Here is a 71541-nt window from a genome sequence, read left to right as displayed (position 1 = left end):
ATTCATGTGTTCATTTATTCACAGGTACTTAAGGTAATGCATTGGGTTTTCTTTAATGTGCATGTAATTTTAGTAATTTCTACTTCCTCTTTAGTTTTTAATTTTCTCTATTTTCTTTCTGTTTGAGCTGAGCTATTTATTTATATTTTTAATAGTAGTCAATTAATTGTTTGCTATTTATGAATATTTGTAGATTACATTTTACAAAATCTTTGTTAATTGGGATCAAAAATCTTAAAAAGAATATTTTAATACATATTAATGCTACTATCTTTGATGGCACGTTACAGAAGAGCATATCTTTTATTTTAATGCATATTAATAGTAATGATAAAGAAAATAATTATCCTAATCGACCTATGATAAAAACTTCATCTTAAATTCTGAATTTAAGCACTAATTAAACCTATAAACATCACTTGAATTTTTAAAATTAAGGGTGAATTTTTTGTAATTAATAAGATTGAAGCTGGAATCTTTTTTGTTTAACTGCCTATTAATTTACACTTAGTTTTTCAAACTTTCAAGACAAGAAGGGTAATTTGCAAATTAATCTTATATCACATCCCTTAAGCTCAGTTAATGATATTCAGGCTTTTTAATCATAAGAGCTAGCTTAATGCACCATTGCGTGTGCCCTCAGCCAGCACCATATTCTAAGTTAAAAACTATATCCAAAATTAGAGAAAACGTAATTGTTACTAACGTAATCCTAAGAAAGACCTAAAAATACTTGCCAATTAAAGTGAACTCTAATTCGAAATTTTAAAGAAATTTCCAATAATGAACTGCATCCTAATTTGACTCTCTGCAATTAGTTTCTTCGTTTTTTTTTTTTAAATAAATTGTGATGTAGGACTTGATGTGACTTTGTTGATGTCCTTACAATATAATGAAGACTTTACAACGTAGATCCTTCATGGGCAGAATATTTTATAATTATTGAAACCTTGCACTTTCTATTTGGCAAGAAATTTTCTATTTTGGGATACCCATGTGCTTGAACAATCAACTTCATTTTTAGAATGTTTTCCCGCAAGAAAATTCTTATAATTTTCCTATGCTTGTTCTTATTAATTGCAGTTATAGTTTAATTCTTTAGGTTTAATGATAATACAATGATTTTTGTAATTTGTTATTGCTGTTTAGTTTCGTAAATGCATTCATTATTTGGGTAACAATTGGGATTAAAGAGTTCATACAGATAATTTATTAATTTTTTTAAAATTTTACATTATTGATTTATGTGACGAAATATTTTAATTTATTATTTATTATTTTAATTTTGGTTTACTTATTTTTAACTAAAAGTTTTATAAATTTTACTTATAAAATTTCTTATAAAATTTTTTTCCAAACAAAGAGCATCTCCAAAAACTAAGTTACTGATGAGCAAGTAAGATATATGCTGAGTCAAATCCTATCAGCAGCTGTGACCTGTGATGAAAGATAAAAATGAGATTGGCATTTGAGCCTACCTCATTTGTTAAAGATAAAAGTTGAAAATTCAACTTAAAATCAAGATTAAAATTATATTTTTAACTTCCTTTTTAACAATTTAAAAATTTTATTTCTTTTACGATAACAATTTAATCTTATATGGTATGCAAATAGTAATAATTATTCGTCCTTTGAACTTATTTCTATTAAGGAAGAAATGGTAAAGGAATTGACGTTTCCAATTAATGCATGGAGTGTTTGCTGCATGGAAGGCTGAAATGGACCTATAACTCCTTCCGCACGCGGCTTCCCGTTAATGGTAAGCCCTCATGTTCTCATTTTGTTTTTTCATCTGTCTGACAGTAGTGACCTCCAAAATAGTCTTCCACATTTTATTTCAAATTATTACAAATACTTATATACATGTAAAAGAAAGACCCCAATTCAATGCTACTTAAAATAATTTAATAATTGTAGTAATTCAACTAGGTTTCAACTGATTGATCTACAGAGAAAGAGAGATTGTTTCTGTCATGAATAAGACTGATAACTGCATGCAGTTTATGAGCTAAGCGAGATATTATAACGCTGACTAGCCAAGAAAATACGAGACAACCAATAGCCAGCCTTAGCATCAAGTTTTAGAAAACCTATTATATACTAACTGGCTAGGGCTTCTTACTAAAAAAATGCTGAGAGAAATGCTGATTCAACTATAAAAACCATTTAACATCTGTAGCATGAAAATAGATCATTGAAAACCAATTTAATCAACAAAATAGCTTAAAAGCTCAGTTGCTTAACGCTTGTAGACATCGGATTTTGTTCAGATTAATTATGAAATTTTAAAATCTCAATGAAATCAGGATGTTATTAAATTGAATTTGAAATTTTTTTTCAAAACATTAAAATTTTTATTGTATCCCTGAAAAAGTTAAATTACCAAAATACCCTTATAAGGGATATTTTCGTAATTTGATCTTTCTGAGCTTGACTTTTCGTGAAACATTCCAGACCTTAATCCTATAATATTTCATGATTTTTTATGCATTTAAAATCAGAGCAATACCTCAATAAGTGTGAAATTAACAAAATACCCTTATAAGAGTATTTTCATTATTTGGTCTTTCTGAGATCAAAATTTCATGAAACTTTCCAGATCATAGTTCTACAATATTTCATGATTTTTTATGTATTTAAAATCATATTAGTACCCAAAGAAGTGTGAAATTATCAAAATACCCCTACAAGGGTATCTTCGTAATTTCATATTTCCAAGCTCAAAATTTCACGAAACTTTTCAGATCATAATCTTGTAATATTTTTTGATTTTTTATGTTTTAAAATCTCAACAATGGCCAGGGAACCTTGATTTCTAAGAAAATAACCACAAATTTCAAAATTTTGCATTAAGGGGCAAAATAGTCTTTTCTATGGGTTGGAGGGGCGTAAAGATTCAACCTTTCCTGTGGGTAGTCTGAGCCGTTGGATTCTTTAATGCTTTTAATCCAAGGGCCAAAGGTGGCCCCTTGGAAATAAGAACAGGCGGAATTGTGGCCCTTGGATGAAATCTCATCCAAGGGCCCTCATTGAGTAAGATGAAAATTTGGCATTCCTTGGGTCTGCCGAACAAAAAGAGAGGTGGAAGTTGCTGGAGCAGGGCAAGAGAGGAGGAGAGAGCTAAAAAAAAAAAAGGGGGGAGGAAGCTTCTGAAAAAAAAAAAAAGGAGCGAAAAAAAGAAGGGAGAGAAACCAAGAGAAAATAGTAAGGTTGCAAAGGTGAGCAGCCATTTAAGGGCGCTTATTTGCTACTTCTATTCTTTATTTTCATGCCATCTTGCACTCCCCATAATCTGCTCTACAAAGTTTTTTTCATGTGTTCCTTGTATGTTTTGTGTTTGCTATTTGTTGATAAAGTTTCAAGCTGTGTTTGATTTATGTTTCTGTTTTATTTTGTTCTTGCAAAAGAGATGAAGTTCTGATTTTTTGGTTTGGCCGAATGCTCCCTGTCTCTTCCAATGGCAGCTGCAGCAATCGTCTTCATCCCATAGAGTCTTGCCAAATCCTTTTCTCTTCCATCTTTCATGGTCATCCTTTAGTTAGCATGAGTTGAAAAGAAAAAAAGAAAAAAGAGAGACCTGGAAAGCTGCTGCCAAACCGTGCTGCTTAGCCTCCATAAGCAGTCACGGTTTGGATGTTTTTATGTTTTTATGGTTTCTAAAGTAAGGAGGTAAGTTGTTAGAGGGTGAAGAAATGTCTAAAACTTTGAATTTTTCTTTCTTTTCCAGCTCTTAGTTTCACGTGTGGGTTCTGGTACAAGCCATGAAGTTTCAAGCTGCATGTCTTAAAGCTCCATCATTCATATGTTTGCTGCCTTATGTGTTTAAAGAGACTTAAAGTTTCAACATGTCCCTTGCTTATGGTTTATTTTCCATGCATCTACTTGTAGGAAAGCTTACGCCATTTTGATTTGTTTTACTAGTTTGTGCCATCTAGTTTCGGTTCTTGTTGTCCTTGTTATCAAAGCTGAGTGTCTCTTCACTGTTTCATATTGATTGGTTTTTTTTTTTTAAATGAAATAGAAAAGATGTCATATGTAGGTAGTGTCTCGAGGAAGGTAGGGTGGTAATGGGTGTACTTGGGAGACCTTGATGGTGTCACTGTTTTCTCTTCTCGGTTTGTAGTCATTGTATGAGGCGTTGCTTGCTGCATGTAGGTTGCTTGTGTTCTTTCATTATAAAGAAATAGTGTCAAAAAAAGAAAGCCACATATGAAGAAGAAACAAAGGCCATGGCGAGGGGACCATTGTGGCTTTCTTTATTTCTTCTTTGCATTTTTAATGGATTGGTTTAAAATGGAATACTAACACCATTTAGGCAGTAAAAAGGGATGAAGTGGGACCATAGTAATGGATCTCATATATTTCTTTTAATCTTGATATGAATATAATAATAAAAATAAAGTAGTAACTTTCTTTATTTAGAATATTGTGATAAGTAAATTTTTAAAATATAAAATATAAAATATAAAATATGTTTTTAATAAAGTTTATTTATTTTTATGTGTGTTTGATTTTAATTATATTTTATAATTTATTTATGATTGTTTAAATTCAATTATAAGTTTAATTTTATGTATTGTTAATTCTTTTATTGTTTGGATTCTCATTCTTATTTTAATTTAATATCTCATATTTAAATTCATGGTAGATAGTTCATGCATATAATAAGGATTTAATAAAGATATTTTAGAGAAATCTAAATAGTGATTCTGTAATAATGTTTAGGTGATGATATTTTTCTAAAAATATAATAACTTTTTCGGGCATAATGTCTACTGCATGATCCTAAAAAATATAATATATTATTTTTTGCAATTTAAGACTAACGTTGTTATGATTAGTTCCAGCACCATGAACACAAGGTTGTTTTTCTGGATCCTTGGCATGATGTTAATACAAGTCATTGGCGCTAGGGTTAATATCTTATACAAAGTGTCTTATAACGTCGGTTTTAGTTTACGAATTTTGGTGGTATATCAATTCATCGTCGCCACAATATGTATACTCCCCTTTGCATTGATAGTTGACAGGTACGTTTTTAAAAACTAAATTTATATGTTTTTTAAATGTGAAATAAATAATATATTGATTCATAATTTGCGTATAAATTTAAAAAAAGTTTTTTTTTTGCAGGAGTACAAGGCCTGCATTGACATGGAGGATAGCTGGTTTAGGCATCTTAGCTGGAGTTTTTGGGTATGCACTTTATTTTTTAAAATTTAATTTTCTATTTAAAACCTAATTATCTATTGATTAATTTAAATTTTGTTTCGTGGAATCAAGGGGAGCACTAGGGCAGAATATATTTGCAGCCAGCTTTGCTTTTGCTTCTGTGACATACTTGGCAGCAATTTCAAATCTATCTCTTGCCGTCACTTACATGCTGGCAATCGTTTTCAGGTATTGGAAATTTTGAAAAAAAAAAAAAAAAAAACAAAGTTTGGATCTAAGGATATTTACTTGTTTTCTTAGGATGGAGACTTTCACTTTAGCCACTTGGCCTGGTAAGTTTAAGTTGATTGGCACCGTCATTAGCATCACAGGTGCCATGATTATTAGCTTCTACAGTGGACCAAACATCCATCTATGGTCCACTTCTGTGGATTTATTACAGCATCATGGGATAGCAGCTTTAACCCAAGTGCAAAGGCCAGTATATGGGATCATGTTAGCTTTCAGCAGTTGTGTTTGTTTTGCGATCTTTCTTACCATATTGGTATGCATATATTTGAATTTTAATATAAACTATATTAAAATAAAATATAAATTATTAACAATTAGTTTTTTTCCTTTGTTTTAACTAGACGATGATGAGCAGGACATACTCCTACCCAGTTTTCTCTTCTTTATTGTTTATGTGTAGTAGTAGCACTGTACTCTCCACTATATATGCTATCTCTATACAGAGGGATTGGTCTGCTTGGTACTTGGCGCAGGATGCTAGCGCCCTAACTTACTCGGTAATTACTTACTAATTTTATTTTGTTTTTTTTTTCTTAATTTTGTAGATATATAAAATTATCTATTACATTTCTTAATATGCTTTTATATCTTATATTTGAAATAAGAAAAAACTTTTAGCTACAGTGATAGGGTTAGGAGGAGAAAACAAAAAGAGATAGAAATACTAAGCTTTAGTTTACAAACAAGTTTTAGAAGTTAAAAGTAAATGATATTTTTTTACCGCTAAATTTATTCTTTCATTTAATAAAATGGATAGGGCATCCTTGCATCTGGATTGTCAGTAATGCTTGCAACATGGTGCGCACGAAAACAAGGACCAGTTTTTGTCTCCGCGACTTCTCATTTAGCCCTCATCTTTACAACACTCATGTGCCCTACTTTACTACACGAGGAGATTCACCTAGGGAGGTATCTAATAACTTTCTTTCAACTTTTTTGATCAAATAACATTATCATATATTCCACTAATTTTGGGGTGTTTTTTTGTTCAAAATTAACAGCGTTATAGGTGGATTACTAATTATTATTGGAACATATGCCATGTTGTGGGGGAAGAGTGCTGAGACACAGTCGAGAAGAGATGATCTTGCAATCCAGACTGTTCAGGTACAATCAAGGAGAGATAATCCTTATATCGAGAGTGTTGATCCTGATATCGAGAGTGTTGAGACACAATTAAGAAGAGATCATCCTGATCTTGAGCGCGTTGAGATACAGTTAAGTGAAGAAGATCGTGTTCAAAGTTTCCTGACTTGTTTTTTGGATGTTGTCAGCAAATGATGGAGCGACGATATTGGAGCAAATCGGTGTTGACAATCAAATTGCCAAATTGATGGTTGAACTATCTAGAAGTCCAGATTATGAAATTGGTGATGGGACGATTGGTGTTGTTGTCATGGCTGGATACTTTTAAAGCAGGTAGAGTGGCTATTAGAACGTGGGATTCATCCCATCCAGATTGCAGAGGGTTATGAAATGGCTTCTAGAATAGCTATTGAGCGTTTGAAGCTTATAGCTAAGAGTTTGATTTCAGGCCAACAAATAATGAACATTTGAAGCATTCGGCTTCTAGAAAAGCTATTGAACATTTGAAGCATATAGTTAGGTAGTCAATTACACTTAAATAGAAAAAGATTAGTGGTGACTCCTTAAGTTGTATCTAATGATAGATCTATAGATTTATATATTATAACAATACATATATTACTATACATTTATTAATCATAACAAAAAAAAAGAGTTAAATTATTAATTATTGTTATCACTTTAAAATTTGATTATGAACTCATGCCTAATAACAAGCACATTATATTGAATATGCTTGATTTTTCTTTTAATTCTTTAGTAGTCAACGATGCAATAAAAATTGGGATACAAGGAGATGGCATATAAATTAACTTGCACATGGTATAGGGTTTTACTATTGTTTTACTTCAATATATATATATATATATATATATATATGCGTATTAATATGTGATTACAAATTATAAATGTATATAAAATGATAAATATAAATTTTATTTGATAAATTCTTTCTTATAAAAAAAGATCAAAAGATAAGATTAGATTTTCATATGTAAAAACTTTAACATTTGATGTAGATCATATGTAACAAGATATATTTTAAATTTCACCAAAAAGTATATAGATGAGGATGGAGTTTTTTTTTAATTATTATTTTAAGATATAAAATTATAGATTATTTAAATAAAATGAACTTGTCTTTAATTGATCAAAATAAACATGAAAAGTTATATTGATATTTTTACAAAACATGAAGACATATTAAAAATGAAACAAATTTGAGTCTATCCAAAATTTTATCTAGACAAATTTGTTATTTTATTTAAAAACATTTTTAATTGAATATTTAAAGTTTTTTTTAAATAAAAAGTTTATTATATATATATGTGGGAGAGATCCACAACATTAATTTAGTTTTACTCTTTTTCATACTTCTTATACCATTTATATTTGATTAATCAAATTGTTGGATGTCATGCTTTATTGAAGTATTCATGTAAATCATGCATTATGAAATTTTGAGTTAATTAAAAATGTTTAACTATTTGTTTTGTAATAAAAATATATATCTCAATTTGTATGATAAAGATATTTGATTGACTTAAAACTTTATGTGCATGATAAGTACATGTACATTGGTTTGAAAAGTATCAATGGTTGGGTTGTTAAAATATTAATCATACTTAAAGCTATAAAACTACATCAAACCAATTGATTTTACACCTATAAAAAATTTTATATATTATTATATAATGATCATTTATTTATATTTGTATGTTTATAAAATAAAAAATTAACTGTGCATCGTGCATGTTACAAGCTAGTTAAATTGAATTCTTGAATCTAATTCACTCTTACCGCTTTAAAATCATGAAACTTTGTAGAATTGGGTTATTCAGCATTAGTTAGTTTTTTTTTTTTTTTTGGTTTAGTTTTTACGATTAGAGGTATTAATGAGTTGGGTCGGATTGGGTTTAGGCTGAGTTCATATTTGATTTTAATATCTTATATGTTTGTTTAAGTCCAACCCAATTTGAAATTTTAGGTTTTAAAATTTTTTCAAGCCTGATTCAAATTAAAAAAAAAAATTTTGACCACACCCATTAAACTTAATTTATATAATAAAATATTAAAAATATATAATTCAATTAAATTTAATGGGATTATATTTAATTCTTATATATAAATTAAAATAAAAATTATTTAAAAGTAAAAATTAAGTTTAATAAAAAATTTATATAATTTTTATTTTTAAAATTTATAAATATGTGAATTAATATATAATTCACATTTATATAAAAATAAAAAATTTATATATATATAAATTACGGTTGGATCGAGTGGGCTTGGGCTTAAAATTTTTTTGTCTAAGGCTTGATTTAGAATTTCAATGGGTTTAAAACATATATTTAAACTTGTTTAAAGAGTTTTTATTTTTTGTTCAAACCCTCTAAAAAATTGAACGAGTTTTTGGATTTGGGCGTATAGCTTTACCCTTAAATAGATCTACTTAGGATGTTGCCATGTGAATTTATGTGGCACAAATTTCTAAAGTAAGAATGTAGGTTTTAATGGCGGATCCATAATTTTTCTAAAAGTGTCTATTTATAATATATAAAATAATTATTAATAAATTTATCAATTTTATGGTGTTTTAGGAAAAAAAATTTTTCTATCTTTTTTTTCCATCTTTGGAAGTATTCAAAGAAAAGTTTCGAAGTGTTCAGTGAAAATTTTTTCTTTAAATTTTATTATTTTTCAATTTTATGAAGTGTCTATGGACATCCTCCCACTAAAAAGGGATCCGCAACTGATATATTTCACAATCATGTGTTCACATGTTAATCACAACATGTATATTGTAAATGATCTCGCTTCGTTAAAGATGAGAGAACTGAACAACTTTTTTTTTTAAGATTGGATTTCTGTCAAAATATCAAGAAGATTCTTTTTAATTTTTTTGAAGGACTACCCATGAATAAGCAGGTTTTATTAATTTAAATTGTGTTGATTGAGCCTATTCATGACTGAAGTTTGTTCTATAGAGTTGCTTGGATATTGCATATTTTACAAGTCTGGATTTTGCTTGGAGTTGGAAACCCTGAAATCATTATAAAAAACTGCAGTGATGGATACGTTGACTAGCAATTTATGATTGAAGAAACTTCTGAATCTCCTTAGGTTTTGGCATCATGTAAAATATTTCACAAGCTGGTAGCATGGTAGCAATTTTCAAAAGCTGGTATCATGGTCGTCAATTTTCAAAAGCTGGTAGCATCACGAGGCATTGATTCTATATTTGTGAGTTGATCATTTCAGAAATTAGATAATTTTAAGTGGAGGGAATTGTTATTTCAGAAATCATGTTGTATTAAATTTCTTTTTTTTAAGTAATTTCCATTTAGTTGGAAAAAAAAGAGATACATACATATATATATATATGTATATATATATAATCATAGATTTATCAAAGTTTTAATGAGTTGAAAAATGGAAGAATCGGATAATATTACCTAATTTTTAAAATAAAATTTAATAATATTCCAATTAAAGAAATAAGATTGCAAAGTACCTTAGTTTAGTTTAGGGAAAAACTCTAACATATGTAGAAGGAAAAATATTTTTAAATTTAATTTTAATCCAAAATATATTTAAACATATTAAAATAATGATATTTTAACTATTTTTTAATTTGATATTATTTTTAAAATAATTTTTTAAGATTGTTTCAATCATGAATTTGACTTAGCTTAAATACCTTAATTTGAGAAATAAGATTAGAATCAATCTATTTTAGGAATTAAAAATTTAAAAATACTTTAATTTAGAAAAAAATCCCATATTTTTGAACCCAAATCTAATGGAGTTTATTCTTTAACTAAAATAGTGTAAAATCTTTATTCTGATTTAAATTTTATACTTAAATAAAGGTATTTTAATCTAGTTGGATTCCATGTCCCTCTTGAAGTTGGCGAAATCAATATGAGAATAGGATGGAAAGAAGTAAAGGGCGTTGTTTTCGTTCACTGACTTCAGGACTGCAACTCCGCGACTTCTCTAGTTCCATTGTTTCTTTGGGTGTAATGGGGAGTTAAATGGGGAGTTAAGGGACCCACACCTCCGAGCAGGAAACATGTTGGTAAAGCCAGCTGCAATACAAAGCGGATATCCTACTTTAATTCTATCAGATTTGCTAGGCAACTCAACAGAAAATAAAGAATATGTTAAGAACATATCAAACGATGATCAAGAACAAAATTGAAAAACCCAAAAAAAATTTCTACCTTAGTTCATCTTAAAATGGGCAAAGTCCCAACAAAATTCTATTTTCACAGTCCAAATTATAGAAGAAAGGAAAATTAAGAAAAAAAAAAAGGAAAAAAAAGGGGTTGCCTTTTTTTCTATTTACTTGAAAAAAATGATAATAATGAAACTTACAAAGAAGTGAAATTCTTTCTCAAGTATTTCTTGTTATCTTTGAAGTAGGTGTTATTTTACTTTATTAGCCAATAGATTGCATATATAGAAGCGAAGAGATAGATAAAATAGCAATCTATGATTTGACAACAGTTGAGTTATAATCTAGATTATATAACTTTATAACAAATATAATCATTATAATAAGTTTATGCTTATCTCTTTTGACATTTAAACTTAGAATCATAATCATTCTTGGATTTCATAATCTCTATTTTCCTAAATCATAAGTATAAATATATCATTCGATTAATTTTAATATTAAATAATATTAAAATAATTTTTAACTCAATATCTTAGCAAATATTTTATAAAGATCAATGATATCTCTATTACTTAAATTCTTAGCTTTTGTATTGAACTGTACGAATATCGCCCTTTTCAGAATTATCATATGCCTCAGTATTCAACTTGTACCTAAAAAAAAAAACAAATTTATACAATTATAATATAATATAATAATTTAAAATACTTTTATTATCATCATGGAATAATAAATTTTTTATGTATCAAATATAAAAAATATAAATACAAATTACCTTAGAGTTGGATTAGGAGCATTAACCTAGCAGGAATAATAATGAAATTTTCCATCAATTTCATATAGTTTCTTACATGACATATAGTACCAACCAAAAGTGAAATCAACTTTTATTATAGTGACACCACTGGTGAAATACTTTCCCCATATATTCCCAATTATCTTCAAACTAATCATCAACAAAAAAATATTAAAAAAAGAAAGCTAATATAATAGTTAAAGAAAGATAAAAAGCACTAATTTAGACAATTTAGATCTCAAAAAGAGATAAAACTTTTATCTTTTATATATTTATATTAATTATTAGGTATTAGATTAGATATACGATTCTAAGATAAAACATTTGATGCTTTTTTGTGTATTCGATTGCTTATTTATGCTTATTTTGTTTTCATTGTTGTATTTGTTTAATCTTTTACTAAGGGATTCCTATTTTTTTAAAAGATAATATTATTACCGATACAATATTCATGAATTTGCTTGCTGTTAGAAGAACACAAACTTTTTTTTTTTGTTTAAAGAAAAAAAATAAAACCTATTAGAAACCTAAAGAGAAAATAAAAGAGCATGTACTATAAAATAAATAGCTTTATTCTCTTCATTCATTTTTTTTATTAATAAAAGTGAATGTTAAGAAAGATCATACAAAATAACGAAAAACAGAATCAAGAATCCCAATTATAGATCAGAATCCATGAATTGTCTTTGTTGTTCTTTAGATATAACCCATCATCTTCTGCTTTCCAAAAACACTCCTTGAAATCACACTTATCAAGCAATTCGCGATTGACCCAATATACATCGAAACGTCCATGGTGATTTGCCCAACTCATGTTGCACCAAAAAAGTGTCGTTCCCCCAAAGTTAGCCTCAAATGTCCAATACCATTCTTTGGACCTTTGGAATAGGTGCACACCTAAATCGTCATCTTTGGATTGGCAATGTATAGTCAATTCGTTGTTGCTCAACCCATTGATGATGTGAACATAATATCTCTTTCCCGCATGAGCAAGACTGATTTGGCTTAAGGCAATGGCTGCTACAAGTAGGATGGCCATGAATTTGTTTGAAACGCCCATTTCTTTGATTTCTTTGCTGTTTTTATGTTAGAGTTTCTTGTTACTTCTTCATTTTATAGTTGAAGAATTAATTCTTGATGCAAGTATTAGCTCATATTAGAGTATATTTTGGATAGAGTATATTTTACAAAGTGAATTAAGTCATATATGGAAATTAACATTGTGAATAAATTAGTTCTTATCTTCGAAATATCATAAATTTCTTAAAAAGCTTTTATTATTTTATTGTATCCAAATAAATTCTTATATTTTGATTTGAGTCCTGATATTAATATATTTTTATTTGCTTACGTCAGCATTATATAATATTTCTAAAACTTTAACAATTATTATTAGTTTTTTCCTTTAATCATATGTAATTAATGTGTGTATTTGTTTTTATAATTGTTACCCATTTTAATCATTTTCATTTAAGAAAAAAATAGATTGAACAATTATATGATTCAATTTTCAGTGGAATATTTTGAAATATTTAAAATAGTTTTGGAAAAAAAAACAAACGGTAAATTTTAATTAAAAACCAAAAAAATAAAAATATTAATAAAAAATTTGAAATTAAATACAAATTATTGTAGACACCCCAATTTATCTGGGGGTCTACATTTGTTAATAAAAAAATAATAAGAAAATTAAAAAAAATGAAAAAAGCTAGAAAAAAGAAGAAGTTGAATTTAGGATTTCTAAAAAAAAAAAAGAAATGAAAAGAAACTGCTTTGAATGTGATGCAATAAGATTTGCCATAAGTTTTGTTGCGTTTTAGCTACAAATATAATCATTATAATAAGTTTATGCTTATCCCTTTTGACATTTAAATTTAAAATCATAATCATTCTTGGATTTTATAATCTCCATTTTGTTAAGTCATAAGTATAAATATATCATTCGATTAATTTTAATATTAAATAATATTAAAATAATTTTTAACTCAATATCTTAGCAAATATTTCATAAAGATCATCGATATCTCTATTACTTAAATTCTTAGCTTTTGTATTGAACTGTACGAATATCGTCCTTTTCAGAATTATCATATGACTCAATATTCAACTTGTACCTAAAAAAAATACAAAATTATACAATTATAATATAATATAATAATTTAAAATACTTTTATTATCATCATGGAATAATACATTTTTTATGTATCAAATATAAAAAATATAAATAAAAATTACCTTGGAGTTGGATTAGGAGCATTAACCTAGCAGGAATAATAATGAAATTTTCCATCAATTTCTTATAGTTTCTTACATGACATATAGTACAAACCAAAAGTGAAATAAACTTTTATTATAGTGACACCACTGGTGAAAGACTTTCCCCATATATTCCCAATTATCTTTAAACTAATCATCAACAAAAAAATATTAAAAAAAGAAAGCTAATATAATAGTTAAAGAAATATAAAAAGCACTAATTTAGACAATTTAGATTTCCAAAAGAGATAAAACTTTTATCTTTTATATATTTATATTAATTATTATGTATTAGATTGGATATACGTTTTTAAGATAAAACATTTGATGCTTTTTTGTGTTTTCGATTGCTTATTTATGCTTATTTTGTTTTCATTGTTGTTTTTTTTAATCTTTTACTAAGGGGTTCCTATTTTTTTAAAAGATGTTATTATTATTGACCATACTCAAAAAAATTTTTTATAGTAAAATTTAAAAAAAAAAGTGCCACACAAAAATCATAATTTCAAGCTTAGCCACTATTTATTCATGATAATGGCACAGCATCATTTTTTTTTTTCTATGAAATTCGTTTGGTAACCCGGAATGATCTTCCGAAAAAATATATTTTAAATGAAAAATTAGTTTAGAAAAAACAAATTTCAGTTGTTTGATAAAATTTTTAGAAGCTGCTTTTCGATGTTCGGCTTTTGATACAAACTGCCCAAAATTTTGTAGCTTTCACAAATTTCAACAATTTAAAATTTCATAATCCAAATTTCAACAATTTAAAATTTAAACTTTCATACCCAAAATTTAAGGAACATTTTGAATCCAACAAAATTTATTGAGTCGTGGGGTGTGGGTCTAGCGCAACTTTGGCTATGGCCATTGAACACGAGTCATGAGAAAGTGAGAGAGAGGGATAAAGAGCAAAGAAATGAAAGAACAGAGAGAACAATAATAGACCGAAAAAAAAAAAATTCAACATTGACAGGTCAAAGTGGTTGGGACTTGGAGTTTTTTTGCTGATATTTTAGAGCCAAATGCGCTGTTGATGGCTTTGTGGGGAGTGATAAAATAGATAGAGGAAGAAGATAGAAAAGTACAGTTGGTTGGAATTGGAGAAAGGGTAAGATAGAATCTGGAGAGATTAAAATCTGAAATTTTCAGGTTGTGAAAGAAAGAAAGGGTTTGGAAAGGGAGGTGGAAGAAGAAAAGTTTCTGCCTGTGATGTGTGTTAGTTTTTTTTCCAGTTTCCAGATTTTGAAGTTAGTTAGTTAGTTAATGGCAGTTCGGATGAGCTGTAGCAGGGATTTTCAAGTTGGAGTTGTAGGCAAAAGTTGGTTTTAAGAGTTGTTAGTCAATGGTAGTGTAGATAAGCCATTTAATACAGGCAGGAACATTGGGAATTTGGGATCCAAGTTAGAACCCAGGATCATATCACCATAAGCAGAAATTTGCTTTTTAACAAAGACCAGAATTTACAAATCAAAATGACACAATAAAATGGGTTTTGTTTTTTTTTTTTAATCTACAACTCCATTGGAGCAAGGATTTTGGAAAGAAAGAAAGAAAGAAGAGAAAAAGTTTCAAGCAGAGGAGGCTCCATTGAAAGCTGCAACACCAATCTCGCTTTTTGGTTCTAAAGCCAACTTGACAACCTCAATTCTTTCCTGCCCAATTTTGCTCCTCACCTTCTGACCCAAAACTGCTACACAAGAAACCAAGTTAATCTCTTGTTTCTCACCCCCAACTTTACTTCTTGAAATCCTGACCCTCCTTTCATACTCCTCAGCAACAAGCATTGCAATATCCGCCATCTCTAACTCTCTGATCGAAAATCCTGAAAAAAATATTCTGTGAAAATCTGGATGAAACTATGGACAATCAGCGAAGTATTTATAGGAGGAAGAGACCTCGTGGATGAGGCTGACAGGTGGTGTTGAGTATATATTTTAAATGTTCAACATGGGAATCAAGGTTCCTTGGTTTGGGGGTACTTTAGTGCCTTAGTGGCTTTGTCGGTTTCTAAAATCCGATGGACTTCGAATTGTTCAGGATACTTTTTATATTTTTAAAAGGGAGAACGACAACCGGGCCTGTCGGAGTAAAACCTGAAAAACATGAAAGCGGGAGCCTCCCTCGACCCTCATCCTCAGCCCACCAGGTTCATGCTCTGCATTTCATAGGTTTATTTTAGCTTTCAGTTTCCTATCCAATGACAGGTACAATGTTTGTTTGACAATTATGAAGCATGCAAGCAGGCTTCCTTTTACAACGATTAAAAGTATAGTAGTAGTAGATTTTCAATGTTTTGAGTTTGAATTAGGGTAAATATTCAATTAAATCAACTAGCAATTGTCTCAAATTAATCATTTGTTTATCTATTTTTAAAGTATAAAGATAGCAAAACTTATGCTTTATGCTCCAAGGGCACTGTAAACTTTTTACTTACGAAGCAAATGTAACAGTAAAATTTACGTTGTGAACAGATTAAAAACTAAAAAGTAGCAGTACAAATGATGTGGAGAAAAAGTTGTTGGTTCTTTCACGTACATTTATTTATGAACAATTAATTTGAGAAATTCATTGCTCAAAATTGGAGAAAAGTTATGATCCTTAGACAATTAGACAAGTAAGTTAGTTTAGTGTTCTTTTTCATGTAAAATAAAATATATGCCATATGTAATTCATTACATAAATTAATTCCACTTGTACTAAAAAAAATTCCATTTGTAAACAAAAGTTCACAAAAAAAATTCAATGAGTCAGAATGTGATCAAATGTTTAGAATATTTTTAAAAGTAATATCAAAATGAATCTCATTCTTAGTTTTATTTTTAAATTTTTTGACTTAAAAAAAGGTAAGCAATCCTTGTTACATTAGGATCAAAACTTTATGTATTGCTTATAAGAAGTTACAATCATATAATCAACACATCCAATACTATAAAACTAAAAAATAAAAACTAAAAAAAGAATGAAAGAGATATATTTTAAATGGGAAGAGGATTGTTGATATAATTTTAGGTTTGATGACAGCAAAATTTATTGTATGTTGAGTTGGTGAGCTTGTCAAATTTTTCAAAGTAAAGAAAAAAAAATCAGAACAAGTCGAAATTAAGATGCTGAACACTCTGCAACACTCAAATTAATATAAGCCACAGAAAAGAGGTAGTAAATGACAAAGAAAAAAGAGTAGAGGTAAACTGAATGGATCTCATTCAGACCTCTGCCTGTCAAGAACTTCGACAGTTGTTAAGATGTGATGCATGCCATTCAGGACAAAGTTTAGCTAAAACAAGTAGCTGACATGTCACAATTTTTTTTTTTTTTGAGGCATCGTTTTTCTGTTGGGTCTCATAAGTCTGGCCTAATATAACATTTGTCATGGTGTTGTTCTAGGGAAGGACAAATTAGGCGAATAAAAAATTTTCGTTATATAAAACGATTTAATTTTTGTTTCTCAATAATCTGCTGAGCTTAATCAACATTTTGAACCTAATTCGTCACCAAATCCAAAAGTGAAATAAATCTAAAGATAAAATATGAGAATGATAATGTCCCATAAACTAAATTTTACAATGTAATTGTCCTTAGGTTCTTGATTTTGTCGTGAAATGGATTGGAAGCGTGTTTGCACATGTCAACCACGTGGTTGGTAATTTTTGACAGTTTTTGGGACAAGACTAGAATCGTCATTTCCTTTCTTTCAGCAGTTCGGCCACATGTCGTGGGATTCACCAGGACAGTTCGCATTTTGGGTTCTTGTCATGGAATTCTTAATAACTAAAGCTAAATCCTGGTACATGTACACTCAAAATAAAACAATTCTATATCCCCCATAGCCATGTGCTATGTGCAAATAAATCTCATTTGATATATTTGTTCTCAATTCACCAAAACATATAGGAACTACAATTGCAATTGCTTTCACGACCAATGCCACCAAAATGGGCCTAAACTACTCCAAATCCGATCCGTCTAAACTTGAAAAGTCAGGAATCCATAACTGATGCATCCATACTCTGAAGAGATCAACCCAAATTCAATTGCCCTCTCAGTGTACAAGCAGCAAAATAAAAACCAAACCTAAACCTAACTCAAAAGAGTAAATACTAAACACTGGCTCAAATATCATAAGTTGCTTACTCATTTTAGTGTCCGAATCTTTCCTCCTAGCAGTTCTAGACATGGAAAAATACCTTGGTTTCAGGTTTATCTATACGCAAAGCACATACAATCTTCAGGGTGGCATGGTTTATGCAAAAATGACATATTAAGTATATAAATGGTCATAACAAGTATGGAAGACAGTGAAAAATTGGACACACACAACAACAAATGAAAAGTGAGAAGGTATCAGTAAACATACAAAGCAGGACATTCAAGCTTCATTAATACATTAACAATGAGTACATATCCTCCAGCAAACACACACCTGATTTGGATGAACTAGGTTACATAAGGAACCACTCTCAGGGAAAGAAGAATGGATCTCTACAAGGTTACTAATATTTGGCAGGAAGCCATTAGCATGGAATGTCTTTGAAATACATGTTGTCAGTTATTACTTATCTTATTATGTTCCATTTTCCTCGTGGAATTGAAACTAACGGTAAACATTGCAGGAATATGGAAAACCAAAAAAAAAAAAAAAAGACTTTCTCGCGTATTATCATTCACAGACTTCTAACAGAATGATATTGACAAACTTTGTAAATTTTATTACTTGATAACTGATTAAAACTCGTTTTTGTAGGGTAAGTTGATTCATAAGCCTATAGTGAAGACTGACCTACCAAATCAGGGAGCCACTCCCATCTTTAGATTATTTTGTTTTTGTCAATGAAAATATACAATTCTAAACTCACAGACGGCCAAGTGTTTTCGGCTGCCGGATATGCTCAAGTGGGAGAGGAGGAGGAGACCAGTCAGATCCAGTCATTTCACCATCCACATCCTCAATAACGTTTTCCTAATATAGTACACATAAAACTGAATTATGTTAAACTGTATAGCAATTTAGAAACGACCTAAACCAAATAATGAAGCAAAAAAATGATGCAGCATATTCAAATGATATTTTGGGAGCTAATTTATAAATAACTAACAGATGAACCAATAAAAAGGCTGAGAATTGAATGGAGAACATCATGCTCTCAGAATCTACTTCACCTTAGTTTTACAAAATGAACAGTACATAAATAACGAGCAGAGGTGGACCTCTAAGCGTTGTTGGCATACTTCACATGAACCGGAAACAATAATGTAGAAATAGGACCCAAATATGAGTATCCTTGCCAGGCACAGAGAAATGTAATGTATCTTCTTTTGCCACATTTAGCGTACTTATTTTTAAACATCAAAATTTCGAGTCAACCCGAAAATACGACTTAAACGAAGCCTTTGCCTGTTCCATAATAGAAGCCATTACGTCAATAGAAATACTAACCCTAAAACAAACGGGGACAAGATAATAATTTTCGGTCTTTTCCATTTCTCGTCTTCTTATAGAGGTGGCTTATTCAGCTATAAACTAGCACCTAGAAATTAACTTCCTCAAATTGTTCAGTTGGACCTAGTTGGCCTAATGACCCAAAGAACTGCAGTTAATGATACAGCATTAATTACGTGAACCAACGATAAAGACATGTCAATGCTACTTACTTTTCTCAGCATTCTTTTAGCAAGCATGTGATAGTGCCGCTGCCAAATCCTTTGTCCAACCATTGTAGCCACTAATACACTGTAAGATATCCCAATCACACTAAATAGTCCGAGCTCAATCAATGACATTACGATTAATAATGCAGCCCTGCTTTACCAGCACCTCCTAGGCAACCACATTCAGTGGCAGCACTAGCACAGCTTCAAAAGCAGGAAGTACAGTCCGTCCCACATGCAAAGAGTGTCAGGTAAATGGCAGTCAGCACACATTTTGCAAGAGTCAGAAAATAAGGAAATTAATAACTTACTCACATACATTAATTACTGATATATGTACATATATATTTATATGCACTTCATCCCCATCATTAGCACCACTTGAATATCGTAGTATATCAAAGAAATAAGAAGCAAATGCAACCTGCCTTAAAAAAAATCAGATCGCAGTATCCATCAAATACTAAAAACATCTTTCTGACCATTTAAAGTATATTCCATTTTCCCAGAAACATTTTATGTACTTAATCACCGTCAATAGCACCACTTCAATAGCCTAGTATCTCAAATAAATAAGAAGCAAATGCAACCTGCTCTAAAGTAAATCAGATCCTAGTAAAACTTTTTTCAGACCATTTGAAGTTATATTCTGTTTCCCCATTAACCCAGTCCAGTGTCAGCAGCGATAACAATGGCACCCCAATAACACAAGGATTAACTGATGAAAGGAGAACTGGAAAGGGAAGGAGGAAGAGAAGTGGAAGGTTTAGAATTAGGTCAATAATACAATGAGCAAAAATGAAGCCAATATAATTTTCAAACTTGAAGTGCAACTCAGGGTAGACTCTTCTAAAATGTGCAGATGGCACATGATAAATAAATAACAAGACCAAAAGGAAAAAGGAAAGCAAAACAAAGATGCATAATGTGACAAGTCGCAAAGAGAAGAAGGAAAAGGTGAGTGCCGATTAATCAGAGATACAGTAATAGCTACATGACAGAACATCCAAAGACATCATCGGTTTGAGCTATCTTTAATGCTCCAATTTGAAAACATGTATACAGCAGCACAGTAAACCTTAGGAGGATAAATAAATAAAATATTGATTTGAGCATAGGTAGAGGATGTTAATGTAAAAAAACAAAAAAAACAGTGAAAGGGTTAAAGTGGAGTTCTTTTTTGTGTTAAAGAACAACAATTTGCTACCTTAGGAAGGATTGCTAATGTTACTCTTTGTCTTGAATAAATGGACAAATAATTGACACATTTCATATCAGTAAAGAGAAAAGAGGGAAAGAGGGGAGGATTAACAAAATTATTTGATGCCTCCAAATATATGAAAATTGACAGTTTGAGCGTACATTTTCCTTTCAGATTGAAGGAAACCCACCATTTCCTCCACAATGAATTAGTAAATTGCATATTGCACATTATTGGGTAATTGACTAAAGAGATGAAACATAGTATAAGACATGCAAAGTTTTGAACATCACATGAACAAATTTTGATGCAAATTGCCACTTCCTTTCCACGTATTTGTGCATGTGTTGGCTGCAGGTTTGCAGACAAGCATATATAGACATTTAAGGTGTAACCATAGAGATAAAAATGAAATGAACTCTACTATACCAATCATGAGACAAAATTTGGCAGACCAGGGGTCGAAGGAAGAGAAAGAGAAGATAAGGTCGACGGTGATAAATCGCAGCCCTATTTAAGTGATTTAAGCATTCTCCTTTAGTATATCAACGACATGAAGTTGACAAAGTTTTAGCAAAACTAATGATGAATGCTAAAATATCAAACTGACAGTATAATTCAACAACATCCATCGAAGTTTACAAGCAGAGTTATACCCCGCTGACAGCAACAGAGGCATAATTCTCGACAAGGCTGAGCCAAATCATTACGCACTCTTCGATCACAGGATGTAACAAAGAACCCTGATAGCCCCAGCAAAGCATCAAAAAGTAATGCTCCTGTATTCAACAATCATTTTGTTAACTAACAGCAATAGAGACAGCACCCAAGCTGGGATAGTGAATATTTCATACAAGTAAAAATTATTAAAGCATGAAAACCGGATAAATACAAATTTTCTTCAAGCAATCTAGTCAAATTGACCCAGCAGTGTTTGGAAAATTTCAAAGAAAGAAATACACAACACGTTTTGGAAAATGACTAGGTGTCATGTAAAAGACCATGAAAACAACAGGCAATAAAATTTTGTTCACTTTGGTTCTTTAACCAACTTAGAGCAGAAAAGAAATTTTAGTGAAGAAAGCTTCACACCACGATAACTGATAGTAGCTTCCAAAAAGTAAGGTCATAAATGAAATTTTTAGTCTTTTATATATATGAAATTACTTTTTTTATCACTAAAGACCTAACTAAGGCCTTTTCCACCACTTTGAGCTAAATTCTAAAAGATATTGCATAAACTTCCTAAATGCTTTTACAATTTTTTTTTTCATTTTCTCTGCAGTGAACTCAAAGTTTTCAGCATTATACATCACAAAGGGGACTCTAGTGCCTCAGTAATGCAATCTACAGATGCTTTAACATTGTGTTAAGATTCATTTTCAACATGACTTATATAAACTAGTAGATATCTTAGCCTTTCTTGACAAATGCTTTCTAATAAATGGAAGAATGTCTATTTGCTTTCACTTTCAACTTTCGCCAAAGGCTAAACATTTTATATGGTTCAAGCCTTTTAAGCTTACTAACTTGTAGAACCTAATCGAAGTCTGAAAATTTCTTAAAGGCTAAAATTTTCAAGTTCAATAACTTGCTAATTCAAAATGCTTAGACTTTCACATTTAACATTTAACTTAGTCCAACCTATAAAGCTTTCTTTATTGGTTGATACTTAACCTATAAAACTTCTTTCCTTGATGAAAAACTTAACCTGTAGAGCTTTCTTGATTGAGATACTCAAAATTATAAAGCTTTCTATATTGGTTGAGATACCCAACCTATAAAACTTCTTTCGATGGTTGAAAAACTCAATCGATAAAGCTTACCTTATCATTGCTAAGTTTAGTATTTACACATAGGGAACTACATAATTTTTTTTCTCAAACCGAGGGAACTCGATGGTTAATTCCGTAACAAAAGCATTCCAAAGTTTTCTAAGGGAAGCAACAATGTCCAATATAATAGAGTTTGTGAAACATTACTCAAGTTGCTTTGCTTTGTCGCAGTAATTAATAATTTTTTAAAAGAAATTTTCAAAACATTAACAATTGAGTTCGAAAAAAATTTTTAACATATATTTCAATTTACCTTTTCATTAATAACATTTATAGTTTTATTTTAATTTTAATTTTTTTGTTTATTTCTTATTAAAATTCTTTCTTCATCACTTTGTTGTCATCACACTAATTAAGTGTGGTTTTTCTCATGACGAGTCTGATCTAATTTATAAATGATTATTGGTTTGATGTGCTTGATGTAATAATTATTTCATAGATAATTAATTATTTGATAGTACAAATTTAATCTCACTATAAAAAAATTAAAAAATATATTTTATTATCCTTCTACTTGTATTATTTTTTTACATTTTAATCGGCACGATAGAAAAGTTACAAAAAAAGTTTTATGTAGAATCAGAAATCATTGAAATAAATTTTTATTATGGATAAATTGTAAGAAAATATATATTTATTTAAAATTTATATTATATTGTGTGATATTTTTCTCTATTTAATTTTGTCAATGTTATATCAAATAAAAAAATATAAACAAAAAAATAATATTTTAATATTAATGCCACTTATACAAATTCCTGACCATGCCACATTGACACTTACTTTGTTGAGTATGTGATGCGAAATTCACGTGTTCATTTATTCACAGGTACTTAAGGTAATGCATTGGGTTTTCTTTAATGTGCATGTAATTTTAGTAATTTCTACTTCCTCTTTAGTTTTTAATTTTCTCTATTTTCTTTCTGTTTGAGCTGAGCTATTTATTTATATTTTTAATAGTAGACAATTAATTGTTTGCTATTTATGAATATTTGTAGATTACGTTTTACAAAATCTTTGTTAATTGGGATCAAAAATCTTAAAAAGAATATTTTAATACATATTAATGCTACTATCTTTGATGGCACGTTACAGAAGAGCATATCTTTTATTTTAATGCATATTAATAGTAATGATAAAGAAATTAATTATCCTAATCGACCTATGATAAAAACTTCATCTTAAATTCTGAATTTAAGCACTAATTAAACCTATAAACATCACTTGAATTTTTAAAATTAAGGGTGAATTTTTTGTAATTAATAAGATTGAAGCTGAAATCTTTTTTGTTTAACTGCCTATTAATTTACACTTAGTTTTTCAAACTTTCAAGACAAGAAGGGTAATTTGCAAATTAATCTTATATCACATCCCTTAAGCTCAGTTAATGATATTTAGGCTTTTTAATCATAAGAGCTAGCTTAATGCACCATTGCGTGTGCCCTCAACCAACACCATATTCTAAGTTAAAAATGATATCCAAAATTAGAGAAAACATAATTGTTACTAACGTAATCCTAAGAAAGACCTAAAAACCATTTAACATCTGCAGCATGAAAATAGATCATTGAAAACCAATTTAATCAACAAAGTAGCTTAAAAGCATAGTTGCTTAACGCTTGTAGACATCGGATTTTGTTCAGATTAATTATAAAATTTTAAAATCTCATTGAAATCAGGGTGTTATTAAATTGAATTTGAAATTTTTTTCAAAACATCAAAATTTTTATTGTATCCCAAAAAAGCTAAATTACCAAAATACCCTTATAAGGGATATTTTCGTAATTTGATCTTTCTGAGCTTGAATTTTCGTGAAACCTTCCAGACCTTAATCCTATAATATTTCATGATTTTTTATGCATTTAAAATCAGAGCAATACCTCAATAAGTGTGAAATTAACAAAATGCCCTTATAAGAGTATATTCATTATTTGGTCTTTCCGAGATCAAAATTTCATGAAACTTTCTAGATCCTAGTTCTATAATATTTCATGATTTTTGATGCATTTGAAATCATATCAGTACCCAAAGAAGTGTGAAATTATCAAAATACCCTTATAGGGGTATTTTCGTAATTTGATATTTTCAAGCTCAGAATTTCACGAAACTTTTCAGATCATAATCTTATAATATTTTTTTATTTTTATGTTTTAAAATCCCAAAAATGGCCAGGGAACCTTGATTTCTAAGAAAATAACTACAAATTTCAAAATTTTGCATTAAGGGGCAAAATAGTCTTTTCCATGGGTTGGAGGGGCATAAAGATTCAACCTTTGCTGTGGGTAGTCTGAGCTGTTGGATTCTTTAATGCTTTTAATCCAAGGGCCAAAGGTGGCCCCTTGGAAATAAGAACAGGCGGAATTGTGGCCCTTGGATGAAATCTCATCCAAGGGCCCTCATTGAGTAAGATGAAAATTTGGCATTCCTTGGGTCTGCCGAACAAAAAGAGAGGTGGAAGTTGCTGGAGCAGGGCAAGAGAGGAGGAGAGAGCTATAAAAAAAAGGGGGGTAGGAAGCTTCTGAAAAAAAAAAAAGGAGCGAAAAAAAGAAGGGAGAGAAACCAAGAGAAAATAGTAAGGTTGCAAAGGTGAGCAGCCATTTAAGGGCGCTTATTTGGTACTTCTATTCTTTATTTTCATGCCATCTTGCACTCCCCATAATCTGCTCTACAAAGTTTTTTTCATGTGTTCCTTGTATGTTTTGTGTTTGCTATTTGTTGATAAAGTTTGTGTTTGATTTATGTTTCTGTTTTATTTTGTTCTTGCAAAAGAGATGAAGCTCTGATTTTTTGGTTTGGCCGAATGCTCCCTGTCTCTTCCAATGGCAGCTGCAGCAATCGGCTTCATCCCATAAAGTCTTGCCAAATCCTTTTCTCTTCCATCTTTCATGGTCATCCTTTAGTTAGTATGAGTTGAAAAGAAAAAAAGAAAAAAAGAAAAAAGAGAGACCTGGAAAGCTGCTGCCAAACCGTGCTGCTTAGCTTCCATAAGCAGTCACGGTTTGGATGTTTTTATGTATACAGTCCATCCCATTTTGACGTGGAAAGAAGGCTTTAACCGAAAGTGGTTTCTAAAGTGAGGAGGTAAGTTGTTAGAGGGTGAAGAAATGTCTAAAACTTTGAATTTTTCTTTCTTTTCCAGCTCTTAGTTTCACGTGTGGGTTCTGGTACAAGCCATGAAGTTTCAAGCTGCATGTCTTAAAGCTCCATCATTCATATGTTTGCTGCCTTATGTGTTTAAAGAGACTTAAAGTTTCAACATGTCCCTTGCTTATGGTTTATTTTCCATGCATCTACTTGTAGGAAAGCTTACGCCATTTTGATTTGTTTTACTAGTTTGTGCCATCTAGTTTCGGTTCTTGTTGTCCTTGTTATCAAAGCTGAGTGTCTCTTCACTGTTTCATATTGAGTGGTTTTTTTTTTTTTTAAATGAAATAGAAAAGATGTCATATGTAGGTAGTGTCTCAAGGACGGCAGGGTGGTAATGGGTGTACTTGGGAGACCTTGATGGTGTCACTGTTTTCTCTTCTTGGTTTGTAGTCATTGTATGAGGCGTTGCTTGCTGCATGTAGGTTGCTTGTGTTCTTTCATTATGAAGAAATAGTGTCAAAAAAAGAAAGCCACATATGAAGAAGAAACAAAGGCCATGGCGAGGGGACCATTGTGGCTTTCTTTATTTCTTCTTTGCATTTTTAATGGATTGGTTTAAAATGGAATACTAACACCATTTAGGCAGTAAAAAGGGATGACGTGGGACGATAGTAATGGATCTCATATATTTCTTTTAATCTTGATATGAATATAATAATAAAAATAAAGTAGTAACTTTCTTGATTTAGAATATTGTGATAAGTAAATTTTTAAAATATAAAATATAAAATATAAAATATGTTTTTAATAAAGTTTATTTATTTTTATGTGTGTTTGATTTTAATTATATTTTATAATTTATTTATGATTGTTTAAATTCAATTATAAGTTTAATTTTATGTATTGTTAATTCTTTTGTTGTTTAGATTCTCATTCTTATTTTAATTTAATATCTCATGTTTAAATTCATGGTTGATACATTGTTTATGCATATAATAAAGATATGAATAAAATTTTTTAATAATGATATTTTAGAGAAATCTTAGTAGTGATTCTCTAATAATGTTTAGGTGATGATATTTTTCTAAAAATATAATAGCTTTCCCGGGTATGATGTCTACTGCATGATTCTAAAAAATATAATATATTATTTTTTACAATTTAAGACTAACGTTGTTATGATTAGTTCCAGCACCATGAACACAAGGTTGTTTTTCTAGATTCTTGGCATGATGTTAACACAAGTCATTGTCGCTGGGGTTAATATCTTATACAAGGTGTCTTATAACGTCGGTTTTAGTTTACGAATTTTAGTGGTGTATCAATTCATCGTCGCCACAATATGTATACTTCCCTTTGCATTGATAGTCGACAGGTACGTTTTTAAAAACTAAATTTATATGTTTTTTAAATGTGAAATAAATAATATATTGATTCATAATTTCGTATGAATTTAAAAAAAAAAAATTTTTTGCAGGAGTACAAGGCCCGCATTGACATGGAGGATAGCTGGTTTAGGCATCTTAGCTGGAGTTTTTGAGTATGCACTTTATTTTTTAAAATTTAATTTTCTATTTAAAACTTAATTATCTATTGATTAATTTAAATTTTGTTTCGTGGAATCAAGGGGAGCACTAGGGCAGAATATATTTGCAGCCAGCTTTGCTTTTGCTTCTGTGACATACTTGGCAGCAATTTCAAATCTATCTCTTGCCGTCACTTACATGCTGGCAATCGTTTTCAGGTATTGGAAATTTTGAAAAAAAAAAAAAAAACAAAGTTTGGATCTAAGGATATTTACTTGTTTTCTTAGGATGGAGACTTTCACTTTAGCCACTTGGCCTGGTAAGTTTAAGTTGGCTGGCACCGGCATTAGCATCACAGGTGCCATGATTATTAGCTTCTACAGTGGACCAAACATCCATCTATGGTCCACTTCTGTGGATTTATTACAGCATCATGGGATAGCAGCTTTAACCCAAGTGGAAAGGCCAGTATATGGGATCATGTTAGCTTTCAGCAGTTGTGTTTGTTTTGGGATCTTTCTTACCATATTGGTATGCATATATTTGAATTTTAATATAAACTATATTAAAATAAAATATAAATTATTAACAATTAGTTTTTTTCCTTCGTTTTAACAAGACGATGATGAGCAGGACATACTCCTACCCAGTTTTCTCTTCTTTATTGTTTATGTGTAGTAGTAGCACTGTACTCTCCACTATATATGCTATCTCTATAGAGAGGGATTGGTCTGCTTGGTGCTTGGCGCAGGATGCTAGCGCCGTAACTTACTCGGTAATTACTTACTAATTTTATTTTTGTTTTTTTTTTTCTTAATTTTGTAGATATATAAAATTATCTATTACATTTCTTAATATGCTTTTATATCTTATATTTGAAATAAGAAAAAACTTTTAGTTACAGTGATAGGGTTAGGAGGAGAAAACAAAAAGAGATAGAAATACTAAGCTTTAGTTTACAAACAAGTTTTAGAAGTTAAAACTAAATGATATTTTTTTACCGCTAAATTTATTCTTTCATTTAATAAAATGGATAGGGCGTCCTTGCATCTGGATTGTCAGTAATGCTTGCAACATGGTGCGCACGACAACAAGGACCGGTTTTTGTCTCCGCGACTTCTCCTTTAGCCCTCATCTTTACAGCACTCATGAGCCCTACTTTACTACACGAGGAGATTCACCTAGGGAGGTATCTAATAACTTTCTTTCAACTTTTTTGATCAAATAACATTATCATATATTCCACTAATTTTGGGGTGTTTTTTTGTTCAAAATTAACTGCGTTATAGGTGGATTACTAATTATTATTGGAACATATGCCATGTTATGGGGGAAGAGTGATGAGACACAGTCGAGAAGAGATGATCTTGCAATCCAGACTGTTCAGGTACAATCAAGAAGAGATGATCCTGATATCGAGAATGTTGAGACACAATTAAGAAGAGATCATCCTGATCTTGAGTGCTTTGAGATACAATTAAGTGAAGAAGATCTTGATCTTGAGACTGCTGAGATAGATAGATCTTGATGTCAAGCCTATAAATAAGTGATGAGTGTGTGTACAAGTTGAATTAGACATTGTTCTATCCAAAGGCAAACAATTCATTCGATTGAAATTTAATAATTTTAAATTATAAAAATAAATTAAAATAAATTAAAAATAAAAATAATTTAAACAAATATTAATCATATAGCTTATATGTTTGTCAAGCTCAATTTTGCTCAAAATTTTGGGCTTTAAAATTTTTCGAAGCCTAATCTAAATTAAAAAAAAAATCCCATTAAACTCGATTTTATAATAAAAAATTAAAAAATATGCTTAAATTAAGTTTAATAGAATTATATTCAATTCACATATTTATATAAATTAAAAATAAAAATTATATAAAAGTTAAAATTAATAAAATATATATAAATTTTATTTTAATTTATATATATATGAATTAATTTATATAGAATTCACATATACATAAAAATAAAAAATGTATATATATAAATTTGGACTAGGTCGAACTAAGTTCAAGTTTTAAATTTTTTGTCTAAAGTTCAGTTTAAAATTTAAACAGACTTAAAATTGTTCCTAAATCTATTTAACAAGTTTTAATTTTTTATTCAAACTCTCTCAAAATTTAAATAAACCTATGGACTTAGAAGAATAGCCCAACTCTTAAATAGGTTTAATACATTTATAAACTTTAAATTCAATAATTTTGAAACATGAAAAAAAATCTTTTCTTTATTTTTGAACCCAAACCTAATGTTAGAACTTCTCATCATATTTTTTTTTAGTGAACTCTCGTATTGTTTATGACGGACAAATGTGAATTTATCTACGTAATATTTTCATAACTTTCTAAGCAAAGTAAATGAAATCAGCCTCAAGCCCACGGCTAGACTGCAGAGCATCTTCAGGAAAAGGGTTTATTTTATAACTCTTTTATTTTTATTTTGTAAAAAAAATAGTGAGAAATTATTTTTCATTTTAATAAAAATTAAGAATCAAAATAATATTTAGTGAATAATTTTTATTAGTTGTACTTAAATGATATTCATTTGATTAATTTTTTTTACCTTTTATAAGAATAATAAACAAAAATAATTTTATTATTAAAAAATAATCTTGACTTAAAAAAAAATCAAAAACGAAAAGTATCGTCTAAACATTTAATAATAGCTGTCACCCTCACTGTTGATAATCTTTATTTTTTCCACTAAAAAGGCAAAGCCATAAAAATACTAGGAGCCATTCTTTTAAAAAGCAAAAAAAAAAAAATCCAAAAAACAAATTGTTTAAAAAAAAAAGAAAAATCAATGAACACTACTCAATTTGCAAATTTGGTGTCTCCACCCTAGAATTTTTCGCCTTTGTTTCTTCTATTTGTGCCACCATCGCTTTTTATTCAGCTCCTGCATCTGCTTCATGTGCCAGTGACCTCTCCAATTTCAATTATTTCTTGCCGTAAATCTTCTTTTCAGGTATGTTTGGTTAATCTGTCGAAGCTTATTTGCTTTTTTTTTTCTTTATTTTTTAAAGTTTTGATGATTGTTTGCCTAAATCAGCTACTCACCATAGCAGCTCAAATCAATTCCATCATTGCCATTACTCTAATGAGAAAAATTCTTGATTTCGCCTTTAAATGCCTTTTTCTCTTTCTCATTTTAAAAAATCTAGGGTTAGAAGTATCAATCTTTCAAAGCTTAACAACACATTGGTTATATTCTACTAATTTTCTGTTATCTTTTTGGTTTGTATTCTTTTAACAACTTAAGATTATGCGTAGATAATTTTCCAAAGCTCCAACGGCGATGTTACCATCAGTTAACTCATTTCCAACTCTTTTGTTTAGTTTAGTTTTTTTTTTTTTTCTAATTTTTGCTTGATCATTAAGTTCCTGGTTACTCAATTAGGCTTTAAAAAAATTATTTTTGATTAATGTTCTATTTGGCTTGGAGCTTCGAAAGAAGAAGTTAGTTAGAATAAGCTATTTGTGAAGATAAATGTAGGTTTTATTGGTAATTTCAGGATTTATAGTTTCTTTATTAAACTTAATAGTCTTCAATTAGAAACTTTGGTTTAGTTAAAATTTTGCTGACTTAATGTTTGAGGAAAAAGCATCTTGAAATTTATATTTTTGTATTTGATTTGTTAGTGAAATCATACACTAGATCGTGTTCAAAGTTTCCTGACTTGTTTTTTGGATGTTGTCAGCAAATGATGGAGCGATGATATTGGAGCAAATCGATGTTGACAATCAAATTGCCAAATTGATGGTTGAACTATCCCGAAGTCCAGATTATGAAATTGGTGATGGGACGATTGGTGTTGTTGTCATGGCTGGATACTTTTAGAGCAGGCAGAGTGGCTATTAGAACGTGGGATTCATCCCATCCAGATTGCAGAGGGTTATGAAATGGCTTCTAGAATAGCTATTGAGCATTTGAAGCTTATAGCTAAGATGTTTGATTTCAGGCCAACAAATAATGAACATTTGGAGCATTCGGTTTCTAGAATAGCTATTGAACATTTGAAGCATATAGTTAGGTAGTCAATTACACTTAAATAGAAAAAGATTAGTGGTGACTCATTAAATTGTATCTAATGATAAATCTATAGATTTATATATTATAACAATACATATATTACTATACATTTATTAACCATAACAAAGAAAAAGACTTAAATTATTAATTATTGTTATCACTTTAAAATTTGATTATGAACTCATGCCTAATAACAAGCACATTATATTGAATATGCTTGATTTTTCTTTTAATTCTTTAGTAGTCAATGATGCAATAAAAATTGGGATACAAGGAGACGGCATATAAATTAACTTGCACATGGTATAGGGTTTTACTATTGTTTTACTTCTATATATATATATATGTGTATTAATATGTGATTAGGAGTTATAAATGTATATAAAATGATAAATGTAAATTTTATTTGATAAATTCTTTCTTATAAAAAGAGATCAAAAGATAAGATTAGATTTTCATATGTAAAAACTTTAACATTTGATGTAGATCATATGTAACAAGATATATTTTAAATTTCACCAAAAAGTATATAGATGAGGATGGAGTTTTTTTTTTAATTATTATTTTAAGATAAAAAATTATAGATTATTTAAATAAAATGAACCTGTCTTTAATTGATCAAAATAAACATGAAAAGTTATATTGATATTTTTCCAAAACATGAAGACATTAAAAAATGAAACAAATTTGAGTCTATCCAAAATTTTATCTAGACAAATTTGTTATTTTTATTTAAAAGCATTTTTAATTGAATATTTAAAGTTTTTTTTAAATAAAAAGTTTATTATATATATATGTGGGAGAGATCCACAAAATTAATTTAGTTTTACTCTTTTTCATACTTCTTATACCATTTATATTTGATTAATCAAATTGTTGGATGTCATGCTTTATTAAAGTATTCATGTAAATCATGCATTATGAAATTTTGAGTTAATTAAAAATGTTTAACTATTTGTTTTGTAATAAAAATATATATCTCAATTTGTATGATAAAGATATTTGATTGACTTAAAACTTTATGTGCATGATAAGTACATGTACATTGGTTTGAAAAGTTTCAATGGTTGGGTTGTTAAAATATTAATCATACTTAAAGCTATAAAACTACATCAAACCAATTGATTTTACACCTATATAAAATATTATATATTATTATATAATGATCATTTAGTTATATTTGTATGTTTATAAAATAAAAAATTAACTATGCATCGTGCATGTTACAAGCTAGTTAAATTGAATTCTTGAATCTAATTCACTCTTACCGCTTCAAAATCATGAAACTTTGTAGAATTGGGTTATTCGGCATTAGTTAGTTTTTTTTTTTGTTCAGTTTTACGATTAGAGGTATTAATGAGTTGGGTCGAATTGGGTTTAGGCTGAGTTCATATTTGATTTTAATATATAATATATTTGTTCAAGTCTGACCCAATTTGAAATTTTAGGCTTTAAAATTTTTTCAAGCCTAATTCAAATTAAAAAAAAAAAATTTTGAACGCACCCATTAAACTTAATTTATATAATAAAATATTAAAAATATATAGTTCAATTAAATTTAATGAGACTATATTTAATTAATATATATAAATTAAAATAAAAATTATATAAAAGTAAAAATTAAGTTTAATAAAAAATATATATAATTTTTATTTTTAAATTTTATAAATACGTGAATTAATATATAATTCACATTTATATAAAAATAAAAAATTTATGTATATGTAAATTACGGTTGGATCGAGTGGGCTTGGGCTTAAAATTTTTTTGTCCAAGGCCTGATTTAGAATTTAAATGGATTTAAAAATTATATTTAAACTTGTTTAAAGAGTTTTTATTTTTTGTTCAAACCCTCTAAAAAATTGAATGAGTTTTTGGATTTGGGCGTATAGCTTGACCCTTAAATAGATTTACTTAGGATGTTGCCATGTGAATTTATGTGGCACAAATTTCTAATGTGAGAATGTAGGTTTTAATGGCGGATCCATAATTTTTCTAAAAGTGTCTATTTATAATATATAAAATAATTATTAATAAATTTATCAATTTTATGGTGTTTTAGGAAAAAAAAAATTTTCTATCTTTTTTTCCCATCTTTGGAAGTATTCAAAGAAAAGTTTCGAAGTGTTTAGTGAAAATTTTTTCTTTAAATTTTATTATTTTTCAATTTTATGAAGTGTCTATGGACATCCTCCCACTAAAAATGGATCCGCAACTGATATATTTCACAATCATGTGTTCACATGTTAATCACAACATGTATATTGTAAATGATCTTGCTTCGTTAAAGATGAGAGAACTGAACAACTTTTTTTTTTAAGATTGGATTTCTGTCAAAATATCAAGAAGATTCTTTTTAATTTTTTTGAAGGACTACCCATGAATAAGCAGGTTTTATTAATTTAAATTGTGTTGATTGAGCCTATTCATGACTGAAGTTTGTTCTATAGAGTTGCTTGGATATTGCATATTTTACAAGTCTGGATTTTGCTTAGAGTTGGAAACCCTGAAATCATTATAAAAAACTGCAGTGATGGATACGTTGACTAGCAATTTATGATTGAAGAAACTTCTGAATCTCCTTAGGTTTTGGCATCATGAAAAATATTTCACAAGCTGGTAGCATGGTAGCAATTTTCAAAAGCTGGTATCATGGTCGTCAATTTTCAAAAGCTGGTAGCATCACGAGGCATTGATTCTATATTTGTGAGTTGATCATTTCAGAAATTAGATAATTTTAAGTGGAGGGAATTGTTATTTCAGAAATCATGTTGTATTAAATTTCTTTTTTTTAAGTAATTTCCACTTAGTTGGAAAAAAAAAAAAGAGATAACATACATATATATATATAATCATAGATTTATCAAAGTTTTAATGAGTTGAAAAATGGAAGAATGGGATAATATTACCTAATTTTTAAAATAAAATTTAATAATATTCCAATTAAAGAAATAAGATTGCAAAGTACTTTAGTTTAGTTTAGGGAAAAACTCTAAAATATGTAGAAGGAAAATATTTTTAAATTTAATTTTAATCCAAAATATATTTAAACATATTAAAATAATGATATTTTAACTATTTTTTAATTTGATATTATTTTTAAAATAATTTTTTAAGATTGTTTCAATCATGAATTTGACTTAGCTTAAATACCTTAATTTGAGAAATAAGATTAGAATCAATCTATTTTAGGAACTAAAAATTTAAAAATACTTTAATTTAGAAAAAAATCCCATATTTTTGAACCCAAATCTATTGGAGTTTATTCTTTAACTAAAATAGTGTAAAATCTTTATTCTGATTTAAATTTTATACTTAAATAAAGGTATTTTAATCTAGTTGGATTCCATGTCCCTCTCGAAGTTGGCGAAAACAATATGAGAATAGGATGGAAAGAAGAAAAGGGCGTTGTTTTCGTTCACTGACTTCAGGACTGCAACTCCGCGACTTCTCTAGTTCCATTGTTTCTTTGGGTGTAATGGGGAGTTAAGGGACCCACACCTCCGAGCAGGAAACATGTTGGTAAAGCCAGCTGCAATACAAAGCGGATATCCTACTTTAATTCTATCAGATTTGCTAGGCAACTCAACAGAAAATAAAGAATATGTTAAGAACATATCAAACGATGATCAAGAACAAAATTGAAAAACCCAAAAAAAATTTTCTACCTTAGTTCATCTTAAAATGGGCAAAGTCCCAACAAAATTCTATTTTCACAGTCCAAATTATAGAAGAAAGGAAAATTAAGAAAAAAAAAGGAAAAAAAAAGGGTTGCCTTTTTTTCTATTTACTTGATAAAAATGATAATAATGAAACTTACAAAGAAGTGAACTGTGACTTTAAATGTGCTGTAGTGAATTTGATTATTGTGTAAAATTTGACTTTTGAAGGAATATGAATTTAAGTAAATATGTTTTAAGATTTTGAGAATAAAAATATATTTTGCTAAAAAAAAAAAAAGAAAGGACAAGAAATTGCTTTGAATCTGATGCAATAAGATTTGCCATAAGTTTGTTGCGTTTTAGCTACAGGGAAGAAAAAGAATGGAAATTACTTTTACGTCATTTAACGAAAGATGTTGATATGAAGCTTATACAAAATTTAATTAGATTAAAGTAATTTTATTTAAAAATAATTTTTAAATATATTCTATTTGGAGAATTGAATTTGAAATTACCATAATAAAGGAAAAAAACTAAAACCTAATGGTTGAATTTCTCCTTGCTTTATTAATATGAAGCTGATATAAAATTTAATTAGATCAAAGTAATTTTTTTAAAAAATAAAATTTAAATATATTCTATTTGGAGAATTGAATTCAAAATTACCTTAATTAAAGATAAAAGCTGAAACCGAATGCTCGAATTTCTCTTCGTATTGTTGATGAAGGGCAAATATGAACATAAATGTAATAAAAAAGATAAAATATGATAGGTCGTTGCACTACAAAAAAAATAAAGATTTGGTAACTTTTTTGGTAGCATTTTCAAGCGCTGTCATGCTTTTATAAATTTAGAAGCTTTTTCTTTTTTTTTTTTTTTGGTGTATGGGAAGTAATATGAAGATAGTCTATTAATTGATTTCTGGCTAAATATTTGAAGTGAATGGAAAAAAAAGACATGGATAACATATTCGGAACAAACAAAATCATGTGCATTGAAAACAACCTTTGCGGTGACTTTGCCATAAACTATACCTACACTACAAAGCTAGCAAAGAAAACGAGTGAAATGGGATGGCTTTTCGCCCATTTCAGCACAAACACAGACAATAAATGCAAATTTCATGATTTTTAATTTCTTTACTTTTGACCTTGACCTTTTTCAATGCTAATAATGAAACTTTTTAGCAATCTTTGGCTTTTTAATAAAAAACTTATATATTTCACTTATAAAATTTATTATAAATTTTTTTTTGTCAAAAGGAAGAACATCTCCAAAAATTAAGTTGACAATGAAATAGGCAAGATACGTACTCGGTCAAATCCTATCAACAACTATGTTAAGAGATGGAAATGAGATTGGCATTTCAGCCTACCTCCTTTGTTAAATATAAAAGTTGACAATTCAATTTAAAATCAAGGTTAAAATTCTACTTTTAACTTCCTTTTTAACAATTTAAAAATTTTATTTCCTTTACAATAACAATTTAATCTTTTGTAGTATGCGAATTGTAATAATTATTAGTCCATTAAACTTATTTTTAACTAGTTTTAAATTCGTATGATGCACAAAAATATATTCATATATCAATAAATCTTATATAAATATAAATGATTTAAAATGATAATATAAGCTATGGAGTTTATGAACAACTCATAACTTCTATAATTATTTTTATTTAAGTTTATATATTTCAATATAATAAAATAAATTAATTACATATTGAATATATTTATGCAATTATCATCAGTTCTAAAGAAAACTCAAACTATAATTTATTAAAGCCAAATAATCTCTAAACAAAAAACAATAATATTTTCGATTTCAAGAAATTAAAAATTTCATCTTTAAAATCAATCTAACATACAAACCTTTTTCATGGGAGATTTTTTCATAAGTTATTGTTGAAGCAAAGATACAGAAATTCTTTCTCAAGTATTTCTTGTTATCTTTGAAGTAGGTGTTATTTTACTTTATTAGCTAATAGATTTCATAGATAGAGGTGAAGAAATAGATAAAACTGCAATCTATGATTTGACAACAGTTAAGTTATAATCTAGACTATATAACTTTATAACAAATATAATCATTATAATAAGTTTATGCTTATCTCTTTTGACATTTAAATTTAGAATCATAATCATTCCTGGATTTTACAATCTCTATTTTCCTAAATCATAAGTATAAATATATATTAAATAATATTAAAATATATCATTCGATTAGTTTTAATATTAAATAATATTAAAATAATTTTTAACTCAATATCTTAGCAAATATTTCATAAAGATCATCAATATCTCTATTACTTAAATTCTTAGCTTTTGTATTGAACTATACGAATATTGCCCTTTTCAGAATTATCATATGCCTCAATATTCAACTTGTACCTAAAAAAAATACAACATTATACAATTATAATATAATATAATAATTTAAAATACTTTTATTATCATCATGGAATAATAAATTTTTTATGTATCAAATATAAAAAATATAAATACAAATTACCTTGGAGTTGGATTAGGAGCATTAACCTAGCAGGAATAATAATGAAATTTTCTATCAATTTCTTATAGTTTCTTACATGACATATAGTACCAACCAAAAGTGAAATCAACTTTTATTATAGTGACACGGTGAAAGACTTTCCCCATATATTCCCAATTATCTTTAAACTAATCATCAACAAAAAAATATTAAAAAAAGAAAGCTAATATAATAGTTAAAGAAATATAAAAAGCACTAATTTAAATTTCAAAAAGAGATAAAACTTTTATCTTTTATATATTTATATTAATTATTAGGTATTAGATTGGATATATGATTTTAAGATAAAAACATTTGATGCTTTTTTGTGTATTCAATTGCTTATTTATCCTTATTTTGTTTTCATTGTTGTTTTTTTTTAATCTTTTACTAAGAGATTCCTATTTTTTTAAGAGATAATATTATTATTGACCATACTCAAAAAAATTTTTATAGTAAATTTTTAAAAAAAGTGCCACACAAAAATCATAATTTCAAGCTTAGCCACTATTTATTCATGATAATGGCACAGTATCATTTTTTTTTCTATGAAATTCGTTTGGTAACCCGGAATGACCTTCCGAAAAAATATATTTTAAATGAAAAATTAGTTTAGAAAAAACAAATTTCAGTTGTTTGATAAAATTTTTAGAAGTTGCTTTGCGATGTTCGGCTTTTGATACAAACTGCCCAAAATTTTGTAGCTTTCACATTTAAAATTTCATAATCCAAATTTCAACAATTTAAAATTTGACTTTCATAACCAAATTTTGAAGGAACATTTTGAATCCAACAAAAATTTATTGAGTCGTGGGGTGTGGGTCTAGCGCAACTTTGGCTATGGCCATTGAACACGAGTCATAAGAAAGTGAGAGAGAGGGATAAAGAGCAAAGAAAGAAATGAAAGAACAGAGAGAACAACAATGACCAAAAAAAAAAAGATTCAACATTGACAGGTTGAAGTGGTTGGGACTTGGAGTTTTTTTGCTGATATTTTAGAGCCAAATGCGCTGTTGATGGCTTTGTGGGGAGTGATAAAATAGATAGAGGAGGAAGGTAGAAAAGTAAAGTTTATTGGAATTGGAGAAAGGGTAAGATAGAATCTGGAGAGATTAAAATCTGAAATTTTCAGGTTGTGAAAGAAAGAAAGGGTTAGGAAAGGGAGGTGGAAGAAGAAAAGTTTCTGCCTGTGATGTGTGTTTGTTTTTTTTCCAGTTTCCAGATTTTGAAGTTAGTTAGTTAATGGCAGTTCTGCTGAGCTGTAGCAGGGATTTTCAAGTTGGAGTTGTAGTCAAAAGTTGGTTTTAAGAGTTGTTAGTCAATGGTAGTGTAGATAAGCCATTTAATACAGGCAGGAACATTGGGAATTTGGGATCCAAGTTAGAACCCAGGATCATATCACCATAAGCAGAAATTTGCTTTTTAACAAAGACCAGAATTTACAAATCAAAATGACACAATAACATGGGTTTTTTTTTTTTTTTTTAATCTACAACTCCATTGGAGCAAGGATTTTGGAAAGAAAGAAAGAAAGAAAGAAGAGAAAAATTTTCAAGCAGAGAAGGCTCCATTGAAAGCTGCAACACCAATCTCGCTTTTTGGTTCTAAAGCCAACTTGACAACCTCAATTCTTTCCTGCCCAATTTTACTCCTCACCTTCTGACCCAAAACTGCTACACAAGAAACCAAGTTAATCTCTTGTTTCTCACCCCCAACTTTACTTCTTGAAATCCTGACCCTCCTTTCATACTCCTCAGCAACAAGCATTGCAATATCCGCCATCTCTAACTCTCTGATCGAAAATCCTGAAAAAAATATTCTGTGAAAATCTGGATGAAACTATGGACAATCAGCGAAGTATTTATAGGAGGAAGAGACCTCGTGGATGAGGCTGACAGGTGGTGTTGAGTATATGTTTTAAATGCTCAACGTGGGAATCAAGGTTCCTTGGTTTGGGGGTACTTTAGTGCCTTAGTGGCTTTGTCGGTTTCTAAAATCCGATGGACTTCGAATTGCTCAGGATACTTTTTATATTTTTAAAAGGGAAAACGACAACCGGGCCTGTCGGAGTAAAACCTGAAAAACATGAAAGCGGGAGCCTCCCTCGACCCTCATCCTCAGCCCACCAGGTTCATGCTCTGCCTTTCATAGGTTTATTTTAGCTTTCAGTTTCCTATCCAATGACAGGTACAATGTTTGTTTGACAATTATGAAGCATGCAAGCAGGCTTCTTTTTACAACGATTAAAAGTATAGTAGTGGTAGATTTTCAATGTTTTGAGTTTGAATTAGGGTAAATATTCAATTAAATCAACTAGCAATTGTCTCAAATTAATCATTTGTTTATCTATTTTTAAAGTATAAAGATAGCAAAACTTATGCTTTATGCTCCAAGGGCACTGTAAACTTTTTACTTACGAAGCAAATGTAACAGTAAAATTTACGTTGTGAACAGATTAAAAACTAAAAAGTAGCAGTACAAATGATGTGGAGAAAAAGTTGTTGGTTCTTTCATGTACATTTCTTTATGAACAATTAATTTGAGAAATTCATTGCTCAAAATTGGAGAAAAGTTATGATCCTTAGACAATTAGACAAGTAAGTTGGTTTAGTGTTCTTTTTCATGTAAAATAAAATATATGGCATATGTAATTCATTACATAAATTAATTCCACTTGTACTAAAAAAAATTCCATTTGTAAACAAAAGTTCACAAAAAAAATTCATTGAGTCAGAATGTGATCAAATGTTTAGAATATTTTTAAAAGTAATATCAAAATGAATCTCATTCTTAGTTTTATTTTTTAATTTTTTGACTTAAAAAAAGGTAAGCAATCCTTGTTACATTAGGATCAAAACTGTATGTATTGCTTATAAGAAGTTACAATCATATAATCAACACATCCAATACTATAAAACTAAAAAAAGAATGAAAGAGATATATTTTAAATGGGAAGAGGATTGTTGATATAATTTTAGGTTTGATGACAGCAAAATTTATTGTATGTTGAGTTGGTGAGCTTGTCAAATTTTTCAAAGTAAAGAAAAAAGAAATCAGAACAAGTCGAAATTAAGATGCTGAACACTCTGCAACACTCAAATTAATATAAGCCACAGAAAAGAGGTAGAAAATGACAAAGAAAAAAGAGTAGAGGTAAACTGAATGGATCTCATTCAGACCTCTGCCTATCAAGAACTTCGACAGTTGTTAAGATGTGATGCATGCCATTCAGGACAAAGTTTAGCTAAAACAAGTAGCTGACATGTCACAATTTTTTTTTTTTTTGAGGCATCGTTTTTCTGTTGGGTCTCTTAAGTCTGGCCTAATATAACATTTGTCATGGTGTTGTTCTAGGGAAGGACAAATTAGGCGAATAAAAAAATTTCGTTAAATAAAACGATTTAATTTTTGTTTCTCAATAATCTGCTGAGCTTAATCAACATTTTGAACCTAATTCGTGACCAAATCCAAAAGTGAAATAAATCTAAAGATAAAATATGAGAATGATAACGTCCCATAAACTAAATTTTACAATGTAATTGTCCTTAGGTTCTTGATTTTGTCGTGAAATGGATTGGAAGCGTGTTTGCACATGTCAGCCACATGGTTGGTAATTTTTGACAGTTTTTGGGACAAGACTAGAATCGTCATTTCCTTTCTTTCAGCAGTTCGGCCACATGTCGTGGGATTCACCAGGACAGTTCGCATTTTGGGTTCTTGTCATGGAATTCTTAATAACTAAAGCCAAATCCTGGTACATGTACACTCAAAATAAAACAATTCTATATCCCCCATAGCCATGTGCTATGCGCAAATAAATCTCATTTGATATATTTGTTCTCAATTCACCAAAACATATAGGAACTACAATTGCAATTGCTTTCAGGAGCAATGCCACCAAAATGGGCCTAAACTACTCCAAATCCGATCCGACTAAACTTGAAAAGTCAGGAATCCATAACTGATGCATCCATACTCTGAAGAGATCCAACCCAAATTCAATTGCCCTCTCAGTGTACAAGTAGCAAAATAACAACCGAACCTAAACCTAACTCATAAGAGTAAATACTAAACACTGGCTTAAAAATCATAAGTTGCTTACTCATTTTAGTGCCCGAAACTTTCCTCCTAGCTGTTCTAGACATGGAAAAATACCTAGGTTTCAGGTTTATCTATATGTAAAGCACATACAATCTGCAGGGTGACGTTGTTTAGGCAAAAGATAACATGTTTAGTATATAATGATCATAACAAGTATGGAAGAGAGTGAAAAATTGGACACACACAACAACAAATGAAAAGTGAGAAGGTATCAGTAAACAGACAAAGCAGGAGATTCAAGCTTCATTAATACATGTACAATGAGTACATATTCTCCAGCAAACACACACCTAATTTGGATGAAATAGGTTACATAAGGAACCCCTCTCAGGAAAAGAAGAATGGATCTCTACAAGGTTACTAATATTTGGCAGGAAACCGTTAGCATGGAATGTCTTTGAAATATATGTTGTCAGTTATTACTTATCTTACTATGTTCCAGTTTCCTTGGGAAATTGAAACTAACGGTAAACATTGCAGGATAATGGAAAACCGAAAAAAAAAAAGACTTTCTAACATATTATCATTCACATACTTCTAACTGAATGATATTGACAACCTTTGCAAATTATGTTGCTTGATAACTGATTAAAACTCGTTTTTGTAGGGTAAGTTGATTCATAAGCCTATAGTGAAGACTGACCTACCAAATCAGGGAGCCACTCCATCTTTGCATTATTTTGTTTTTGTCAATGAAAAAAATATAATTCTGAACTCACAGACGGCCAAGTGTTTTCAGCTGCCGGATATGCTCAGGTGGGAGAGGAGGAGACCAGTCAGATCCAGTCATTTCACTATCGACATCCTCCATAACGTATTCCTAAACTGAATTATGTTAAACTGTATAGCTATTTAGAAACAACCTAAGCCAAATAATGAAAGAAAAAATGATGCAGCATATTCAAATGATATTTTGGGAGCTAATTTATAAATAACTAACAGATGAACCAATAAAAAGGCTGAGAATTGAATGGAGAACATCATGCTCTCAGAATCTACTTCATCTTAGTTTTACAAAATGAACAGTACATAAATAACCAGCGAGGTGGACCTCTAAACGCTGTTGGCATGCTTCACATGAACTGGAAACAATACTGTAGAAATAGGACCTAAATATGAGTATCCTTGCCAGGCACAGAAAAATGTAATGTATCTTCTTTTGCCACATTTAGCGTACTTATTTTTTAACATCAAAATTTCCAGTCAACCCGAGAATACGACTTAAATGAAGCCTTTGCGTATCCCATAATAGAAGCCATTACGTCAATAGAAATAGTAACCCTAAAACAAAAGGGGACCAGTTAATAAGTTTCGGTCTTTTCCATTTCTTGTCTTCTTATAGAGGTGGCTTATTCAGCTACAAACTGGAACCTAGAAATTAACTTCCTCAAATAGTTCAGTTGGACCTAGTTGGCCTAATGACGCAAAGAACTGTACTTAATGATACAGCATTAATTACACGAACAATGCAACTTACTTTTCTCAGCATTCTTTTAGCAAGCATGTGATAAAGCCGCTGCCAAATCCTTTGTCCAACCATTGTAGCCACTAATACACTGTAAGATATCCCAATCACAGTAAATAGTCCGAGCTCAATCAATGCCATTATGAATAATAATGCAGCCCTGCTTTACCAGCACCTCCTAGGCAACCACATTCAGTGGCAGCACTAGCACATCTTTAAAAGCAGGTAGTACAGTCAGTCCCACATGCAAAGAGTGCCAGGTAAATGGCAGTCTGCACACATTCTGCAAGAGTTAGAAAATAAGGAAATTTATAATTTACACACATACATTAATTACTGATACATTTACATATATATACATATATATTTATATACACTTCATCCCCATCATTAGCACCACTTGAATATCGTAGTATATCAAAGAAATAAGAAGCAAATGCAACCTGCTTTAAAATAAATCAGATCGCAGTATCCATCAAATACTAAAAACATCTCTCTGACCATTTAAATTATATTCCAATTTCCCAGAAACATTTTATGTACTTAATCACCATCAATAGCACCACTTCAATAGCCTAGTATCTCAAATAAATAAGAAGCAAATGCAACCTGCTCTAAAGTAAATCAGATCCTAGTAAAACTTTTTTCAGACCACTTGAAGTTATATTCTGTTTCCCCATTAACCCAGTCCAGTGTCAGCAGCAATAACAGTGGCACCCTAATAACACAAGGATTAACTGATGAAAGGAGAACTGGAAAGGGAAGGAGGAAGAGAAGTGGAAGGTTTAGAATTAGGCCAATAATACAATGAGCAAAAATGAATCCAATATAATTTTCAAACTTGAAGTGCAACTCAGGACAGACTCTTCTAAAATGTGCAGATGGCACATGATAAATAAATAACAAGCCCAAAAGGGAAAAGGAAAGCAAAACAAAGATGCATAATGTGACAAGTCTCAAAGAGAAGAAGGAAAAGGTGAGTGCCGATTAATCAGAGATACAGTAATAGCTACATGACAGAACATCCAAAGACATCATCGGTTTGAGCTATCTTTAATGCTCCAATTTGAAAACATGTATACAGCAGCACAGTAAACCCTAGGAGGATAAATAAATAAAATATTGATTTGAGCATAGGTAGAGGACGTTAATGTAAAAAAAAAAAAAAAAAACAGTGAAAGGGTTAAAGTGGAGTGCTTTTTTGTGTTAAAGAACAACAATTTGCTACCTTAGGAAGGATTGCTAATATTACTCTTTGTCTTGAATAAATGGACAAATAATTGACACATTTCATGTCAGTAAAGAGAAAAGAGGGAAAGAGGGGAGGATTAAAAAAAATCATTTGATGCCTCCAAATATATGAAAATTGACAGTTTGAGCTTACATTTTCCTTTCAGATTGAAGGAAACCGACCATTTCCTCCACAATGAATAAGTAAATTGCATATTGCACATTACTGGGTAATTGACTAAAGAGATGGAACACAGTATAAGACATGCAAAAAGTTTTGAACATGACATGAACAATTTGATGCAAATTGCCACTTCCTTTTCACATATTTGTGCATGTGTTGGCTGCAGGTTTGCACACAAGCATATATAGACATATAAGGTGTAACCATAGAGATAAACATGAAATGAACTCTACTATACCAATCATGAGACAAAATTTGGCAGAAGAGGGGTCGAGGGAAGAGAAAGAGAAGCTAAGGTAGATGGTGATAAATCGCAGCAGTTTCCCTGTTTAAGTGATTTAAGCATTCTCCTTTAGTATATCAACAACATGAAGTTGACAAAGTTTTAGCAAAACTAATGACGACTGCTAAAATATCAAACTGACAGTATAATTCAACAACATCCATCCAAGTTTACAAGTACAGTTATACCTCAGCTGACAACAACAGAGGCATAATTCTCGACAAGGCTGAGCCAAATCATTACGCACTCTTCGATCATAGGATGTAACAAAGAACCCTGATAGCCCCAGCAAAGCATAAAAAAGTAATGCTGTTGTATTCAACAATCATTTTGTTAACTATCAGCAAATAGAGACAGCACCCAAGGTGGGATAGTGAATATTTCGTACAAGTAAAAATTATTAAAGCATGAAAACCAGATAAATAAAATTTTTTTCAAGCAATCTAGTCAAATTGACCCAGCAGAGTTTGGAAATTTTCAAAGAAATACACAGCAAGTTTTGGAAAATGACTAGGTGTCATGTAAAAGACCATGAAAACAGCAGGCAATAAAATTTTGTTCACTTTGGTTCTTTAACCAACTTAGAGCAGAAATGAAATTTTAGTGAAGAAAGCTTCACACCACGATAATTGATAGTAGCTTCCAAAAACTAAGGTCATAAATGAAATTTTACTCTTTTCAATACGTGAAATTACTTTTGTATCACTAAAGACCTAAGTAAGGCCTTTTCCACCACTTCGATCTCAATTCTAAAAGATAGTGCATAAACTTCCTAAATGCTTTTACAATTTTTTTCATTTTCTCTGTAATGAACTCAAAGTTTTCAGCATTATACATCATAAGGGGGACTCTAGTGCCTAAGCAATGCAATCTAAAGATGCTTTAACATTGTATTGAGATGCATTTTCAACATGACTTATATAACCTAGTACATATCTTAGTGTTTCTTGACAAATGCTTTCTAATAAACGGAAGAATGTCTGTTTGCTTTCACTTTGAACTTTGGCCAAAGGCTAAACTTTTTTATGGTTCAAGCCTTTTAAGGTTACTAACTTGTAGAACTTAATCCAAGTCTGAAAATTTCTTAAAGGCTATAATTTTCAAGTTCAATATCTTGCTGATTTTAAAAGTTTAGACTTTGACATTTAACATTTAACTTAGCCTAACCTATAAAGCTTTCTTTATTTGTTGATACTCAACCTATAAAATTTCTTTCTTTGATAAAAAACTTAACCTATAAAATAAAGCTTTCTTTATTTGTTGATACTCAACCTATAAAATTTCTTTCCTTGATAAAAACCTTAACCTGTAGAGCTTTCTTGGTTGAGATACTCAAAATTATAAAGCTTTCTATATTGGTTGAGATACTCAACTTATAAAATTTACCTTATCATTGCTAAGTTTAGTATTTACACAGGGAACTACATAGTTTTTTTTCTCAAACCGAGGGAACTTGATGGTTAATTCCGTAAGAAAAGTATTCCAAAGTTTTCTAAGGGAAGCAACAATGTCCAATATAATAGAGTTTGTGAAATACTACTCAAAGTTGCTTTGCTTTGTTGCAGTAATTAATAATTTTTTAAAAGAAAATTTCAAAACATTAACAATTGAGTTCGAAAAAATTTTTAACATGTATTTCGATTTACCTTTTCATTAATAACATTTTTAGTTTTATTTTAATTTTAATTTTTGTTTATTTCTTATTAAAATTCTTTCTTCATCACTTTGTTGTCATCACACTAATTAAGTGTGATTTTTCTCATGACGAGTCTGATCTAATTTATAAATGATTATTGGTTTGATGTACTTGATATAATAATTATTTCATAGATAATTAATTATTTGATAGTACAAATTTAATCTCACTATAAAAAAATTAAAAAAATATTTTATTATCCTTCTACTTATATTATTTTTTAACATTTTAATTGGTACGATAGAAAAGTTAAAAAAAAAGTTTTATGTAGAATTAGAAATCATTGAAATAAATTTTTATTATGGATAAATTGTAAGAAAATATATATTTATTTAAAATTTATATTATATTGTGTGATATTTTTCTCTATTTAATTTTGGCAGTGTTATATCAAATAAAAAAATATAAACAAAAAAAATAATATTTTAAATTAATGCCACTTATACAAATTCCTGACCATGCTACATTGCCACTTACTTTGTTGAGTATGTGATGCGAAATTCACGTGTTTGTTTATTCACAGGTACTTGAAGTAATGCATTAGGTTTTCTTTAATGTGCATGTAATTTTAGTAATTTCTACTTCCTCTTTAGTTTTTAATTTTCTCTATTTTCTTTCTGTTTGAGCTGAGCTATTTATCTATAATTTTAATAATAGTCAATTAATTGTTTGCTATTTATGAATATTTGTAGATTACGTTTTACAAAATCTTTGTTAATTGGCATTAAAAGTCTTCAAAAGAATATTTTAAATACATATTAATGCTACTATCTTTGATGGCATGTTACAGAAGAGCATATATTATATTTAAATACATATTAAGAGTAATGATAAAGAAAATAATTATCCTAATCGACCTATGATAAAAACTTCATCTTAAATTTTGAATTTAAGCACTAATTAAACCTATAAACATCACTTGAATTTTTAAAATTAAGGGTGAAGTTTTTAAGAATTGATAGTCAAAAGCACGTATTAATATTGTAGTTAATAAGATAGAAGCTAAAAACTTTTTTGTTTAACTGCCTATTAATTTACGCATAGTTTTTCAAACTTTCAAGATAAGAAGGGTAATTTCCAAATTAATTTAATATCACATCCGTTAAGTTCAGTTAATGATATTCAGGCTTTTTAATCATAAGAGCTTGCTTAATGCACCATTGCGTGTGCCCTCAGTCAGCTCCATGTTCCCAGTAAAAACTATATCCGAAATTAGAGAAAACATAATTGTTACTAACGTAATCCTAAAGAAAGACCCTGAAAATACTTGCCAATTAAAGTGAACTCTAATTTGAAATTTTAAAGAAATCTCCAATAATGAACTGCATCCTAATTTGAATTTCAACAATTAGTTTGTTTGTTTTTTTTCTTTTTAAAAAAACTAAATTGTGATGTAGGACTTGATGTGACTTTGTTGATGTCCTTACAATATAATGAAGACTTTACAACGTAGATCCTTCATGGGCAGAATATTTTATAATTATTGAAACCTTGCACTTTCTATTTGGCCAGAAATTTTCTATTTTGGGATGCCCATGTGCTTGAACAATCAACTTCATTTTTAGAATGTTTTCCCGCAATGAAATTCTTATAATTTTCCTATGCTTGTTCTTATTAATTGTAGTTATAGTTTAATTCTTTAGGTTTAATGATAATACAATGATTTTTGTAATTTGTTATTGCTGTTTAGTTTCGTAAATGCATTCATTATTTGGGTAATAATTGGGATTAAAGAGTTCATGCAGATAATTTATTAATTTTTTTAAAAATTTTACATTATTGATTTATGTGACGAAATATTTTAATTTATTATTTATTATTTTAATTTTGATTTACTTATTTTTAATAAAAAGTTTTATAAATTTTACTTATAAAATTTCTTATAAAATTTTTTTCCAAACGAAGAGCATCTCCAAGAGTTTAGTTGATGATGAACTAGGTAAGATAAATGCTGAGTCAAATCCTATCAACAGTTGTGCTGAGAGATGAAAATGAGATTGGCGTTTTAGCTATCTCCTTTGTTAATGATAAAAGTTGAAAATTCAACTTAAAATCAAGATTAAAATTATACTTTTAACTTCCTTTTTAACAATTTAAAAATTTTATTTTTTTTATGATAACAATTTAATCTTATGTGGTATGCAAATCGTAATAATTATTAGTTCATTGAACTTATTTCTAATTATGAAGAAATGGAAAAGGAATTGACGTTTACAATTAATGGGTGGAGTGTATGCTGCATGGAAGGCTGAAATGGACCTATAAGTCCTTCCGCAGGCGGCTTCCCATTAATGGTAAGCCCTCATGTTCTTATTTTGTGTTTTCTTCAGTCTGATGGTAGTGACCTTCAAAATAGTCTTCCACATTTTATTTTAAATTATTACAAATATATATACATGTAAAAGAAAGACCCCAATTTAATACTGCTTAAAATAATTTAATAATTGTAATAATTCAACTCAGTTTCAACTGATTGATCTAGAGAGAAAGAGAGATTGTTTTTATCATGAATATGACTGGTAACTGCATGCAGTTTAGGAGCTAAGTGAGATATTATAATGTTGACTAGCCAAGAAAATACAAGACAACCAATGGCCAGTCTTAGCATCAAGTTTTAGAAAACCTATTATATACTATCTGGCTAGGGCTTGTTGCTAAAAAAACGCTGAGACAAATGCTGATTCAACTATAAAAACCATTTAACCTCTGTAGCATGAAAATAGATCATTGAAAACCAATTTAATTAACACAGTAGCTTAAAAGTTCAGTTGCTTAACCCCTCCTACGAGATTGAAAGGTGATTCTTCTCTTTTTCTATTCTATCTTTTTTTTTTAATTTTAAATTTAAATTCCATTCTTTCTTTAGGTTAAGTAAGACTTTTATTAATCTCGGTCTAGACATCAAATTTTATCCTGAACATTTTTCAACATAATTGACATGGGGCTCATATGCGAACATAGACCAAGACCAATTATGAGGGCCATTGATGACTTATAAAGAGCTCATAAATTGACCTATTCGGAGATTAAAAGTCAATTCAGGTAAAATCAAATCGAACAAAGTCAAAATTGCATAAAACTTGATCAAAATGGATAGAGCTAAGGTCAATTATGAAAATTCAAAACCTAATTAAAATCAATATAGTTTAAAATTAAATTTGAGATTTTTTGAAACGTTAAAATTTTTATTGTATCCCGAAAAAGGGCAAATTATCAAAATACCCTCATAAAGGGTATTTTGTGATTTGATCTTCCTGAACTTGGATATTCGTGAAACTTTTTAGATCTTAATTTTATAACATTTCATGATTTTTGGTGTATTTAAAATCACAATAGTCCCCTGAAAAGTGTGAAATTATCAAAATACCTTTATAGGGATATTTTGAAACTTTTCAGATCTTAATTTCATAATATTTCATGATTTTTAGTGCACTGAAATCACAGCAGTACTGTGAGAAGTGTGAAATTACCAAAATACCTTTATAGGGGTATTTTTATAATTTGGCTTTGCTGAGTTTGAATTTTCATGAAGCTTTTTAGATCTCAATTTCATAATATTTCATAATTTTTGGTGCTTTAAAATCCTAAAAATGAGCATGGGAACATTAATTTATAAGAAATAGCCTAAATACCGAAAACTTTGTAGTATGGGATAAAATGGTCTTTTTCATAAGTTTAAAAGCTAAAAGTGTAACCTTGGTAGTGAGTAAGGTGGCCATTTTATCTTTCGTTAATTTTGAACAAATGGCCAAAGGTGATTCCTTGAAAAAAAAGGAAGAAAAAACTTTGACCCTTGGATGAGGAGTGAGGTGGCCATTTTATCTTTTGTTAATTTTGAACAAATGGCCAAAGGTGATTCCTTGAAAAAAGGAGGAAGAAAAAACTTTGACCCTTAGATGAGGAGTGAGGTGGCCATTTTATCTTTCATTAATTTTGAACAAATGGCCAAAGGTGATTCCTTGAAAAAAAGAGGAAGAAAAAACTTTGACCCTTGGATGAGTTTCATCCAAGGGTCCCTTTTGATTAAGATTGAGATCTTTCTCTTGAGAAGGGTCTGCCAAATCAATAAAGGGGCTGGAAGATAGGAGAGGTTTCTTGTAAAAAAAAAAAAAAGAGAGTAAAAATACAAAGAAAAATAAGCTAAAAAATAGAAAAAGTTCAAAAGGTGAGATAGCCTATACAAGGGCACTTGTTTGCCATTTATATCATTATTTTTACACCATTTTTACACCTTCCATGATCTTTTCTGCAAAGTATTCTTATTTATTCCTTGCATGCTTTGACTTTAGCATGTATGTTGATGAAGTTTGAGGCTTTATGTGCACAATGTTTTTGTTTCATTTTTTTACAAAATGGTTGGATCTTCATCCCCTTTTTTCTAGTATTGTTGAATAGCTTCTACCTCTTCTAATGGCAGCAATAATCGGCCTCATTCTTCAAAGTCTTCCACCATTTCTTTTATATCTTTCATGAATAGCTTTTAGTTATGCTAAGTTGAAATAAATAAAGACTCGAAAATTAGTTTGGAGCAATCAAACCGTGCTGCTTGACTCTCTATGAGCAGTCACGGTTTGGATATATTTTCACACAGTCATGGGTAGTCACGGTTTGGATGTTTCTCTACATAGTCCCACCTTTTTGACATGAAAAGAAGAAAATTAACAAAAACTGGTTTCCAAAGCAAGGTGATAGGCTGTTGGAGAGGGGCAAGAAGATTTATAAGTTTGAGTTTTTCTCTTCTAGCTCCTTGTTTCATGTAGGGGTCTTATACAAACCATAAAGCTGCAAACTTCTTGTTATTTTCTAGTGCCCTCATGTATGGAGTTTGTTTTAGTTTTTTCTCATTAGAAGGATAAGAGGAACCAAAAAATAGTCCATATGTAGGGCAAACCTCATGTTAACTGCAAGTTATTTCATTATAATATTTGTTTGTTTGGCTTCCTTGTATGCTTTTGCCTATTTAATCAGTGCATGAATTATTCATTTATATTGGGAAAACATCACATGTACCATACAGTCCCACCATTCCTTGCTTGGTGTAAAGAGAGTTCCATATACATAGCTTTCCTAGGCATGATGTCTACTGCATGATTCTGAAAAATATAATATACTATTTTTTCCAATTTAAGACTAATATTATTATGACTAGTTCCAGCACCACGAATGCAAGGATGTTTTTGTGGATTCTTGGCATGATGTTTACCCAAGCCATTAATGCTTGGGTTAATATCTTATACAAGGTGTCTTATAACGTCGGTTTTAGTTTACGAGTTTTGGTGGTGTATCGATTCATCATTGCCACAATATGTATACTTCCCTTTGCATTAATAGTCGACAGGTATGTTTTTAAAAACTAAATTTATATGTTTTTTAAATGTGAAATAAATAATATATTGATTCATAATTTGATTATGAATTAAAAAAAAAATCTTTGCAGGAGTACAAGACCCGCATTTACATGGAGGATAGTTGGTTTAGGCATCTTAGCTGGAGTTTTTGGGTATGTATTTTATTTTTAAATTTATTTTTCTATTTAAAACCTAATTATCTATTGATTAATTTAAATTTTGTTTCGTGGAATCAAGGGGAGCACTAGGGCAGAATATATTTGCAGCCAGCTTTGCTTTTGCTCCTGCAACATACTCGGCAGCAATTTCAATTCTATCTCCTGTCGTCACTTACATAATGGCGTTGGTTTTCAGGTATTGGAAAATTTAATAAATGAATTTATTTATCTTCTTACTCATAAAATATCATCAGATATTATAATGTTTGGACAAATTACTATAAACCTCACAACAATTAGATACTTGTCCATAAAACAAATTTTAGACAAAAATTTTCAAGTTTGTGCCTAATTTTACTTGTGAGCATATGTTGTTATTAAATAATTATTTTTATTTAATTTTAATTTTACTTAGAACTAAGGATATTTACTGGTTTTCTTAGGATGGAGACTCTCATTTTAGCCACTTGGTCTGGTAAGTTTAAGTTGGCTGGCACCGTCCTTAGCATCACAGGTGCCACGATCATTAGCTTCTACAGTGGACCAAACATCCATCTATGGTCCACTTCTGTGGATTTATTACAGCATCATAGGATAGCTGCATTAACCCAAGCGCAAAGGCCAGTATATGGGATCATCTTAGCTTTCAGCAGTTGTGTTTGTTTTGCGATCTTTTCTATCATATTGGTATGCATATATTTGAATTTTAATATAAACAATATTAAAATAAAATATACATTATTAACAATTAGTTTTTTTTTTCTTTGTTTTAACTAGAGGACGATGAGCAGGACATACGCCTACCCTATTTTCTCTTCTTTATTGTTTATGTGTAGTAGTAGCACTGTATTCTCTACTATATATGCCATCTCTATAGAGAGGCATTGGTCTGCTTGGTACTTGGAGCAGGATATTAGACTTGTCACCATGACTTACTCGGTAATTACTTATTAATTTTGTTTTTGTTTTTGTTTTTTAATTTTGTAGCTCGGTAGATATATAAAATTATCTATTACATTTCTTAATATGCTTTTATATACAATATGTCTCTCTCAGATTTGAAATAAAAAAAAAACTTATAGCTAGAGTGAAAGCAATAGGAGGAGAAAACAAAAAGAGATTGAAATACTAAGCTTTAGTTTGCATACAAGCTTTAGAAGTTAAAAGTAAATGATATTTTTTTACCACTACATTTATTCTGTCATTTAATAAAATGGATAGGGCATCCTTGCATCTGGATTGTCAGTAATGCTTGCAACAGCGTGCACACGACAACTAGGACCAATTTTTGTCTCCGTAACTTCTCCTTTTGCCCTTATCTTTACAACACTCATGGGCCCTACTTTCTTACACGAAAAGATTTACCTAGGGAGGTATCTAATAACTTTCTTTCAACTTTTTTGATCAAATAACATTATCATATATTCCACTAATTTTGGTTTTTTTTTTTTCAAAATTAACAGCGTTTTAGGTGGATCACTAATTATTATTGGAATATATGTCACATTGTGTGGGAAGATAATTGAGATTAGAATGAGAAGAGATGATCTTGCTCTCCAGGGTGTTCAGGTACAAGTGAGAAGAGATGATCCCGATATCGAGAGTGTTGAGACACAATTAAGAATAGATGATCTTGATATCGAGAGTATTGATACACAATTAAGAGGAGATGATCCTAATATGGAGAGTGTTGAGGCACAATTAAGAAGAGATGATCTTCATATCGAGAGTATTGATACACAATTAAGAGGAGATGATCCTGATATCGAGAGTGTTGAGACACAATTAAGAAGAGATGATCTTGATATTGAGAGTATTGATACACAATTAAGAGGAGATGATCCTGATCCTGAGGGTGTTGAAGTAGAGTTAAGTGTAGATGATCCTGATCCTAAGGGTGTTAAGATACAGTTAAGTGGTAGAGATGATCCTAATCCTAAAGGTGTTGAGATACAGTTAAGTGGTAGAGATGATCCTAATCCTAAAGGTGTTGAGATACAGTTAAGTAGAGATGATCCTGATCCTAAGGGTGTCGAGATACAGTTAAGTGGAGATGATCCTGATCCTAAGGGTGTCGAGATACAGTTAAGTGGAGATGATTTTGATTCTGAGGGTGTTAAGATACCATTAAGTGGTAGAGATGATCCTGAAGGTGTTGAGATACAGTTAAGCGGAGATGATCCTGATCTTGAAGGTGTTGAGATACAATTAAGTGAAAAAGATCTTGATCTTGAGGGTGCTGAGATGCAATTAAGTAGATAGATCTTAATGTCAAGCCTATAAATAAGTGATAAGTGTGTGTACAAGTAGAATTAGATGTTGATCAAAGTCGAATCTAGGCACCCAATCTTTGTCCTTTCATTTTTTATTTTGTTTTCCTTGTTAGAAAAACAATGTAATTTTATCACATTATAAAATACCTAACTTAAAATCAGTTATAATCAAGCACAATATGTATAACATACCCATCAATCATAACAAGTGTCATAACAATTTTTCATTCGAAAGATTTTATCACTAAACTAGAAGAAAATTTTACGGAATTGTCATAAATACTTTTTTATTAGGTGTGATTAATCACCTAAAATATTATCTTTTAATAAAAACTTTAAAATTAATTAAGATTTACTAAATAATGTTTTGGTCTACAAAATCATGATTCGATTCGGGAATACGATTATAAATGAACAAGATACTAGCACCCTCACATCGCCTGTTCAAAAAATGATACCAATTAAACATGTGTTATCTATTTACTTTGATAACTTGATCTTTTTTATATTTAAAATTAATTTCTTAAAATTAATTTGAACTTTTTTATATTTATTAACATTTTTTATTATTTGTGTAAAAATTTATTATTTAAACATTTTACAAATTCTCTAACATTTTAGTAAATTTATAGAAATATCTTTATTTAGAAAATGTTTTTAAAAAATTGACCATTCACAAATTCTAAAAATTTCATCATGAGTTTTTTTTATTGTTATTTTTTTATAAAATTGATTTTAATATTATCTCAACTCTTAAGTGAAATCACAAATTTAATCTTTTTGCTTGATAATAATTTAGGAAAATAAGACTCTTTCAATTTTCCTTAAAAATTTTCGCTCAAAACATTTTTTTAAAAAAACATTTTTATTTACTTTATTTTCATTACTTATTTATTCATTTTATGTTTTTTAATAAATCTTTATGTAGTAAAAATAATTTTTAGATCATCCCAACTCATAGGCAAGATCTAAAAATATTTTTTCTTTATAATAACTAAAGAAAATTGAACTTTTTAAGTCTTTTTCTAAAATTATGTTTTTAAAAGATTGTAAACACCTTAATTAGTTCGGGCTCAAGCTCATTGGGTCTGGTCCAATAAGGTTTGAGCCTAAGCCATTGGGCCTGGTTCAAATAGGGTAAATTGGCCCAAATTTTTTATTTTTATTGGTTTATTATTCAGAGTTTTATTTTAATTTTTTATTATATTTTAATTATTATTTTAAGAGATAATGATTAAAATTTTAAAAATGAGGGGAGGAAAATTTTGTCAAAAATCTAGGGTGGTAGGGTTGGACTGGGATTCAAGGATTGATAATCTTGAATCCCAGTCAAAGGAGAAATCAACATTGATAAAAACTTTTTATGATCAATACCTATAAGTATAGGCTTGAGTGCACAGAATTAACACACAAGGTAGAGAAAACAGAAGCAAAACAAAGGGGTGTTTAGAAGGATAAGAGTAATTTTAGAGATTTTAGAAATTTTTTTTGAAATTTTGGATTTTTTTTTTGGAAAATTTCTAGAAAAATTCCAGATTCTGATGAAAATTTTAACAAAACTTAAATTTTTTGGCAACTTTTTCCAGTTTCTGGTGATATTTCCTAGTTTTCAGTGAAACATTCAACTGAAAATCTAGAATTATAAAAAAAAGAGAGAAAACAAACAAGGAGAGAGAAAGGGGAAAAAGAATTCTACTGAAAAAGGCTGAGATTTAGCCTTATATATCCATTGAAAATGACATCGTTTTGCATCTAAATAAATTCCAGGATTCGTGCGTTTTCTAGTAGGTGACCTGACCGACACGTCAACCCACTTCTATGACCTGTACCTCAGTCGAATCTCATCATTGAGCTGAGCCATAACCCTCAGCAGTGCCTTCTAGTTGCTTCCCGTGTCTACAGTAGAGCCATTTAAGTCACTCCAGTCGAGCCGTTTTATTTTTTTTGGTAATTTTTTAGGTTTTTTTTAGTATTTTGTTTATTTATTTTTATGTGTTTTTTTAGTTTTTTTTTCATTATTAAAAAATGAAAAATAAAATTTGAGAATAAATAATAATTATCCAATGATGGAATTTATAAAAATTTCAAATGATAAATTTTTATAAAATTCCTAGGTGAAAATTTTTGTCTAAATTTGTCTCAAATAGTAAAATATTTTAGATAAAGTTTCAATAATAATAATTAGTATTTATTTTCAAACAAAAAAATAAAAATAAAAAATAAAAATTTGGGTTGAAAGTATTTGATAATTATCCAAGGATGAGATTCTTAGAAATTTCAAATGGTAAATTTCTAAGAAATCTCTAGGTAATAAATTTTCTTTAAATTTGTCCCAAATTGTGAAATAATTTAAATGAAATTTCAATAAAAATAATTGTCATATTATTTTCTTTTTGAAAGAAAAAAATAAAAAAATAAAAAAATTTTCTAAATAGGCTTAAATGGTGAAAAATTTAGAAATTGAAAAAGAAAAAATATTTCTAATTTCACCCAAATGGTGGAATAATTAGATATATTTTCAACAAAAAAAATATAAAAGATAATTTTTTCGACGATGGAGCTTTTTTAATAAACCAAATGAGATTCTTGAATACTTTTGAGGTGAAAAAATATTTTTAAGAATTCTACTAGATTGATGAAAGAATCTTATGAATTATTTTCAATATTTAGCATAAAAATTTAAAACCATTAGACTCAAGACCATAGGATAAATTTAAAATAATATGGTACCATCCTTTGGATGGGCATGTGGGGGGTGCTATAACCTTTCCCACATGTAATCGAACTCTTGAACCTTGTTTTGGTTTGTAAACTCGAACTTATTCTTTTAGAGACCCTTCGTCAAGGTTAGGAACTCCTTAAAATGATAGATTCCTTAAGTAGCTAATCACACCTAGTAAAAAAGATTGGTGGTGACTCCATCCATTTTGTTAAGTCTAGTTATAGATTTTTGGATCTATATGTTATGACAGATTGGTGACTCCATTGGGGAAGGTTGAAAGTCAAGCCATAATTTTTGAATTTATCCTATCTTTTAGTTTAATGGTTTTGAATTGTGATGATTTGTGTTATTTGTTTACTAACATTTTTTTTGTCTTGTATTTTATTTTTGAGGCATAAACCCACATGTTTTTTCACACATTATCACATGCATTCGCATTACATGAGCTTTATACCTGAGCTCCGTCTCTTTTAAGAGGAAGTAAAGTATATACGCTCTCGTGAGATGATAATCTCTGCAATGGCTAGCGAAATACTCCCATTCAAATTGAATCTTTTTTGTTAGTAGCCTGTGATGGGTGATGATTGGACTGTCTTACTAGTCTGTGATGGACGATGATTGGACTACTTTACTAGTATGTGATGGACGATGATTTAAAGAACAATTTACAAACCTTTATAGGTCAAAATCATCTAACCCTACATATAGTTCACCTTTAAGAGGCGAACCTTAGGATAGAGCCCTTCCTACCCAATTGATATATATAACCCGAAATTAGAATACAAGAAGGAATATCTTGTATATTGCTTATCTAACTATTTTGTTTTGTATGCATCTGCATCACTTCCATATCATTTCATTCTATGCCTCATATCCATATCATTTCATTTTATGCATTATTATATCATCCTATGCATCATTTTCATACTCATGTTTTAACATTATTATTTGCATCATTTTCATATAAGGAATGTTTGTCATATCTCATACCAACATCCATAGAAGTGTATGTTACATGCATTACACATAAAGCATATCATTTCTAATCACACATAAGGCATATCATTTTTTATCATAATTATGGTGCTTAAGGTTCAAGGATAGCTCCACCAAGCAACCTCACTCACCAATACAATACAAAGGCTTGAGTCAAATAGATGGAACAAGAAAATTCCAATCATCTTGAAAGGATAGAGAAAGCCCAAGAGAAGCTAGAAGGGGAGTTGAATAGAATTTTAGAGGCTTTGAACAAGTTAAATAAGAAAATATGTATAGAAAAAAATACTAGGCAACAAGACCATCCATTATAAGATGTGGATGACCTATTGTACCTTTTTGGTTTTGGACCACATCAAACCCAACCTATACAAGGTCTACCACCATAATAGGTCACCTATCCTGTAGGGTACACATACCCTAGAATATCATTAGCTTCAAATCTAGGATAGTATCAGAGTTATGTAAATCTTACCTTTACAAAAAAGGTAGTATAATCGGAATTAGTTCATAATTTGGATGATCTAAAAGAGAAAAAAAAGTTAAGGCCCAAGGAGAATGAGACTTTAAAAGCCTTAAAGCTAAACAGAAGATGAACTTGTTAAAAAAAAGGCTGCAAGTAGTGGAAAGAATTGGTTTTTTATGATTTAGTGGATGCTGCTGGGCTCTGTTTAATCCCAGACGTGGTTATTCCTTCAAAATTCAAAGTACCAGAGTTTAAGAAGTATGATTGTACAAAGTGTCTGAAGACCCATGTTACCATGTATTATCAGAAGATGGTAACCCATGCTCACAATGAAAAGCTACTAATACATATTTTTTAAGATAATCTTACAGGCTTCATCGTTAGGTGGTATGTCTAACTGCACAGAACCCGTATCTATTTCTGAAATGATATGGCACATGACTTCATTAGTCAATACCGATATATTATGGATTTGGCCCCCGATTGTTTATTTTTGTATAACATCGAGAAAAAGGTAAATGAGTCCTTTAAATAATACGCCCAAAGGCGAAGGGATATTGCTTATCAAGTGTAGCATCCTTTGATTGAGAAAAAGATCATAGTATTGTTCATAAGTACTTTGAAATCTTCTTATTATGAAAAAAATGATAGGGAATGCAACAAAAAGTTTCGCTGGCATAGTGATCTCAGGCGAAATTATTGAAAATACCATTAAAAATGATAAGTTGAAATGAGGGAAAACTAGGAAGATGCCAAAGAAAAGAGAGGCCAAAACTCAAGCTGTGAGCTTTGACAAATAGTTCAAGGGATATCAACCTTATCCATAACAAGGTTACTTTCCATACAATTTGGTTGTGAACAATGCCTCATCCTACCCATACCAACTAGCTCTATAACTATCTTATTCATCCACATACTAGCTTATTTTTAGCCCTTAAGCTCCTACATACAACCTTAACATTCAACCTCCCATAAGACTTAAAATTCATCTTACTAGTCTAGCAAATGGTTCACGAGAGCAATGAATTACTTAAGAAAAACTAATATTTGTCTTAATTCTCATAACTTATATGGAATTATACTAAGAGCTTTACAATAATTACTTGATTACCCCTTGCTGTATGGAGTTACTTAAGCCACCCTATCCCAAGTGGTATGATCTTCTAGCCTATTATGATTATCATTATGGAATTGCTAGCTATTCTACTAAAAATTACATTACTCTAAAGCATAAGGTGCAACGGTTGATCAAGGATGGAATGATAAGTTTTGATGAAAAAAGAGCAACAATACCTAATGTTAGTGGCAATCCAGTTCCTAATCATAATGTCAGTGCTTTAAGTGAGAATCAAGAACACATTGATCCAAAAAAGCCTAGAGAGTTGAAGTGAATTAGGAGACAAGATGTCAATAAAGGTTTTTCACCTAATTACACAAGGGCATGATCTTAAAGAAAAAAGATGTTTAGGCTGGTTGAAAGTTGCTTGTCATTTCAGGATTTCTTTTAAAGTAATGTTAGGATTTTTTTATGCAATATGATTTCATTCATTGTCATTTTAATAAAAGGCAAGGCTAATGTATTTCATTATATTTTTTCTTTTATTCAACCATTGTTTCATGCTTTGTCACTTTTCATAACTTCTCATTCTGTTCTTAAATTTTAGATGATGAATATTTAGAAAATGATAATAATAATTCTGAAATTTAATTTTGAAAACTCATTCACATTGATCTAAGAAGACTATTTGAGTAAAAGATGCTAGCTACTAGTAGATGTGGATATGTCTTGAAAATGTGTAAAGATTCATGAGTTTATTTTTGTTCAATAGATGAAGTTCAAGGAAAGCATTCACATTTAAGGTGAAAAATGACCATCTTTCTTTTACCATTTGAAAAACCATTCATTGTTACCCCTTTGAGCTTATTATGATTTCTTTTTTAAAGAACTATAATCAAGGATCACCCTCTACATTAAGTGATATTTTTTTGAAAAAAAAAAGAAAAAGAGGCAAAAAATCATAAAAAGGTCTCAAAAAGAGAAAAAAAAGCAAAATGAAAAAAATAAAGAAAAGAAAAATACCACAAACAAGTTGGGGCAAAGTAATGAGAATCTTTGTGTGAGAAATAAGATAAAAAAGGTAGTGAAATGAAGTGGAAATGGGCAAAATGTCAAGTTGTTTCAAATAATGAGAAATAATCATTTGGTTTTGAACCCTTTAAACATATGTTTTGAGCTTATTTTATCCATTTTTTTCATTGTCTCTCATGATGGCCTACATTACAACCTTTAAAAGTCCATTTAGATCAAATGTGAGTGCTTAAATTGAATGATCATATGATAAGCTAAGGTATACTCATGATGGAATGATAGATCGTGCTTCGTTGCTCTAGAGATTGATGTGGAAAAGATATCAATAATTGGTGAAAGAATGAAAGAAGAAAAAAAAGAGAAAAAAATGAAAGAAAAAAAATGAAAAAAAATGAAAAAAAGGAAAAATGAAAAAATGAAAAAAATGAAAAATGAAAAAATAAAAAAGATGAAAATGAGAGAAAAGGAAAACTCATATTGAAAATCCGAAAGGGCAACTTAGGTAGAAAATTTTTTGAGTTAAGAGTTGGACACATGGAAGAAGGTCAAAGACATCTGAAGATCCTTCAAAGCTAGAGCAAAATTTAATAAGCACAAAATGATTTTGGTAGTTAATGAAATGAGTTTTTGAAAGAGAATCTTAGATTAATGTTCAAAATTATTTGAATATTCATTGTTTGGATATTGTTACTCCATTTGTTCCATTTATCCCAATGACATGCATCCGACTTATTTCTTTTCTTATTTGTTTGTACCAAACTCATTCTTCATTGATTATCTTTCTCTTAATTCACCTTGTGCTCCCTTATTGTTACATCCTTAGAATGAATCGAGAAAATGTATGATTGCGTTGTGTTTGTCAAGAATTGAAATGATGATGAATGAATGATAATGTTCATGAAAGAGTCTTGCATTCTTTTGAAAAAAAATCCAAGATGATAAGGGAAAAATGAAAAGATGATAGAAACCTAAAAAGGATGATTTGAGACAACATATGGTGTGATCAAATGATGAATATGGTATGGGTTGGTCAACAAATAAAGATAATGCAAAAACCTTAAAAGGTGATATGACCAAGTGATGAATATGGGGATAAATTGGTTAACATAACCTATGAGTTATGGTCAAATGATAAGAATAATGTGGACCAGTGAGTGAAATTTGTTCTAAAATGGTTAGTGTTGAGAAACCTATGATTGGTGACCAAGTGACAAGGGATAGAATTTATTCCAATATGGCTAGTACTGAGAGGCTTGTGAGTTGTGCTTAAATGATATGGGGCAATGGACAAAATTTATTCTAGAATTGCTAGTGCTGAAAGGTCTATGAATTGTGATCAAGTGATGAAAATAATGAGGATCAGTTGATGAAACTTGTTCCAAAGTGTTGAGAAGCTGAATAAGGAAAAAATGTGAGATAGTGGAATCTTAAAGATCATATTACCACATTTTAATTAGAATTTCATGACATTGACATCCGAGTTACTTGCATCACGTTCGCATTATTTTTTTGAAAATGTTTAAAACTTTGGTTTGGATATGCATTTGCATTATGTAGTAAACATTTGAATCATGGTTAAGAATATAACATTGTGAGAATCTAGATTGTTGCATTTGCATCATTGATCATGACATTTAGTACATACAAAATTTTGACTTTGGTGAAAGTTTGAAGCTCATCTGAAAAAGAAATTTTGAATATTTTGATGAAGTATTGGTTTTTAAATGAGAATTTTTGAATTTCAAATAAGAATCTTTGAGGTGTAAAACCCAAAATTTGTCGAATGTGAATCTTCAAACTTAAATGAAAATCTTTGAATTTAAAATGAGAATCCTTAAGGTGTGAAACCCAAAATTTGTTAAATGTGAATCTTCAAACTTAAATGAGAATCTTTAAGTTTCAAATAAGAATCTTTGAGGTGTGAAATCCTAAAGTTCGTCGAATGTGAATCTTTGAACTAGAATGAAAAGTTTTGAACTTTTGGATGTGAATCTCCAAAATTCAAATGAAAAGCTTTAAATGTTTTGGATGCGAATCCTAATTTGTCAAATGTGAACCTTTGAACTCCAATGAGAAGCTCTGAACTTTTGGATGTGAATCTCCAAAATTTGAATGAGACTCTTTGAATGTGGATGCAAGTCTTGCAATTTGCAAATGCGAATCTTGAGATCTTGCAAATTTGGATTCTTGTGAAACTGAAATTTTGAAAATAAAATTTCAGTGAATCCTTGTGAAATTGAAAGGTTCTTGCAAATCTAAACCTTTGATTTTCAAACTCAAATTGTGAATCTTTAAGTTCCCATTATAAATTTCATTAGATTTGATCTACAACTCCTCTAGACATGATTGTTTATGAACATTTTATTTTTCCAAAGTTGTGGTGCCTTTGTTTAAAGGAGCAATTTATTTTTCCAATGTCGTGGTACCTCTGTTTAAAAGAGCAATTTATTTTTCAAAAATTTTTGGCATTTTTTTTCAAAGTTGTGGTGTGTCTGTTTAGAGGAGCAATTTATATTTTCAAAGTTCTGGTGCCTCTATTTAGAGGAGCATTTTATTTTTTCAAAGTTATGGTGCCTCTGTTTATAGTTACTACCTCTGTTTAGAGAAGCTATTTATTTTTCAAAAGTCATAGTGCCTCTGTTTAGAAGAGCAATTTATTTTTTTCAAAAGTTATGGTGCCTCTGTTTAGAGGAGCTTTGTTTAATTAAATAAAAAACAAAAATAAAAATAAGAGAAGTGTTGAGTTGAGTGTTGTTTGGGTGTCTACATCTTTACACAATTCCTATTTCACAGAAAATGTGCAAAAAAAGACAGCTGTAGACACCTTAATTAATTCGGGTCCAAGCCCATTGGATTTGGTCCAATAGGGTTTAAGCCTAAGCCATTAGGCTTGGTCCAAATGGGGTAAATTGGCCCAAATTTTTTATTTTTATTGGTTTATTATTCTAAGTTTTATTTTAATTAGTTATTATTTTTTTAATTATTATTTTAAGAGATAATGATTAAAATTAAAAAAAAAAGGGAGGAAGTTTATGCAGTATAATTTAATTGGTTTTAACATCATTTTCATCCTCTTCAACTGCCATTTAATTGGTTGCATTTGGGCTTTAGAGGTAGTTTATGCAGTACAATTTAAGTATTCAACCATAGTATATCTTGGTATGACTGAGCAAATACATCCACGTATTCATGGAGTCACTTAATTAGCCCTTGCTTTATTAGTGATGATATTGAAGTTAAAAACAAAAGTTTTATGTAGAATAAAAAATCATTGAAATAAATTTTTGTTATGGATAAGTTGTAAGAAAATATATATTTATTTAAAATTTATATTATATTGTGTGATATTTTCTCTATTTAATTTTGTCAGTGTTATATCAAGTAAAAGAAATTATAAACAAAAAATAATATTTTAATATTAATCCCACTTATACAAATTCCTGACCATGCGACATTGCCACTTTGTTGGGTATGTGATGCGAAATTCACGTGTTTATTTATTCACAGGTACTTGAGGTAATGCATTGGGTTTTTTTTAATGTGTATGTAATTTTAGTAATTTCTACTTCCTCTTTATTTTTTAATTTTCTCTATCTTTTTTCTGTTTGAGCTATTTATTTACATTTTTAATGGTAGTCGATTAATTGTTTGCTATTTATGAATATTTGTTGATTACGTTTTATAAATCTTTGTTAATTGGGATTAAAAGTCTTAAAAAGAATATTTTAATACATATTAATGCTACTATCTTTGATGGCATGTTACAGAAGAGCATATCTTATATTTTAATGCATTTTAATTGTAATGATAAAGAAGATAATTATCCTAATCGACCTATGATAAAAACTTCATCTTAAATTCTGAACTTAAGCACTAATTAAACCTATAAACATCACTTGAATTTTTAAAATTAAGGGGGAAGTTTCTAAGAATTTATAGTCAAAAGCACATATTAATATTCTAGTTAATAAGATTGAAGCTGAAAACTTTTTTGTTTAACTGCCTATTAATTTACACTTAGTTTTTCAAACTTTCAAGACAAGAAGGGTAATTTGCAAATTAATCTTATATCAAATCCGTTAAGTTCAGTTAATGATATTTAGGCTTTTTAATCATACGAGCTAGCTTAATGCACCATTGCGTGTTCTAAGTAACGTAATATATCCAAACTCCATGTTCTAAGTAAAAACTATATCCAAAGTTAAAGAAAATGTAATTGTTACTAACGTAATCTTAAAGAAAGACCCTAAAAATACTTGCCGATTAAAATGAACTCTACTTCGAAATTTTAAAGAAATCTCCAATAATGAACTGCATCCTAATTTTATTATCTACAATTAGTTTCTTTGTATTTAAAAAAAAATAAATAGCGGTGTAGGACTTGATGTGACTTTCTTGATATCCTTACAATATAATGCAGACTTTACAATGTAGATCCTTCGTGGGCTGAATATTTTATAATTATTGAAATCTTTCACTTTATATTTGGCTAGAAATTTTCTTTTTTGGATACTCATGTGCTTGAACAATCAACTTCATTTTTAGAATGTTTTCTTGGAAGAAATTTCTTATAATTTTCCTATGCTTGTTCTTGTTAATTGTAGTTATAGTTTAATTCTTTAAGTTTATTAATGATAATACAATGATTTTTGTAACTTGTTATTGTTTCTTAGTTTCGTGAATGCATTCATCATTTGGGTAATAATTGGGATGAAAGAGTTCATACAGATAATTTCGGTGAATTTAATCTCAAATTTTTTAAAGTGAAAAATTATTTCATCCTCTTTTAAAATTTGTTTTTTACTCCTACAAAATATATATATATATATCTTATGTATTTTCTTTTCAAGTGACTCTAGATTGTACATTTACAAACCCTACTTTCATTTAATAAAATAAAATAAAAATTTATAAGATTCATTTCATGCGATAAAAGATTGATGACGAAGTTTCTTTTTCTTTTTTTCGTAAAATTTGAGAACTTATTTAAGTATCATCTTTAAAAAGTATGTATTCCTATCTTTGATTTACTTCACAGAAGAAGATGTTTAGTTAACTTGGTGAACAAATGTTTTTTTTTTTTTGCAAGGAAAAAGAAACTATGGATCTTTTATTTCTGCACTGCTCCTTTGCACAATAAATTTAGTACAAACTTATTCGATAATGGAACATTAGTTAGTCTATCCCAGGTTCGGTTAAATCCCTGTTTATGTCTTAGACAAAGCCTTATTGTAAGTAGTATCCAGAAACTGATATGGGATACACTGTTCTATGAAATTCTATGGTAGATTTGGTTGGTTCGAAATGAGAAAATATTTAAGCAAAATACAATTTCAGTTGATCTAATTTATTAGTCTAACATGGGTTAGGCTTGGCTGGTGGATGGAGGCGAAATATCCAAACCAGTACTTTTCAGACTTGAATTTCATGCACAACATAAAAGAGTTAACCATACCGCTTCGTAGAAGACAACAAAGGAATAACATTCATCGGTCTCCTCCTCCAACTGGCGTCCGAAAAATCAATGTAGATGGATCTGCAATGGGTAAATTAGGACCTGCAGGAATAGGAGGTGTACTTCGCAACTGCAAAGGTGAAGTTCTGCTCATGTTTTCAAAAAGCATTGGTGTCAAGGATTCCAATCTAGTAGAGTTAGTGACAGTAATAGAAGCTCTTTCTATTGTACTAAATTCCAATTGTGATTTCATTCCTGAACTGATTATTGAAAGTGATTCTCGAGTGGTTAGAGCATGGATCAGCAAAGTAAGCAACAGGAAATACAATAATCTTCTCAACAAGCTGTATAACCTTTACTATAGGGTGAGAAAAGTTTCCTTTGTCCATATTTGTAGAAAGGCCAATCATTTTACAGATTCTTTGGCCAAATTGGGTGTTCGTAGAAGTACTGATTTTGTAGCATGGTTGTAATTTTACCTTTTAGTAATAAATATCTTTACTCTTCAAAAAAAGAAGAAGGTATGATCTCTAAAAGAATAGATACATTATAAACATGCTTGTAAAATTAAAAAAAAACTTTATCATAAATATTTAAAACATATACGACAACAATGACGATGATGACAATGATGAATGAAGGTTATACTTGTTCTCTAACTTTTTGTTTTGGACATATTGAATCTTAAATTTTAAATTATTGTAATTGAATTCTTTATTGTATTACAATAATCCTTACTTTTGGCATGTAAAATGCATACCAAGGTTTAAAATTAAAAATGGTCATTAACCTTTGCTGTTTTTTTTTATATATATTTTTTGGTCACCAACTATAAAATTTAATATTTTGATCATCAACGCTTAAGTAAATTTTTTGCCACTTAATCATCAATTTTTAATGAAATATCAACGTAACATGACATGTATGATGCTAGTGATGATATAGTATGCTGACATCATAAATAATGTCACATTAACATTGCTAATGTGGCTTAACATAAAAAATTTTTTTAAAAATTTGAGTTTAGAGTTAAAACAAAAAAGAAAAAAAATAGAGGAAATGAAAGTTTCATATAATTTGACTAGTTGACAAACGTTTTAAGATTGGTGAGATTCTTTGATTTTTCTAATTAATGAATATTGTTCAAATTTCACTCCGACTTTTGAATTTAATGCCCGCTGCCAACTCATTTATATGAAATCTTGAGCCTAGAATCTATTTGAAAGTCCCATATTTATGAGGGAAAAAATCTTTTTTAGTATTGAAAAATTAATGTTAGTTTTTATTATTCTATCCAAAGGTGAACAATACATTCTGATTATTTAATAATTTTAAATTATAAAATAAATAAAATAATTAAAAATAAAAATAATTAAGAAAAACATGAATCATAGGTTATGTATTTATAGATATTTATAAGTTGAGTCGAATCGAATTCAAGTTATATTCATGCTTGATATTAATAGTTTATATATTTGTTAGGTTCAATTTGGTCTGAAATTTTGGCCTTTAAAATTTTTTTAAGTCTAATCTAAATTAAAAAAATAAATCTAATTAAACTCAATTTATATAATAAAAAATTAAAAAAAATGATTAAATTAAATTTACTGAAATTATATTCAATTCACATATATATATAAAAATTAAAAATAAAAATTATATATATTATTTTTAATTTATATATAAAAATTAATTTATATATAATTCACATATACATAAAAATAATATATATAAATTCGGGCTAGGCCAAACCAAGCTCAAGTTTTAAATTTTTTGTCTAAAATTCGACTTAAAATTATACTCAAATTAATTTAATTAGTTTTAATTTTTTGTCCAAACTTTCTCAAACTTTGGACAAACCTTTGGATTTAGACAAATAAATTGACTCTTGAATAGGTTTAATATATTTATAAACTTTAGATTCACTAATTTTGAAAAGAGAAAAAAGATCTTTTCTTTGTTTCTAAACCCAAACCTAATGTTAGAACTTCTCATCGTATTTTTTTAAGTAAACTTCTCGTGTTATTTATCACGGGCAAATATGAATCTAAATATTGCAATAATTAATGCAAAAGACAGCATGATACGTTGAAAATATCTTCACATATGATGTACGTAATATTTTCATAACTTTCTAAACAAAGTAAATAAAATCAACCTCAGACCCACAGCTAGACTGCAGAGCATCTTCAGAAAAGGGTTTATTTTATAATTCTTTTACTTTTATTTTGTAAAAAAAAAAGCTGAAAAATTATTTTATTTTAATAAAAGTTAAGAATTAAAATAATATTTACTAAATAAATTTTATTTGTTGTACTTAAATGTTATTCATTTGATTAATTATTTTTACCTTTTATAAGAATAATAAACAAAAATAATTTTATAATTAAAAAATAATCTTGACTTAAAAAAAATGAAAAGTATCATCCAAACATTTAATAATAGCCGTCACCCTCACAGTTGATAATCTTACTTTATTTTTTCCACTAAAAAGGCAAAGCCATAAAAATACTAGAAGCCATTCTTTTAAAAAGCAAAAAAAAAAAAAAAAAAAAAAGAATCCAAAATACAAATTGTTTAAAAAAAAAAGAAAAATCAAAGAACATTACTCAATTTGCAAATTTGGTATCTCTACCCCAGAATTTTTTGCCTTTGTTTCTTCCATTTGTGCCACCATCGCTTCTAATTCAGCTCCTGCATCTACTTTATATGCCAGTGACCTCTCAGATTTCAATTGTTTCTTGCCGTAAATCTTCTTTTTAGGTATGTTTGATTAATCTGTTGAAGCTTTTTTGCTTTCTTTTTCTTTAATTTTTAAAATTTTGATGATTGTTTGCCTAAATCAGCTAGTCACCCTAGTAGCTCAAATCAATTCCATCGTTGCCATTACTCTAATGAGAAAGATTCTTGATTTCGCCTTTAAATGCCCTTTTCTCTTCCTCATTTTCAAAATTCTAGGGTTTGAAGTATTACTCTTTCAAAGCTTACCAGCACATTGCTGATTTTCTACTAATTTTCTGTTATCTTTTTGGTTTATGTTCTTTTAACAACTTAAGATTATGCGTAGATAATTTTTCAAAGCCTCGATAACGATGCCACCATCAGTTAACTCATTTCAACCTCTTTTGTTTTTCTTTTTGTTTTTTTTCTAATTTTTGCTTGATCATTAAGTTCCCGGTTACTCGATTAGGCTTTAAAAAATTATTTTCGATTAAAGATCTATTTGGTTTCGAGCTTGAAAGGAGAAGTTCGTTAGAGTAAGCTAGTTGTGAAGATAAATGTAATGAATATTGTTCAAATTTCACTCCGACTTTCGAATTTAATGCCCGCTGCCAACTCATTTATATGAAATCTTGAGCCTAGAATCTGTTTGAAAGTTCCATATTTATGAGGGAAAAAAATCTTTTTTATTATTTAAAAATTAGTGTTAGTTTTCATTATTCTATCCAAAGGCGAACAATGCATTCTGATTGAAATTTAACAATTTTAAATTATAAACATAAATAAAAATTAATTAAAAAATTAAAAAAATTAAAAAAATATTAATCATAGATTGTGCATTTAGAGATGTTTATATGTTGAGTTGAATCGAATTCGAGTCGAATTCATATTTGATATTAATAGTTTATATGTTTGTCAGGCTCAATTTGACCCGAAATTTTGGGCTTTAAAATTTTTTCAAGCCTAATCTAAATTAAAAAAATAAATCCCATTAAATTCAATTTATATAATAAAAAATAAAAAAAAAGTGCTTAAATTAAGTTTAATGAAATTATATTCATTTCACATATATAAAAATTAAAAATAAAAATTATGTAAAAGTAAAAATTAATAAAATATATATAAATTTAATTTTTAATATATATATATATATATGAATTAATGTATATATAATTCACATGTACATAAAAATAAATATATATATATAAATTCAAGTTAGGCCAAACCAGGCTCAATTTTTAAATTTTTTGTCTAAAGTTTGGTTTAAAATTTAATTAAACTTAAAATTGTACCCAAATTTATTTAACAGATTTTAATTTTTTATTGAAACTTTCTCAAAACTTGGATAAACCTTTGGATTTAGATGAATAACCTGACTCTTGAACATGTTTAATACATTTATAAACTTTAGATTTACTAATTTTGAAACATGAAAAAGATTTTTTCTTTATTTCTGAACCCAAACCTAATGTTAGAACTTCTCATCGTATTTTTTTTTAAGTGAACTCTAACATTGTTTATCACAGGCAAATATAAATCTAAATGTTGTAATAATTAATGCAAGAGACAGTATGATACGTTAAAAATATCTTCACATGTGATGTACGTAATATTTTCATAATTTTCTAAATAAAGTAAATGAAATAAGCCTCAAGCTCACAGCTAAACTGTAGAGCATCTTCAAGAAAGGGTTTATTTTATAACTCTTTTATTTTTATTTTATAAAAAAATATAGTGAGAGATTATTTTTCATTTTAATAAAAGTTAAGAATCAAAATAATATTTACTAAATAAATTTTATTTGTTGTACTTAAATGATATTCATTTGATTAATTTTTTTTTACCTTTTATAAGAATAATAAACAAAAATAATTTTATAATTAAAAAATAATCTTGACTTTAAAAAAATCAAAAACGAAAACTATCGTCTAAACATTTAATAATAGCCGTCACCCCTCACTGTTGATAATCTTTATTTTTTCCACTAAAAAGGCAAAGCCATAAAAATACAAAAAGCCATTCTTTTAAAAAGCAACAAAAAAAAATACAAAAACCAAATTGTTTAAAAAAAAAGAAAAATCAATGAACACTACTCAATTTGCAAAATTGGTATCTCCACCCTAAAATTTTTCGCCTTTGTTTCTTCCATTTGCGCCACCATCGCTTTTTATTCAGCTCCTGCATCTGCTTTATGTGCCAGTGACCACTCCGATTTCAATTGTTTCTTGCCGTAAATCTTCTTTTCATGTATGTTTGGCTAATCTGCCGAAGCTTTTTTGCTTTTTTTTTTTTAATTTTTAAATTTTTGATGATTGTTTGCCTAAATCAGCTACTCACCATAGCAGCTCAAATCAATTTCATCATTGCCATTACTCTAATGAGAAAGATTCTTGATTTCACCTTTAAATGCCCTTTTCTCTTTCTCATTTTAAAAAATCTAGGGTTAGAAGTATTAATCTTTCAAAGCTTACCAACACATTGCCTATATTCTACTAATTTTCTATTATCTTTGTGGTTTATATTCTTTTAACAACTTAAGATTATGCATAGATAATTTTCCAAATCCCTGACGGCGATGTCACCATCAGTTAACTCATTTCCAGCTCTTTTGTATTTTTTTTTCTAATTTTTGCTTGATCATTAAGTTCCTGGTTACTCGATTAGGCTTTAAAAAATTATTTTTGATTAAGGATCTATTTGGCTTGGAGCTTCGAAAGAAGAAGTTAGTTAGAGCAAGCTATTTGTGAAGATAAATGTAGGTTTTATTGGTAATTTCAGGATTTATAGTTTCTTTATTAAACTTACTAGTCTTCAATTGGAAACTTTGGTTTAGTTAAAATTTTGCTGACTTAATGTTTGAGGAAAAAACTTCTTGAAATTTATATTTCTGTACTCTGATTTGTTAGTGAAATCATACACTAGATCGTGTTCAAAGTTTCCTGACTTGTTTTTTGGATGCTGTCAGCAAATGATGGAGCGAAGATATTGGAGCAAATGGATGTTGACAATCAAATTGACAATTCATGGTTGAGCTATCTCG

General features: G+C 29.2%; 4 protein-coding genes and 2 pseudogenes across 4 annotated transcripts; 2 read left to right on the top strand and 4 right to left on the bottom strand.

Annotated features, from left to right (window-relative positions):
- The first annotated feature begins 4851 nt into the window (after nt 1-4851).
- Nucleotides 4852-6877, top strand: LOC149513813 (WAT1-related protein At1g25270-like). The gene is made up of 8 exons (XM_089748116.1): nt 4852-5030; nt 5134-5196; nt 5284-5400; nt 5473-5716; nt 5805-5960; nt 6221-6372; nt 6465-6685; nt 6738-6877. The coding sequence occupies exons 1-8, from the start codon at nt 4852-4854 to the stop codon at nt 6875-6877; spliced, it is 1272 nt and encodes a 423-aa protein (XP_089604242.1).
- Nucleotides 6878-12174: 5297 nt separating this feature from the next.
- LOC149513812 (S-protein homolog 1-like) lies at nt 12175-12588 on the bottom strand. The gene has a single exon (XM_089748115.1). It carries the CDS (start codon nt 12586-12588, stop codon nt 12175-12177), a length of 414 nt encoding a protein of 137 aa, XP_089604241.1.
- Nucleotides 12589-18414: 5826 nt separating this feature from the next.
- On the bottom strand, nt 18415-26194 carry LOC149513811 (uncharacterized; annotated as a pseudogene).
- Nucleotides 26195-26788: 594 nt separating this feature from the next.
- Nucleotides 26789-28610, top strand: LOC111301006 (WAT1-related protein At1g25270-like). The gene is made up of 7 exons (XM_089748114.1): nt 26789-26931; nt 27034-27096; nt 27184-27300; nt 27370-27564; nt 27761-27857; nt 28120-28271; nt 28421-28610. Exons 1-7 carry the CDS (start codon nt 26789-26791, stop codon nt 28608-28610), a joined length of 957 nt encoding a protein of 318 aa, XP_089604240.1.
- A 9812-nt stretch (nt 28611-38422) lies between these two features.
- LOC149513810 (uncharacterized) lies at nt 38423-39592 on the bottom strand. Its single transcript, XM_089746857.1, has one exon. The coding sequence runs from the start codon at nt 39094-39096 to the stop codon at nt 38866-38868; it is 231 nt and encodes a 76-aa protein (XP_089602983.1). The 5' UTR covers nt 39097-39592; the 3' UTR covers nt 38423-38865.
- Nucleotides 39593-41894: 2302 nt separating this feature from the next.
- Nucleotides 41895-47459, bottom strand: LOC111301005 (uncharacterized; annotated as a pseudogene).
- Nucleotides 47460-71541: the final 24082 nt, after the last annotated feature.

Source organism: Durio zibethinus, chromosome 18 (genome assembly GCF_047325235.1).
Source record: "Durio zibethinus cultivar Kanyao isolate XHJ-2024 chromosome 18, ASM4732523v1, whole genome shotgun sequence".
In the NCBI taxonomy this organism is placed as follows: domain Eukaryota; kingdom Viridiplantae; phylum Streptophyta; class Magnoliopsida; order Malvales; family Malvaceae; genus Durio; species Durio zibethinus.
The sequence above is the reverse complement of the archived record's forward strand: the minus strand, read 5'-3'. Positions and strand labels throughout refer to the sequence as shown.

Coding starts and splice junctions, on each gene's coding strand:
- LOC149513810 (XM_089746857.1), bottom strand. CDS start 39,096: ATGGCGGATATTGCAATGCTTGTTGCTGAGGAGTATGAAAGGAGGGTC.
- LOC149513813 (XM_089748116.1), top strand. CDS start 4,852: ATGAACACAAGGTTGTTTTTCTGGATCCTTGGCATGATGTTAATACAA. Junction 5,961..6,220: donor CTAGCGCCCTAACTTACTCG/GTAATTACTTAC, acceptor TAAAATGGATAG/GGCATCCTTGCATCTGGATT. Junction 6,373..6,464: donor GAGGAGATTCACCTAGGGAG/GTATCTAATAAC, acceptor CAAAATTAACAG/CGTTATAGGTGGATTACTAA.
- LOC111301006 (XM_089748114.1), top strand. CDS start 26,789: ATGTTAACACAAGTCATTGTCGCTGGGGTTAATATCTTATACAAGGTG. Junction 26,932..27,033: donor TTTGCATTGATAGTCGACAG/GTACGTTTTTAA, acceptor AATTTTTTGCAG/GAGTACAAGGCCCGCATTGA. Junction 27,858..28,119: donor CTAGCGCCGTAACTTACTCG/GTAATTACTTAC, acceptor TAAAATGGATAG/GGCGTCCTTGCATCTGGATT.
- LOC149513812 (XM_089748115.1), bottom strand. CDS start 12,588: ATGGGCGTTTCAAACAAATTCATGGCCATCCTACTTGTAGCAGCCATT.